This window comes from Diabrotica virgifera, chromosome 7, assembly GCF_917563875.1.
Source record: "Diabrotica virgifera virgifera chromosome 7, PGI_DIABVI_V3a".
Taxonomy (NCBI): Eukaryota; Metazoa; Arthropoda; class Insecta; order Coleoptera; family Chrysomelidae; genus Diabrotica; species Diabrotica virgifera.
This window is the reverse complement of record NC_065449.1, coordinates 224041840-224113928: the sequence shown is the minus strand read 5'-3', so window position 1 is coordinate 224113928 and position 72089 is coordinate 224041840. Positions and strand designations below refer to the sequence as shown.

Sequence of the window (72089 nt, the reverse complement as noted above, 5' to 3'; positions counted from 1 at the left end):
AGCTTCAGTTCCTGAACTAAAGGTTGTCAAAACCAAACTTTCAATATAATTAGTTAGCAAGACGACGATCTTGGTTTCCATGACGATGATTTAAAACGACTGTTATTGTCTACCGATTTGACTTTCGAATATTATATTTAAAATCATATACACGAGCGGCACACCCTCAAAAAAGAGCTTAGTTTTCGAGATACTGACCACGGAGGGGTGAATGGCTAATTTTATGCATACTTTCGAGGGGCTGTAAACGAAAATGAGGTTTATTTTGAATTTTATGTGGTCGAACATTGGGAGAATCGCAATTTTACCCCAAAAATAAAAAAAAATCACGTTTTTTTTTCGTTTACCTCGCTACAACTCTGTTCAATTCTAACATTTTTTTCTGAAATTTTTACAGTATATAGCTCTACCATTTCTGAAGAGAACAGTACTGTTTCAAGCTTTCATTCTAATTCTGATAAAATTTATGAATTTTTTAAAGGAAAAGGTGCGGATTTGTGCATTGCAAAGTTTAATCGCAAAAGTTGTGTGACGAAGTTTAAAATTTAGCTTCTTAATCACGTTTATGTTAAAATAAAGAGTACAAAGAAGTTTTCCGGTAGATTTTAAATGAAAATGTTTATAGAAAAAAAAATAGTGCAACTTTTAATGTCGACATTAGAAATCCCCAATATAACGCTTATTTTTCTAGATACTGACAATTTGTGGTGAACTGGAATATACAAAGAATGGGATGCAAATAAAGAAAATTGAATAACTAGCAACGCATGTTGCAGAAGTAAAACACCTGGAAATAGACAAAGATAAACAAATCAAAGGAACAGACAACTAAAAGTATTTAGGTTTCATATTAATCAAAGTAACAACTAAAGAAGATATAAAAATAGACTAGGACAAACAAGAGAATGCATACGAAAATTGAACCCGTTACTAAGGGATAAGAACATCAGTATAAAAACAAAAAGAAAAATAGATAACACCATGACAAGAAGTATTCTCACTTATGGGTGTAAAAATTGTACAATAAATAACAAACTTCTTTTAAAAGTGCCTATCTTCTGGAGATGCTGGCGACCACATTAACCCATCTTATTCTATTTACGGCAGCTCGAAATAGATCAGTTGACGTTAGACCATTCCACTTCCTAAGATTGGCCAGCCAGGATATACGTCTACGTCCAGGGCCTCTCCTGCCCTCAATCTTGCCTTGTAGAATCAACTGCAGCAGTCGGTATTTTTCATTACGCATAATGTGGCCGAAGTAAGCCAATTTTCTGTTCTTTACGGTGTTAATTATTTCTTTGTCTTTTCCTAGCCTCTGGAGAATAGTTATATTAGTTGTGTGGTGTATATATGAGACCCTCAACATACGTCGGTAGCACCACATTTCAAACGCCTCTAACCGTTTTATGGCATCTTCTGTCAGGCTCCAGCTTTCAACTCCGTATAGGAAAACACTAAAGACGTAACATCTAAGAATTCTTATGCGTATATTGATACTTAAAGACAAGTTGCAGATAATTTTCTTAAGACTGTTAAAAGAGCTTCTGGCTTTTTCAATACGAGTTTTTATTTCGTAGCTATGATCCCAAGTATCCTTAATGTTGCAGCCCAGGTAGCATATTTTCTGTACTCTCTCTAGAGGTGTATTGTTTACTGTAATTTGGGCGTTTATGTTGGTGTTTTTACTAATGATCATTATTTTTGTCTTCTTGCAGTTTAGTTTTAGGCCGTATTTGTTACATGCTTCTACAACATTATCCATGATCCTTTGGAGCCCCTGCGCACTATCCGCCAGCAATACTGTATCGTCTGCATATCTAATATTATTTATAAGTTGTCCATTTACTGCAATACCATCTTCTGATTCGTCCAAGGCCTCTCTAAAGATGTTTTCAGAGTATATATTAAATAATCTTGGTGACAGTATGCAACCCTGTCTGACTCCTTTTTCAACCGTGAAGATTTCGGACAGTTCATTTTCGAATCGAAGTGTTGCTTTTTGTTGGAGATATAAGTTTGAAACGAGTCTTCTTAGAGACTTATCCTTACCATCGAGTCCTGATCTTTTTAGGATATCGATTAGTTTTCCATGTGGGACTTTATCAAATGCCTTCTCGAAATCTATGAAACATGCATACACATCGCAATTGACATCCCTTGCTCTCTATATTAGAACTTGCAAGCTGAAAAGTGCTTCCCTCGTTCCGAGTCCTGATCTGAATCCAAATTGAACTTCACTCAGCTGTTCTTCTAATTTGGTGTATATGCGCGAGTGAATGATAGTCAGGAGTACTTTAAGTACATGGCTCATCAAACTAATTAATCTATATTCTTCACATTTTCTAGCGTTGTCTTTTTTGGGAAGTGGAATGAATATTGATAGTAGCCAGTTTTTTGGTAAGTAACCAGTCTCGTATATGTTGTTGAATAACTTCGTAAGAGCTGTAATTTGTTGTGCCTCTAATAGCTTTAAAATTTCACCATGCACCTCATCAGGTCCTGGTGATTTCCCATCTTTAATCCGCTTAATGGCCATAGTTACTTCTTCGTTTGTTATTTCTGGGCCATAGGGATTGTCTATTTCATACGGACTTCGTGCAGCATCTTCGAATAATTCTTGCATATATTCTTTCCATCTTCTTAATTTGTCTTCAATTGTAGTCAAAATTTGACCTTCGACGTCTACGACTATGCCTATATTGCGTTGTTTTCTGATGTTCTGTACTTCTTTAATCTTTTTGTGCATATGGAAGTCGTCATGTTTGCGTTGTAGTGTTTCAATTTCTGTACATTTTTCCATCAGCCATGCCCAGCCTTTTGCCCCTTTTATTTCTCTTGGTATACTCTTATGCAACTTTTTGTATTCATTGTCATTTCTACCTTTTAATTTCCTTCGCTCTTCCATCATCTGCGATATTTTATCTGTCATCCATTCTTGCTCCTTTTCTCTTTTTGATTTAAGATATTCATGCGAAAGTGTGTTGATAGATGTCTTCATTTCGTTCCATTGTTCTTCTACGCCACTAGGAGCAGGGCCCCCGTAAGGGTTACTGGCGCCTGTGTGCAAAAAAGAGTTTTGGCGCCCCGTAAGGCATTTTGAATGATTTTTTATTTTTTTTTATGGTGAGTAGGTGCTTAAAATAAAGCAGAAAACTAAACTTTAGAAGTCATATTTATAGTCAATTCAGTCAAGGTCACATATTGTAAAACCTCCGATTTTAAAGAATCGCTTAGATTGACATAACATTTGGCACACAGATAGCTAACATGCCAAAGAAAAAGTGATATTGTGCCGATGTGGGTTTTTACCTTGAATGTGAGTTTCACCCCTTCTCGGGGGTGAAAAAAATTGTTCTATAACGTTTTTTCGCGTTTTTTCAAGTCAATACTTTTTAAGTTATTAGTATCAGTAGAAGCAGAGTTTTAGCTAACAAAAAGGAGGTTCCGATTGGTCAAATTCCAAATTGAATATTTCAACGTGAAATAACCAAAAAATCAAGCACTTACCAAGGAAAACTCATTATAACTTCTTTAAAGTGTTAAAAAGAAGCTATATTTTTGTTTTTTTTTTAAGTTTTTTTAAACATCAAAAATAAGTAAGTTACGCTCAAATAAATAATGTTGGTCTATTTTATTTTGGTAAAAAAACATCATGAAAATCACCCGCTAATTTGCATCCCAAATGAAATTAATTGTTACCGCTTTACCACAAGTTACTTTACTTATGTATTGTTTATATGGTCTGAAGTTTCATCGGTTCAAAGTGCTTATTTTTGAAAAGGCTGTAGTTAAAAGGGCTTGAATAAGTCACTAACCACGAGTGTATAACTTTGAACAGCCATATCTTAACCAATTTTCGTCTTACAGGAAAACAAAAAATCCAAAATATTCAAGAAAACAAAACCTACATTTTTTTTATTGCTTGAGATTTTTGGTATCACCAATAATTTTTAAGTTATTCTGAAAAAGCAATTTCTCAAAATTAAAAAAAGTTTACTTTAAACAAAGTTTTTAAAAAAATGAGCACCTTAGACCGAATAAACTTATAGATTATATAAACAATACAATAGTATATAAAGTAAATTGTAAAGCGGTAACGAATAAAATGTATTTGGAATGCTAATTAGGAGGTGATTTTTATTATTGATTTTTACCACAAAAAACGTTGCTTGTTGCTAGTCCTTGTTGCTAGAAACTTTTTTTAAAAATCAAAAATAAAGCTTTTTTAAACACTTTAAGAAAGTTGTAATGAGTTTTCCTCGAGAAGTGCTTAATTTTTTGGTTATTTCACGTTGAAATATTCGATTTAGAATCTGACGAATAAGAACCTACTTTTCCTTAGCCACAACTCTGCTTCTACTGAGCTTGCAGACTGCACATATAAATTATTTTTTTCACTTTTTGTAAGCTATAATTTTGCTACGAGTATTTTTTCGATAACATAATTAGTTTTTGAGTTATTGGCGAAAAACCTTCTAAAAACGGGTTTTTTTGTTGAAAAATGAACATATTCACTCAAGAAATATTGACTTAGTGAAAATCTACAAGAAATTTGCTTAAAATTAGTCAGTAACTAATACGTCCGGAATTGGATAAACTGTTTATCCAATTCCGGACTTATTTTGAACGTATGTTTTTTCACCCCCGAGAATACCCTCAGGTATTCTCAGGCGTATTCCCCTGAGAATACATCTTTTACCTCCACGGCAAAAGCACACATCGGCACAATATCACTTCTTTTCTTATTAGCTATGTGTATGAAAAATTTAATGTCAAGATAAGCGGTTCTTAAAAATTCACAACAAAAACCGTGAGTAAATGGACTATTATTTGTAGACTAAAATATCAAAGTGAAACAAACCGAATAAAATCATAACAAAATAAATTCAAATGCCTGACTTCTGACATGTTCTCCCAAATGGAAATCGGCAGTAACTTGATGACTCCTATTTAATTTCTGAACTTTTATTTTAAAATTAATCTTTTTGTTTTTGTTTGTTTAATTTTTTTTTACAATTTTTGACTTCGGGTTTTGCGCCCCTAAAGAATGGCGCCCGTGTGCATTGCACACTTTGCACATATGGTAGCGGGGGCCCTGACTAGGAGCGTCTTCAACTATTTTCGCAAAATTCTTATTAATCTCTGTTTTTACTTTTTCCTGGATGCTATTTTCTTTCAGTAGTTTTATATCTATCTTGGGTCTTATTTTCTTTTGAATTATTTTGAGTCGTATGTTGATATTTGCAACTAACCTAACAGACTATGATCTGAGAAGACATCGGCGCCTGGATATGTTTTTGTTGAGGTGACAGAATTTCTAAACCTTTTGCTTATGTTAATAAAATCAATTTGGTTTCTTATGATTTTCCCTGGGGGTATCACCGGGTGCTTTCCATGTATAAAGCCTTCTTGGATCTAATTTAAAGAATGTGTTCATTACAACCATATCCGTCTCTTGGCAGAATTGTACCAGTCTTTCTCCTCTTTCGTTTCTTGTGCCAAGACCATATGACCCCACAGCATTCTCGACTGTAATAATAACAAACTACGAACAAAATAAGAGCAACAGAGATGAAATTCCTAAGGAGAAGCTACAGAGTAACAAGAAGAGATAGAATAATTAGCATAAATAGGAATGAACTCAGATATCTTAGTAGACTATATAGAACAGAAGAGATTAGCCTGGTACTTATATGTCAGAAGAGCAGACGAGAAACAATGGATAAACAGAATAACAGAGTGGAGGCCAATATGAAGAAGGAAGAGAGGCAGACCACGATAATCTTTCAGTGATGAAGAGAACGAAGAAATGGAAAGAAGAAATTTGCAGAAAGGGGACTGGAGCAACAAAAAAGTACAGAGAATGGTTGAGTCAAGGAACGCAGTAAAAACTGTTGTTAACAGTGTTGCCAATCGGCGGATAATTATCTTCTGCGTATCTTTAAATAAATCGGATATTTGCGGATATTTTTCAGTGTATGTACCATCGACTAAAACTTTCTCATCCATATATTCCCAACACCAACAACACATTAATTTTGTTTGGTTCCACCCAAATTTTTATAAATAGCCCATACTGGATGAATGTTAGTGACATCCGATACTTTCCATCTTTTGACAAAAGGGACATGTGCTGATTCTTTTGTTTAGAATTTAAATGCACAAGTGCATCCACTTAAGGCATACTAATCCAATTCAAATTTCAAAAACCGTCTGCCGTCCGATGTTATTTATGAGTTTTTATTTTTTAGTCTTTAAACTTATGAAAGCTAATTAACTCACGATTTTGTTTTATTTTAATTTTATGTAGTGCAGTGCTTAAGTAAACGTCTCGTCCGTTGAAATAAGTTTTGGTTTGTGAAAATACTTTTTTATAATGGATAAATGGTTAATAAAAAACGTTAAGGTGGGTAAGGTACTATGCAGAAAAGAACTTTCCGGTACAGAAACGTCACTTTTCTGCACACTACTGTCAGTTATTCTGTGAGAAAATATTAAGTTTGTTAACATAAAATTGTGCAGAAAAATGCATTTGGAATAGTGGTTGTAGAAAAATCTACTTATTTGAAACTAGTAATATCTAGATATCTACTAATGAACTCAAAAATCCTTCAAATTTTTTGCCTATAAAAATTATTTAGTCGGGCATTAACGTTGAACGCACCACGGATATTATGGATAATAACTTTGATACCTTAATAACTACAAGACTGTCAAATACATTTCTATTGTTTTAGTTGTTATAAATCTTTAGTTGTTAAAAGAGCGTAGGCGCAAAATTTCGGACCAATAATCTTTAAACGTATTCATTTTTTTCGAATCCTGAGAAAACTAATAAATATTTTTTTAAAATTTGAACGCTGAATGAAAGATTACATTATTACCGAGGGCTGAAAGTCCCTTAGAATAAACAAAATGTTTCTTTTGAATGAGGTATTTGAAATTAAAAATCACACTCAATTCTCTTTTCCTTTTACCCCTGTAACATATTAGAATAAAAATTATAGAAGTCTTCAGGGACTTTCGGCCCTCGGTAATAATGTATTCTTTCATTCTGCGTTTAAATTTTTAAATAATACTTATTAGCTTTCTCAGGACTCAAAAAAAGTAATGCATTTTAAAAGCATTGCCCAGAAATTTTGCGCCTATGCAATTAATGTAGCTGTAGTTTATTTTGTATTGATTTATTTATTATTTATTTTTCCAGTAAGTACCTAGTTTTAGCTAGTTATTACGTTTTAATAAAATAATATTTAAAAGTGTTTTTTTACTTAAATAATTATAATAAATTAATATAACGATTAAAATAATGAAATATTTAGATTTGTTTATTTATTTGAATTTAACAATAACGATAATACAAAATACGAATACTATAATAATAATAAGTAAATCCTGTGGGAGTTTTTTGTCAGTTCTTCTATCAGGCGCGGCCCCCTGCGAATGGGGGATGCTTTCTGGGTATTCGTAGCGTCAATACCCAGAGAGTAGCAGGAATACTTGCCGTGGAACAAAAACTGACACCTGGCAGTAGGTATAAAATGCACACCCATGAGAATGGAGATTAATAATTTATGTTTAGGATCGCTGCCTGGGGATCGTCAGGGCACGTCTGGAGCCGGCGCTGGACGTGACAGCATGCGGGACGTCGGTGGCAGGGTGTTGAGGAGGCGGGCCCCTGTCATACAATCAGCTACAGCCCAACCACAACCACAACCACAAGCGAGCCAAACAACAACAAGAGCTCCACCCGCCGAAGGTGCTGCGCTGGATCATCAGCCGGCGCTCACTCAAGCGGGACGACCGAGGCAGCGCATGAAATGGACTGTGTCCATTAATGAAAACATTTTGCGCTTCTACTACAAGGTGACAAACCTCGGTCAAGAAACAATCGGCTACCGACAACAGTTGTATGCCGAATTTTGCAGGACATACCCAGATATTCAAGTATCGGAGCAACGAGTATCAGACCAATACCGGGTAATTATAAGAAACAACCTTATCCCAGAGGCTAGACGCAATACCATCAGAAGCGAAGTCGAACGGGAGATTCAGAACGATGTTCTAATTGAAGATCAAGTCCCTGTTGAAGTTCATGAGCAGATTCCTGAGCTTGCCATACAAGAAACTCAACCTGACAATAGAGAGCAGGAAAACAACGAGTTACGTGATAACCTAGTAAGCGAAATCGCACGTGCGCTACAGGAGTTTAATGGAACAAACCCACTTAGCAGACCACCGCTACCACGAATAAACTCTTGTAAGAAACTAGGTGCGCTGTTACAAATTGTGAACAATGAAGTCCTACCCAATTATGTCGCAGAAGCCCACACATTAGAATATTTGCACATGCTAATCTACTGTGCAGCAACAGCAATTGCTAATGTAATGGGCGTTAAGATCAGAACACGACGTGGTACTAATAACGAAAGAACTGGTAACAGAATTGCACCTTGGGAAAAAAGACTGCTCGGAAAGATTGAATTACTACGTAAGGATATTGGTATAATCACAGAACACATACGAGGTGTAACAAGTAGAAAAGTTATCAGGAGAGCTGAAGAAATAATGCTGAGTACCGCAAGACACTCAAGATATGATCCAGAAAACAACACAGCCCATCAGTGTCTGGATACATTAAAACAAAAACTATCCGTTTATTCAGGGCGACTAAGGAGGTACAAAGTTAGTAACAAACGCAAAAGCGACAATGCTCTTTGTGAGAGTTCTGAGAAGGCGTTCTATCGAAAACTCAATTCCACTGTAGAACGTGTCGATAAGACTTACCCAAGCCAAGAAGAAATTCATGAGTTTTGGGGAAATCAACTTTCCACACCAGCTGCTCTTAACAACAATGCTGGATGGATAGAAGATACGACACAGAACTTCCAACACTACATTACTACCCTTTACGAACCCTTCACTACTGAAGAGGTCTCAAATATCATCAAAGAGCTTCATAACTGGAAATCTCCTGGAGCAGATGGAATTCAAAACTTTTGGCTCAAGAAGTTTTGGAGTGTTCATGAATGCTTATCAACATTAATTAATCATGTTATTTCTAATCCGCAGGATATACCAGCATTCCTAACTCAGGGTACCACTTATTTAATACCGAAGGATCAAAATAACACCCAAGATCCAGCCAAATATCGCCCAATTACTTGTCTTCCAACTTTGTATAAATTGGTCACATCCTGTGTAGCCCGGCGTATCTACCAACACTGTCCTCTGAACAATATTATAGAACCTCAACAGAAAGGATGCGCTAAGGGTTCCATGGGATGCAAAGAACAACTCATCATCGACTCAGTCATTTCTAACCAGGCATATTCCAAAAAGAGGAATCTTTTTACTGCCTTCATTGATTACAAGAAGGCCTTTGATTCAGTGCCGCATGAATGGCTTATAGATATATTGAGAATACATAAAGTCGATGATAATATAGTGACCTTTTTAGAGCATATAATGACAGAGTGGAAAACTAGAATTCACCTTCAAATACCTGGTGAAATTAACATCGAAACTGAAAATATTGCAATCAGCCGGGGCCTGTTTCAAGGAGATTTGTTGAGTGCTCTGTGGTTCTGTCTAGCTATGAACCCACTATCTCAGCTATTGAACTCCACAGACGCAGGTTTTAGCATCAAAAATAACAACAATGTGGTGGCGAAGCTTAATCATTTATTGTACATGGATGATTTGAAATTAATGGCTTCCACTCGAAACTAACTCGATGAGATTCTAAAAACTGTAAAAACTTTTTCTAATGATATTAGTATGCACTTCGGACTAGACAAGTGCCGTATTTTAAATATAGTCAGAGGAAAAGTACAGCCCGGAGGATTCGATATGCAAAATGGCCAGAACATCGAGGCCATGGGTGAAAACGATATGTATAAATATCTTGGAGTAAAGCAAGCGCGGAAAATTGACCATAAACAAATGAAAACAGAGATAACTACAGAGTTTATACGAAGGGTAAAACAGCTGCTTCGCTCACAACTTAACAGTAGAAATTTGTTTAAGGCACTAAACACCTACGCATGTTCCGCGCTTAGCTATTCGTTTGGCATTGTTAAGTGGACAAAAACGGATATAGAGAATCTTCAGCGAAAAGTAAGAACACACCTCACAAAGGCACAAAAACACCATCCTAAAAGTGCAGTAGAAAGAACAACATTACCACGGAATCTAGGAGGAAGAGGACTTATGGATATAGGTGAGCAATTAGATAAACAAATTGCTAATTTAAGAAATTATTTTCAGTTGCAAGCTGAGACATCTACTTTACATCGCGCTATTTGCGCAGTAGATGACACAACACCGATCAAACTGAGGGAACCAGAAATGCGCATAAACCGCCTCACTAAAGACGAAAAAATGCGCACCTGGATGGGTAAACCTCTGCACGGGCGACATCCCAATGAGGTCAGCCAAGACTATGTCGACAATACAGCGTCGAACTACTGGTTGACATCAGGAAAGATGTTCCCTGAAACGGAGGGTTCATTACTGGCCATCCAGGATCAGGTTATACCAACCAGAAATTACCTGAAATATATCGTCAAAGACCCTCAGGTTCAAAACGACAGATGCCGATATGGATGTCAAGCCCAAGAAACCATCCAACATATTACAGGGGCTGCCAGGCATTTGCTGCAACTGAATACAAGGAACGGCATGACGCAGTAGGAAAAATCCTTCATCAGGAGATAGCTTTCAAGCTGGGACTTCTCCAAACTGACCATCTCCCGTATTATCAATACGTCCCTGAGAGTATGCTTGAGGATGGCAACTACAAGCTATACTGGGAGCGCACTGTGCTCACAGACCAAACAGTGGCACATAATAGACCAGATCTTGTACTAGTTAATAAATTAACAAAACAAACAACACTAATTGATGTGGCGATACCTAACAACAATAATCTACGTAGTAAATTTACTGAAAAGATCGCCAAGTACAGAGAGTACTGGAAATTCAAATACGAAGGCAATGGAGAATGCAAAGTACCCAGACGATACCGATTATCATGTCTACTACTGGAGTCATTCCGAAAACCCTCCTCGAAAGCATCAAAAAGCTGGGTCTGAATGAACATCTTTATAAGACCATGCAGAAAGCTGTACTACTCGCGACGGCCAGAAGTGTACGAAAATTTTTGGGAGATACACCTGCATTCCAAGTCACCTAGGGCTCGATAACACGGAAAGAGTCCCACCAGAGCTCAATCCTTTTGATACCGTAGGTATCTGGGATGAGTCAATTTTCCCCTTAGAGGGAGTGTGACCCGTATGGCTAAATCTGGATAAGTAAATTGTATTTACATACATGAATTAGGTAATAATCAGCTAGGATACGAGATTATCATCTATAAACGAAAATTTTTAAACTGTGAAATAGAGAATCCAGTAGATTAAAGGGCCGGTTGCTCGAACGCTAATCAGAAATGGAATCAACTGATCATTATCAAATATTTAATCACTGTCAATGTCAACTTTGATTGGGTTGCTGAAAACATAATTGATTACAATTATGTGATTAATTGATTAATTAATCAATTATGTTAATAATTGATTAATTAATCAATTATGTTAATAATTGTTACGTTAATTGATAATTAATAATTAATTAATCAATCAATTATCTAATTATCATAATGATAATTGATTACAATCAACTGATTGGCGTACGAACAACGGATTTTGTTATTTGATGGTTGTTAAAGGGACTAAAAGAATAACATTGATTTTAATAAAAGAAAAATGTTTAACCTAGCGTACCTTTTCGTGAGAAATCGGATATTTTTCGAGCGATCATCGGATAATCTAGAGAAATGCGATTTGCAACACTGGTTGTTAAGAGTCTCGTATTAGATATCAGATATTGTATATTAAAAGTCTCGTATATATAGCACACAACTAACAGATCTATTCTCCAGAAGCAAAACACAAAGAAATTAATAGCACCGTAAAGAACAGAAAATTGGCTTACTTCGGCCACATTAGGTCCGGCGCAAATTGAAGTTAAGCGAGACACAACCTGCACCGGCTATTGCGTAGACAGTTTTGCGCATCCACTGCTGCGAACGAATGCACTGAGTGCATTCGTTCGCAGGTCTCGCTTGGGAACGTTTGTCATCGGCGTACAGTTTTCTTGGGCCGTGAGACGTGTGACAACACCGCCAGATGTTTATTTTTACTTTCTTTTGTTTGCGAGATGGACTTATCTGAAATAAATACGGATGGTGCCTAAGTACACTTTATTATGATAAATAAAATTATTAGCATAGTCAACACCCCGAGTGAAAACTGCGTTGTCTTTGTCATTGAATTCTGATAACTTTTTGTAGACTAAATAAGCGGCGATACGAAATTAATAATCAAAGTTATGCCTTTACAAAAATTCATTATTAGAAAAATAAGGTGAAAAATTATTCATGTTATTTAAAACCGTGATCGATAAAAATATCGTATTACCCTCAAATTCAACTTGTCGGCATATTAAATACCGACTCCTAAGTTCATTCTACAAGGCAAGATTAAGGGCAAGAGAAACACTGGGTGCAGGAAGATATCGCGGCTGTCCAATCTTAGGAAATGGACTGGTCTAACGCCAACTGATGTTTCGAGCTGCTGTGAATATAACAAAATGGGTTAATGTGATCTACTAGAAGATAGGCGCATTTAAAAAACTACCGAGAATAATTCCAGTACCTTGTTAATATGAGAATAGGCAACCGTTAAAAACAAAAATCGCACAAAAAAAAAGGAAAATAAAAATCAGTAGAGCATATTGGGACAAAACATTATGTTTAGTGTGAAGTGACAGATAAATCTTCATAAAACTCAGCGTCTAATATTTAGAATATACTTTCAAAAAGTAGAAATTAAGAGACAGATTTCGCACAATCTATTTTTATATTAGAATAAATTTTCACTAAAGATAACTTATTTAATACCGATTACAATATAATTTAAAAAATAATCAATTTTTAGTAGCCAAACAGTAAATCACAATGTGTTTGTCACGAGATAAGAAAAAACCCAGGATTTTTTGTTGGATGTGGGTGCTATCAAACAGATACAGTGTTATATTTTGATATCACCATCCTGTATGAATAACATTATAAATAGTCCATCAATATGATTTCGTTTTAGTTAATCACAATGATTTTCTTAAGTCTGTTCGCATTAGTGAGTGTAGTACTTGCCGAATACCAAATTTTAGGCAGCGTAAGTTATTTCCTTTTTTAATTATTAATAAAAATATATTTTCATAAAATTAATTAAAAAATATTTTTATAGTAGTATTTATTACGTAGAGCAATATCTATGGTAGTTTTCTGACTTTTTATATTTGGTTTTAAGAAAGATGCTTTGAATCATTAATATTTTAACTATTTAGAATGGGAAATAAGCCACAATATTATTAAAAAATGATTTTTATTAACGTTTCGACGCCCAAATCGGGTGCCGTTGTCAAAATACAAAATACTATTAATATAAACAAAAATGTTGTTGCTTAGTAAAAAAATTCTTCTAATAATTTATTTAATTTGACTCATTTATATCGGCAATTCAGATACATATGATACATTTTAAAGTAGAAGACTTTAAAACGAGTCTTCTACTTTAAAATGATATTGCCAATATTTATGAGTTGCGTTCCTGGGACGACTTTACTGAAAGATAGTTCATTCGATTACATGAAATCAGCCCCAACTCAAGAATATCCGTCACAAAAAAAATCATAGCATGTGATCTGTCTTTAAAAAGACAACCACATGCAACGGTGACATTAAAATTCTCGCGTTAGAGATCTCATAGTAAATCACGAGGGAAAACCAGGAAAAACCTCGTGATACTATCCCGCCATCGTAAGTATTTGGTCTTACATTTAATTTACTCTCAAAATTAATACCAAATTCTGACTTTACTATAATTTTGTTTAAATTATAAATAATATCAATAATACATGGATATATAAGTAATACTAAAATATAAAATATGTACTAACTCGACTATTGACTTACTAATTGTGGTATTTTCTTTCTATTGACTTCCTCTTTCAGTATGGGTATCCACATCCTACTGCATTCCACCGAGGAATTTGCGACACAATTGGTTTCGTTTAGCATAATTAGAGCCGCTTCTTTGATTTTTCTCTTTATACTATCTGTTTCTTATAGGACTATACTTGAATCTCTCCACTGAACTCTATGTTCATTATCCCATGCGTGTTGACATATTTGAGATCTATCAAATTCTCTATTTTTAATATAAGATTGATGTTCACTTATTCTAACGTTTAATGGTCTTGATGTTTCACCTATATAAAACTGTTCGCATTCACAAGGTATTTTATAAATACAATTCTTTGTCCTTTCTTGTTCATTGTTAGGTTTAGTTTTAGATAGAATAGATCTCAATGTGTTGGTTGTTTTGAATGTTGTTGAAATGTTGAATTTATTTCCTATTGTTTTAAGTTTCTCGGATAGTCCTTTTATGTATGGTATTGATATTTTCCTCGTATTATTTCTTGTGAATGTTGTAGGATCCCGTTCTATGTTGTTCTGTTCCATTCGATCCAATCTTGACAATTCCTTATTTATAAACGATAAAGGATAATCATTTTTTAATAAAACAGATGTTAAGAATTGTTTTTCTTCTAAAAAGGAATTTTCGTTAGAACAAGTAATTTTGGCTCTATCATATAAGGATTTTATGATTCCCATTTTAACGTTGATGTTGTGATTTGATTTGTAATTGAGATATCTGTTGGTATGTGTTGGTTTTCTATACACTTGAGTCTCATATCCAGTATCCTTCTTTAAGACTAAAACATCGAGGAAAGGCAGGGTGTTATTATATTCCTTTTCCATTGTAAATTTTATTGTCTCTTCTTGATCGTTTATAATATTCAGGAATGTATCCAACAATTCTGATCTATGAGGCCATATTGAAAACACATCATCTACATATCTCCACCATACAGTGGGTTTTAAATTTTGTTTAGAAATGATATTAGTTTCGAAATCCTCCATAAATATATTAGCCAATAATGGAGATAAAGAGGAGCCCATTGCTAGACCAAAATTTTGTTTATAAAATTCATTATTTAGTTGAAAATAGGTATTTTTAGTACATAATGTCAATAACGGCACCCGATTTGGGCGTCGAAACGTTAATAAAAATCATTTTTTAATAATATTGTGGCTTATTTCCCATTCTAAATAGTTAAAATTGTAAAAATGCCACAAGAAAATAGCTTCAGAACAACATTAATATTTTGTCTCCGCTCCTTTTTATCTATTACGTCTATTTATTTTATTCGGAGATGACGTCTGGTTTCTTTTAAATAAACAAGATAGCCCGATCAGGGAACAAACAATTTTTCCATCTACCTCAACCGAAAGTACACTTTTCCGGACCTGATTGTAGGGAGCAAAGTTGTACTTTTCCTCCCTAGGGAGGAAAAGTAAAAGTGACGTCATGGTATTTCATTCATAAAATATAACTTATTGACGCCCTGTACAATGTACAATATCTATTTTCTATTACGTAAGTATCTATACATTTTAACGTTTATTTATAAAACACCCTGTATTTTGCAGAATGGTAAAAAACAGTAAATAGTTATATTGATTTAACAATGTTTACATTAATAATTTGACTTATATTTGACAGTTGACAGTTATATTGTACCTACTTATTAGTTTTAGTACTAAAAAATTTTGTTGGTTAGTTACATAAATAAATTAAGTAAACATGAAAAAATGACTTGTTATTTGAGGAAGGTGGAAAAACCATATGTATAACATGGGAGTAAAGTGCCTTTTTCTCCCTAGAATGATTACTGCCCTCCGCTATGCGTCGGGCAGTAAACTTCATTCTCGGGAGAAAAAGTAGCACTTTCCTCCCTTGTTATACAAATAGCTATTACAAAAACCTCAAAAAACATAAAGGAAGCATGAAAATTTGGGAATAGGTAGTTGAAATTGTCTATTATTATATAAGAAAAAGATTACAATTCTACATCCCCTCCATTTTACAAAAATTGTGAAATACGGGGTGAAAAATATTTTCTCGGTGGTGAAAAAATATACGCTCAAAATAAGTCCGAAATTGTATAAAATAACTAATTCTAAGTAACTTTTGTTCTATAGAGTTTTTTCACTAAGTTAATACTTTTTGAGCTATTTGCTAGTGAATAAGTTAATTTTTAACAAAAAAAAAGGTGTTTTTGACGGTTTTTTGCAGATAACTCAAAAAGTATTTTAGCGACAGAAATAATCTTAGCAAAAGTATAGCTTATGAAAAACTGAAAAAATAAAATGATGTATGCATGATTTCTGTAGAGCCAGTAGACGCAGAGTTGTAGCTAATAAGAAATAGGTTCTTCTTCATCAAAATTCCACATCGAATATTTCAATTTGAAATAACCGGAAACCGGAGCTCTTTTCAGGAAAAATTCATTACAACTTTTTTAAAGTGTTTAAAAAAAGGTTTATTTTTGTTTTTTAAAATAACTTCTAACATTAAAAGTAAGTGATTTATGCTCAAAGTATTGCTGTTTTTTTTATTTTTTGCTAAAAAAATCGCGGAAATTACCCAATAATTAGCTTTTTAAATAAAATGAATCGTTACCGCTTCTCACGTTACTTTACTTATGTATTGTTTATATTATCTATAAGTTTCATTGGTTCAAAGTGCTCATTTGTGAAAAAAAATTGGGTTTAAAATAAAACATTTTTTTTATTTTGAAAAAAAATGGAATTTTTTATGGAAATAACTTAAAAATTATTAGTAATACCAAAAATCTCAAAGAGAAATAAAATGTTCGTTTTGCTTTTCTGAATATTTTTTATTTTTTGTTTTCTTGTTACACAAAAATTGGTTATGCTATGGCTGTTCAAAATTTGCCTAAACTCGTGATTAGTTTAACTACAGCTTTTTCAAAAATTAGCACTTTAAACCGATAAAACTTACAGATCATATAAATAATACAAAAGCAAAGTAACTTGTCAAGTAGATTCGCATTTTTTTACCAAAAAATAAAAAGGATTAACAATATTTTGAGCGTAACTCACTTACTTTTAATGTTAGAAGTTTTTTTTTAACAAAAATAAACCTTTTTAAACACTTTAAAAAAGTTGAAATGAATTTTCCCCGAAAAGTGCTCCGTTTTTGGGTTATTTCACATTGAAATATTCGATTTGGAATTTGACGCAGAAGAACCTACTTTTCATTAGCTACAACTCTGCTTCTGCTGGGTCTACAGACCTCATGCATAGACCATTTTTTCAGTTTTTTTAAGCTACACTTTGATTAAGAATATTTTTTTCGTTAAAATGCTTATTTTTGGAGTTATCTGCGAAAAACCGTCCAAAAACATGTTTTTTTTTGTTAAAAATGAACATATTCACTCGTAAATAACTCGAAAAGGATTGACTCAGCGAAAAATCTCTATAGAACAAAAGTTGTTTGGAATTAGTCACTTTATCCAATTCCGGTCTTATTTTGAATACATATTTTTCACCTTCGAGAGGGGGTATTCCCTCCATTTTTTTAAAATGGAGGGGATGTAGAATTGTCACCTTTTTCTTATATAATAATACACAATTTCAATTACCTATTCCCAAATTTTCATCCTTCCTTTATATTTTTTTGGGGTCAGATTGTTCTTTGATCGGGCTAAGACGACAGATTTGAGATTCGCAACCCCTTCATTTTTCTATTTTTTACAGTTTTAGTCTTGGGGCTTTAATTTTCCAGCCGCTCACCTTCATGTGCTTAATGTCTTCGTCCACTTTATTAGTCCATAGTCTCATTCTGGGGTTACCCCTTCTTCTGGGACCGATTATAGTCCAGGGCGCATTTGTTTTGAGATGGACGTTGAGAGGTGACTCATATTTTTTTGTAGATATTGAGTGGAAATAATTCATACAACAATAATTGAGTTATCCTCCCACTCAGAAAGGTCTGGAAAATTGTAAATAATCAAAATGTCAAAAAATGAAAGAAAAATTCTATTTTTTTCTCCGTTTTTGTTGCACCAACATAAAAGTTTTGTAATTAAATTTCCTACAATATAGGATTGGTTAAAAGTTTTAAAAAGTGTCACCCTTTTTGCAAAATACCAATAATTGCGAAAAAAAACTTAATAAAACAAGTATTCGCATTTTACGTTTTCAACCTTACTTAATTTACTTTATCGGGTCCGGACATGTCATTTAAAAAATTTCGGACCAGTATCGGCCTACGTCGGTTCCATTTTTGTTTGCGAGCCACAAATCTTCGAGGGTACAGCGATAAGGACAGTTTCTGCATGTAAAAAAATGTTCCATATTCTGCGTTTATCCGCAGTCACAGTTCACATCCTCTTGGTCTATTTTCCCCCATATTACCATGTTTGATTTCACTGGAGCGACCGCCGTTCTTTTCCTATTCATAGTTTTCCAAATTTTAAAGTCTAAAAACTGGCCGGTCCATTGAACCTAAGGAAGAGGAAAATACTCAGGCGGTTCATCCTGCACTGTTCCAAGGGAGCTTTTCCTGGATTTTAGACGCTTTCGTGGTGTTAGAGCTTTGTATAGGAAATGTCGCTCGTCCGCAATCTGCTTGATTTTCTCTATGTGCTCTGCAACGCCTCTGCGTGTAGAAGGTTCTGCAAAACCCGATGCTTTATATAAACTTGAGAGTGGTGTTGGTTTTATGCACCCCGTTACTATCCTGCATGTTTCATTTAGCGCAGTATTGACTTGTTTAGCGTGGGTAGATCTGCCCCAAACTGGGCAAGCATATTCAGCGTACCCGTAAAAAAAAACTCTTTGTTTAGATTTCTAAGTGATAGCAAAAAATCAAAATTAGGTAAAACTAAAAAAACTTGACAGCGTTACCTCGAGAAACTCATAAGCTAATAAAATCTTTTTGAATTTTTTGATTACCATGATTCAATGAGTAGTTCTGATGTTCACCGCAAAATTCATTATATTTGCCACCGTGTTGGCTTATTTTTAGTATTTTTCCTTAAATTTTTTCTTGAGTAATCTATGAATTGTACTGAATATGCCTATTTAATTTAAAAATAAAATAATTCTACCATACTTTAAAAAAATGTGTTTGGAATATTGATTTCAATCCCTTCGGACCCCCCCCCCCTAAGGATAGCTATGACACGATTTGGATAGGCAACCCATGCTAGAAATATTTGTCTATGTATGAAATTTAATAAAAAAATGATGCATCCGGCAAGCAGATGAGTACATTTTGACCTCCTATTCGGATTTCGTACTAACACCATACAAAATTACACACCAAACATAGCAGATAACCATCCTTTGTCTTAGTTCTCAACTGAGATGATAATTGTAAAGAATTCACTTTCATAAATGGAGTTTTAGTTAGTGTTATTTCTATTGTCTTTCTATGTCTATATTTTATTTCTTTGTCTGGATCTAGTTGGTCCGCTATGGCCGTTACCAAATAATATGTATTTTGTGAACTTTTTCAACTTGGATTCCGTTTAAATGAAGCTCTGCCTCTAGATGTGGGTTACGACTACATATTAAAAATTTGGGTTTGTATAAGTTCATTGTAATACCCATTTCCTCTTTACTTTGTGAATGCGATCAAGCTGAGTATCGAGACCTTCAGTATCAATATTTTCTGTTAGAATTACTGTATCGTCCCCGTATCTAATTACATCAAAGGCAACATTTTGACGGCTGTCAATATTTTCAATGTATTTTAAATGTAATAATTTTTTTCGAATCCTGAGAAAACTAATAAGTATTTTTGAAAAATTTAAACGGAGAATAATAGTTTACTTTATTACCGAGGGCCGAAAGTCCCTTTTATTGAATAAAAGGTTACTTTTAAATGAGATATTTGAAATTAAAAATCACACTCAATTTTTTCTTAGGTTTTCACCCCTGTAACTTATTAAAATAAACATTATAGAAGCTTACAGGAATTTTTGGCCCTCGGTAATAACGTAATCTTTTATTCTGCGTTTAAATTTAAAAAAAAAACCCTTCTTAGTTTTCTCACGATCCGAAAAAAATGAATCCCATTTAAATAGCATTTAAATAGACAGCCGTAATTGAACTTTACAAGTTTTGCAATAGCTTCCTTTAAACTGTAGTTGCAATCTTTCAACATGCAAAGTCCGTAGTTCGGTTGTCATGCAACTTATTGATGAATTTTATATTTTGACGAGATTATAAATTAACCAAAGGGACTATTTTGGGTTGCAGTCTAATTGAAATAGTTACCTCGTTAACAAGTGCGTAATTCGTTGTTAGAAGTTGCGCCGAGTGTAATTATTATCAGTAGCTGTCATTAAAGGCAGTCTATCATAGAAAGTTACCTGAACATCATCTATAGTGTAATTATACGTAGCTGTCAATAAAACCATATTTTTACTCCACACTCGAACATTTATTTACCATCGTCGATCGAGAAGAAGCGGACAAAGGGGCATTACAAAGCAATTCGATCCTGAGATCTGCGTCGAATTGTCCATTGGTCCCCTTAAGTTGTCCCCCGTTGATTGTTATTCCATAACATGACTGTCTCTAAAATGCCTTTTTAAATAACTGAACCGAGTAAACATTGAACAATATTGGGGACAAAATGCAACTTTGTCTAACGCCTCGTTGTATGGAGATTTCCTCGAAGCTTATGTCCAATTTTTACGATAGCGGTTTAAATACAGTACAACAGTTTTAATGACACGATTATCTTTTTCATCTATTCCTGTACTATTTAGCTTTAGCATTAATTGTACATATTGTACTTTATCGAATGCCTTTTCGAAGTCAAGGAAGAACGAAAATCAATATTTTCTTGGATTATAGCATTATTGTAATAGGATATGTAGCACAAAACGTACCTCGCTGGTTCCCATACCATTTCTAAAACCAAATTGAGTATCATCAAGATCTCTGTATTTACATCTAATTCTTTATAAATTATTCTCAGAAATATCTTAAGAGTGTTAATCATTGGGCTAATTAATCGATATTCTGAGCATATTCTAGCATTGCATTTTTAGGTATTGCGACAAAGATGGACTTCAGTCTGTGGGAATCACTCAAAGTTTAACTACCTCTTTTACGTGGTCTTTATTTATTAGATTCAGTAACTCATTTGGTAAATCTATCCTTACGTACTTGTAAATAAAAGTATTTAAAAACTTTATCAAAGTATTGTTCTTGTTTTAGGCAGAAGAACATAATCCTGTCAATGTAAAGCTTACTAAATTGTTAGATGTTAAAGTAGAGAGTAAAGCTGATTCCTGGAAAAATGATTTTAGCCGATTCTTTCAACCACAAAGTGATGAAATTTCATTAGGTATATACATTGTTTTAATAAAAAACTAAAAACACATTTTAACAGCTTTTAGGGTACAGGTACAGTATAATGCTAACGAATCAGTAGGGTCACTCCGAGAAAAATCCTTTTAATCTATATTTCATTCTGGTGACGATGTCACCAAACTAATCAAAATTTTTTAGATGATTGACAGTTAAGGGCATTCTGCGTTTGCCGTGATTGGTCGTTATCGTTGCGCATCCAAAATTTTGTTTCAGGAGTGGATTGCAAAATTGGAACCGTCAAAATTGAGAGTGACCCTACTGACTCGTTAGAATTATACTGTGAAACGGGTATGTAATGCGAATTATTGATGAACGATGGCCAAAACCGGCCTTAAACTATGTTCCATGGAATAAAAGAAGGAGAGGGAGACCAGCATTAAAATGGAAATAAGGAATCAGAGGAATAAAGAGAGACAGAGCCATAAATTAGGAGGAATGGCCCTACCGAAAAAGGTGGAGGTTAAAATGCGGGATGTAACAGAGGCTGTGGGTCCCTCGTAGATTAAAAATACACATTTTATAGTTTTCTATACACAAGAAATCTAACTGTAGTATTTTTACTTAGTGAACATAATATGATGTTATTACAATAACAATAAATAATTAAGTTAAATTTACGGTAGGTGGTATACTTTACATTGTTTAAGGAACTCTACTACATTATACATTTTGTTTTTAGAGTTTAAAATATTACACAAATTTCCGTGGATACCATATTTGGTCCATCCTGCTGCGTAGTGGTTGCACTCCACAAGTAAGTGCTGTAGACTTAGTCGAGTGTTGCAGTGTTGTCAGTTTGGAGGTTTTTCGGGAACCATCAAGTATCCATGGGTTAGACGGGTGTGCCCAATTCTGAGCCTTCGAATGATGGTCTTTGTTTTTGTTTTCATTTTTAATAGTCTAGGTCCTAAAATGCTTGGTTGGATGGACTTTAATTGGGTAGTGTACTTACTCCACTGATTTTGTCACATTGAGGTACATAACTTTTTGATTTCAGTTGTTATATCTTGAAAAAACTGGATATTTTCATCTGTAAGGTCAGAGCGACGTGATTTCTTTGCTGCGTAGTCAACATTCTTGTTTCCTTTGATACCAACATAAGAAGGATTCCATATAATCGAAATTGAAGTATTTTATTTAGCAAGTGCTCTACATTTTTCATGAATTTTATTAACCATTGGATTTGGTGTATATATTTTTCTAATCGAATGTATGGATGGTAATGAGTATGTGCAGATTGCTAAATTTTTGGTACCCTGCATTGGAACCTTGAGGTTCTAATGTATTATTATCGTCAGTAGTTTTTGAAAATAAGTTAAATTATCTCTAAAGCTCAAAAAAACTGATGACTGTCAGACTAAATAAAAAATCCAAATTGAAGACCCTGATGCAAGAAGGGGATAAGTAACAATATGTAAATTTTACAGGAGAAGCAAAAAAAGTTTTATGTTTTAATTTAAAATTTATGTTGTTCATGAAGTAGGGGCGAACTAATATAACAGGTATATATGATTTTGCCGCCATTCTACAGCCAAACAACAATGCTATTAAGGAAAAAAAATTTGGTGCAATAATAGGATAAGTTTAAGCCTTTTTTGTACTGTAGTTTACAGCAGATGCAAAAAGGGGATAAGTTACATTAAAACCCATTTTCAGAAGAAATACTTTATTATTAAATGTGGAGTACTTATTAATAAAAATGAATATAAAATAAAGCAACGCAAATTTTAACACAAAGTCTACTTCCTATTACCTACATTATTTCCTGCTTTTCGGTTTCTGAAAGTTTTTCTATGCATTTCTTACTACATTTGCAATCATCGCCTTGTTTCCTTTCTGGTACCACTTTTCTCGTTGTCGTAGATTTATAAACTTCACCTCTTGCTCTTTTTATTTTCTGCACATTTCTTTTCCAGCTGTTGGGATCTCTTGTTTTCTTTCGTCCATGTTTATTATTTGAAGCCTCTTTATCAGCGGACTCCTTCTCTTCAAATAAATTATTTTCAGATGCACCAGAATCATTCGAAGGCAGAAACTCGCTGCCTGAACTTTGAAATGGTTCATCCTCACTATTTGAACTTATAATAATATCCTATGATCTAGTAATAGTAAAAAAATCCTCGATATTTTACTAAACCGTACCTCTCGCACTAGCACTATGTTAACTCTCCAACAGTTTCTCGGTGAGTACGTGACTTAGATCGCGTTCGTGGCTCGTGCAGATACCGGTACCTTACCCAATCGCGGCAAGCCACCGGTGCAATAGCGGGACAGAATAACACACATATAAAAATTAATTCAAAATTTGGTGCAAGAACGGGTTAAGTTACACATTTCTTATACTGTTCTTGCACCAGACCATACCAGGGGATAAGTTGTTTTCTCTTATAATTTCATTATATATTACCTGTACATATCCTATACTTGCGCCAGGCAAGAACAGTTACTTTTCAACCTAAATAAGCACCTATCTCGATTTTGCAGAATTTGGTACTTATCCCCTTCTTGCACCAGGGTCTTCAATTATAATTTTAAAAATTAATTTTTAAAAGTATTCGGTGGACATCTTTTATTTGCCAAATACTAAAGTTAGATAAATAAAAAAAAATAAATTATTACAAAATTAAAAATTTTAGGCAGAAAAGATGAACATAATGTTCAAATTCCCTTAAAACTGTCTCTTGGAGTTGAACAAAGTGGCGTTAATGAGGATTATTCTCAGAATTTTTTTAGTATTTTTAAAAAATGTAAATCTTTGGTGGGACGAAGTAAAACACCAATTTGTCATCTTAATCCACTTCCAGAATATTCAGATAAATACAACGCTTATCCAGGAAGTTGTAGAGAAATTTTAGATAACGGTAAGTTTGTATTGTAGTTAAGAGTATACAGTAGCGCGTCATCAATATTTTTGTTTTTCGAAAGTTCTGTGAACTTTCAATAGTGAGGCAACAGTTCGACACTGACAGTGACATTATACCAAAGAATATAGATCTTAGAGAAGGGTACTGCCCTGTAATGTTTCAGTATAGGATTTTGTGTAACAACTGAGTTGGTGCGTGTGGACTGACAATGACTATAGCCCAGTAAATGAACGGGAAATTCGGAGATACCGTGTAATCTTCAGGGTAAACTCCGAATTGCATGAAAATTTGGATTTAGGTTCTACTTACCCTGCACTTCAAAGGTGAAATTGTGCTGTTGGTTGCTTTTACTTGGGGGGTGACAGTCACCCCTTCTCGGGAGTGAAAAAACATACGTTCAAGATAAGACCGGAAAAGGATAAATTGACTGATTTTAAGTAACTTTTGTCCGATAGAGTTTTTTTACGTAAGTCAATACTTTTCGAGTTATTTGCCATTGAAAATGTTGATTTTTCGACAAAAAACTACGCTTTTAGACGGTTTTTCGCAAATAACTCAAAAAGTAAATATTTTATCGAAAAAAATATCCTTAGCAAAAGTGTAGCTTATAAAAAAACCCAAAAAAATGGTGTATCAGTACAGGCTATCAATCAAATAAAAACAAAGTTGTAGCTCATGAAAAATACGTTCTTATTCGACTAATTCCAAATCGAATATTTCAAGGTGAAATCACCGAAAAATTAAGCACTTTTCGGGACAAACCCATTTAAACTTTTTTAACAAAGTGTTTATAAAAAGCTTTGTTTTAATTGTTAACAAAAGTTTTAGCATTAAAAATAAGTGAGTTATGCTCAAAATAAAGTTGGCCATCTTTTTTTTGTAAAAAATTATGAAAATCTCGCCCTGTTAACTCTCTAAATGAAATTAATCGCTACCGCTTTACAAACACTTTATTTACCTATTTATTTTTTATATAATCTGTCAGTCTCACCGGTTTAAAGTGTTTATTTTTGAAGGGTTATAATTGAGAAAGCTTGAATGGGTCACTAATCACGAGTGTATGCAAATTTTGAAGAGCCATATCTTAACCAATTTTTTTCTTACAGAGAATCAAAATAAAACCAGCATATTTATAATAGCAAAACCTACATTTTTTTACTCTTTAAAATTTTTCTTATCACTAATACTTTTTAAGTTATTTTGAAAAAAGAAAATTTTCCAAAAATTTTCAGAAAAATTTTTTTTTACTATAAAACCAAATGTTTTCAAAAATAAGCACTTTAAACCAATCAAATTTACAGATCATATAAACAATAATACACATACAGTTAAAATAGATCGTAAAGCCAAACGATTAATTTCATTTAGGGTGTGCTAAATAGAGGGAGTTTTTCACGATTTTTTTTAACAAAAAAAGGGGCCAACTTTTTTTCAGTGTTAGTCGTTTATTTTTGATGCTGTAAACTTTTGTAAAAAACAAATAATAACCTTTTTTTCGATACTTTAAAAATGCTAATAAGGTTTTCCCAAAAACGTTTCTTTCTTCGGTGATTTCGCGTTGAATTATTCGATTTGGAATTAGACGAATAAGAACGTATTTTTCATGAGCTACAACTTTGCTTCTACTCCATTTGTAGACTTTACTGGTACACCATTTTTTTCGTTTTTTTTATAGGCTACGCTTTTGCTAAATCTTTTTTCAATAAAATATTTACTTTTTGAGTTATTTGGGAAAAACGGTCTGAAAACGCAGTTTTTTTGTCGAAAAATCAATATTTTAAATCGCGAATAACTCGAAAAGCATTGACTTACGTAAAAAAATAGAACAAAAGGTGATTAAAATAAGTCAGTTGATCTACTTCCGGCCTTATTTTAAACACTCGTTCTTCACTCACCGAGAAGGGGTAAATGTCACCCCCCAAGTAAAAGCAACCAACGGCACAAATTCAACTTTGAAGTGGAGGGCAAATAGAACCTAAATCTAAATTTTCATGCAATTCGGATTTGTCCCTGGAAATTACACTCCAAAACGGTCATTTATTGGGCTACTACGGCATTTTCAAGGGGCAAATAAATATGACCATCTGGTCCATGCAAAATCTTCTTTTAGTAGAGTATATATTCTTTGATTATACTATCAAAAACAATAATTCCTATACTCATAGGCGCGCTAAATGTTGCCGAGTTAGTCACGTATAATTTCTGGTTATAGAAAATCGATTTTTAGTAGATCCAACGTGACACAAAATCTAGGCATGGGATAAAAAATTTATCTAACGAAGTGTATTTTTTTGTTCTTAATGGCGGCACAGGCTCCTTTTTGCAATATTTTTATAGGTATAGATCAATTTCCACATACTAACATATTTCTCAAATTGGGCTCTGTATCACCATTCTTTACTATATTACGAATTTGTGTGCCAAATGTCTCGACAAAATATTCAAAATTCCAGCTAGGGGCCGTCCATTAATCACGGGAGGCGCGATAGGGGGGGATCTAGAAAAAAAACACGAAATGTCACAATGCACGTGATATAGAGGGTCATAAACCTCACAATGTATCACCAAGGGGGGGGAGGGATAAAAAATGCCAAAAAACATCACGTGATTAATGGACGGCTTCCTACCTGTTGATCGCTACTGTTGCCTCTTAAAAAGACAAAGTGAATTTTTAAATGTGTAACAAATCTTTAACTTTTTCTTCTTCTTATGGTGCCTACCCGATGCGGATTTGGACACTATGGCTATTTTGACTTTGTTCACTCTTGCCCTAAAATGTACGGTAGGGGTCAAGTAAACCACAATATACTATTATTATACAGGGCGTTTCATTAATAATTGTCCACATAGTAACTGGAGAAACCTTAGCAGAAAATACGAAGATTTAACCTAAAACACTTAAATAAAATGTGGTTCCTTACTGAGTTACAGGATGTTTTATCAAAAAATTTGAGAATTATTTTTGCTCAGCATTTTAAAACTGTTCTTCGTATCCTTTTCATACTTGGCACAAAGTGCGACTCCTATGCACCCTACTAAATTATGATAAACAAACGTTTCTAGCTACTACCAGAGGCGTACGACAGGGGATAGTGAATGGTTGACCCTTCTCAAATTCTACGCCACTGGAGGAATTACTATTTTAGTGCCATTTTTAGATTCTCCAGTACTTTCTACGTAAATAATATACTCCTCATTGGTAACGATAAAGTTATTAGTTTCGGGATATCTGAAGTTAAATATGAAACGGCACAGTTATTTCGATTAATTTATGATATGACTCATATGATTAAAATTTAACAATTATTTGTACCCAGCACTTTAAAACTATGTGGCGTATCCTTATCATACTTGGCAGAAAGTGTAGGTACTGTACACCCTACTAAATTAAGATAAATAAACGTGTTTCCAGCTACTACCAGAGTCGTACGACAGGGGATAGAAACTGATAGAAACTGACGAAATTGCTATTTTAGTGTAATTTTTTGATTTTCCAATACTTTTTATGTAAATAATATACTCTTCATTCGTAACGATTAATACATTAATCAAAATAACCGTGTCGTTTCATTTTTAACTTCAAAGATCTCGAAAACTAATGACTTTATCGTTACGAATAAAGAGTATATTATTTTCATAGAAAGTATTGGAGAATCCAAAAATTTAACTAAAATAGCAATTCCGCCAGTTTCGTAGAATTTGGAAAGGGTCAACCATTCACTTTCCCCCGTCGTACGCCTCTGGTAATAGCCAGAAACATTTGTTTAACGTTATTTAGTAGTTTGTACAGTACCTATACTTTCTGATAAATATAAAAAGGATACGTCGAATAGTTTTAAAATGATGAGCAAAAATAGTTTTAAAATTTTTAGATATAACAGCCTGTAACTCAGTATGGAATCACACTTTATTTAAGTGTTTTAGGTTAAATCTTCGTATTTTGTGCTAAGGTTTCTCCAGTTACTATATAGACAATTAATAATGAAACACCCTGTATACCAGGTGCCCACTTATATTTTCCCCCATTATAACTGCCTATAACTTCTAAGCGGCTCAAGACAAAAATATGCGGTTTTCGCAGAAATGTCTTATTTTAGTAAAAGTTTTGTATGAATGGATTGAGTTTTTTATGTCGCTTTCAATTACGAAAAAAACATGGCGGATTTTTGAAAAAAACTGTTGACTTTTTGGTCAACACCCATTTTGGTGGAACACCCAGTATATTTTTTTGAAAGTTGAAAGAACGTAAATTCACCTATCCAGAGATATAAACTTTTTTAAAATCGGTTGTCAAATGACTGAGCAATTAATTTTTAAAATCAGAGGTGCAACGTGGATATCACATAACTAACATAATTATGTAAACAAATTGATATTACAAATTGTGTACAGTTGAGTACGCGAGTTTTTACCCGTGCGTCATTAATACCTGGCGAGATAAAACATATACTTTTTGTTTAGCATCATCCTCTTCCACGCATGAAATTAATGACAAACCAGCTGCCGCTTGTTATTAAGTAAAAACACATGTTAGTTTTATGAACGATTTAGAATGAGAAAAAAGATAGGTACAAAGAAAGACGATTGGGGATGTCTTCACATATTTTAAGTACAATTATTGACGTTTTGGTTTATTTACTTTTGTTGCTGTCAGTTTGTTGAATTTTTTGCTGTTATTTTGTCGAATTTTTGCATTCTGAAGGTTTTTATAATATACAAACAGCTGTTTTCAAAACTAATAATTTTATATTGGAGTTAGAAATTTTGTAATAAGTTTATATTATTTTACGATAAATTTTGACAACGTAAAAAGCTAACCTCATTGTTGACACAGTTGAATGCTTGTGTTTAAGATTCCGCCAAAGTGAATAAAATAACAAAAAGAAAATATGTTATTGAATTCTTTTATAAATTGTTTATTTGTTTATTAAGCAATGATAATAAAATAATTTATTAAGCTACTTCAAATGTAGCTGTCATTATGCACCAAAATTTTAAAGCAAAACTTAAATTTGACATTCTATTTATTTGATTACGTCAAATTTTATACTATAACCCGTGATCGGAATAATATCCACTTGCCGTTGCGTTTAGTAAATTTCATATATGCTTTAAATGATGACGCACGGGTAAAGACTCGCGGACTCAACTGTATGTTATGTACAATATACTGGGTGTTTTAATAAAAAATATCGACAACGTTTTTTTTTCAAAAATGTTCCATTTTTAATTTAAATGAAAAGACTCAAGATATAAATACCGCGTATTTCTATCTTGAGTCGTTTAGAAGCTATAGGCAGTTAAAATGGGGGAAAATATAAGTGGACACCCTGTATTATTATATTTATATTATATTATTTATGCCTTTGGTTGTCTCATCCTTCGACTGTTACCTTAAATATTTCCTTTGAATACAAGTTGAAAAGTAAAGGCGATAGTATGTTGTCTGACTTGTTTCACTCCTCTTTTTATATTTATTGCATACGACAGTTCTTATTGAACTTTTATTATTTCCACTTTATGTCAGTATAATAGATTTGTAATTCGCAAATACGTCGTCCAATCCAGCTATTTTAAATATTTCTAGCATTTTATGTCGGGCCTTGTCAAAAGCCATTTCAAAATCGATTGCAAATTTTGAATTATATATCTTTGCATCTCTGTATTAGTACTTGGATATTAAACAAGGCTTTCCTTGTACCAAGCCACTCCTAAACCCGAATTAATTGAGTACCTATTGCTAATTCTGGCATCTAACAGCGTTATGTTCTGCTATGTATTATTCGTAGGAAGATCTTCAAAACGTGATTCATCAGACTTATTGTACGATACCGTTCTTAGGCGTCAACGCTCTTCGGTAGGGATCTATGGGGGAGTATCCTTATCCCTTGCCCCACTGCTCCCTCATAGGTTGATCAGATGCCCGCATATTCCAGTCTAAGCGCCAGATTCCTATTTAGAATTTTATACTGACACATTAGCCTTTTTTTTTCCGATGGCCTGGGCTGGGCCTGAGGTATCACATACCTCACGGCTTAGTGAAGTGTGGGTCAGCCGCTAGTCGCACTGAACTATTCGATCGACATTTTATGATCGACTTTACACGATATTTCTTTGGTAGAAAGATCTCTTTGGTCTAAGGCACGAGGTCTCTTTGGTCTATTTGTTCTATGAGTTGCTATAGTAATATTTGTATACAGTTGGTACCGAGAGCCTTTGAGAAACATTATCACATTATTAAAGTTACTATTAACATTATGGGTGGCGGTTTGGTCTTCATCCAGTTTATGTTGTCTTCGGGTGTTCGTGTATAGCTGGCACTCAACTAGTATGTGTTTGACGGTGACACAAGTGTTGCAGGTATGACACCAAGGGATTTCCCTGGCTCATCAGGTAACCATGTGTAACACGGCAATATTCAATTCTTAGGCCGCGTTCAGAGTGGACGAGCAAAGAGCAAAGAGCAAAGAGCAAAGAGCAAAGAGCAACGAGCAAAGAGCAAAGAGCAAAAAGTGCACGTTCAGAGTGGACGAGCAAAGAGCAAAGAGCAAAGAGCAAAGAAGTGCTAATAGCGGGTAGTTACGCTAGACGAGAGTTTAGTTCTTTTCCACTCGGCAGTGTGGATAGGAGCGGTAGGATATTTGCTCTTTACTCTCACAGTAGTCCATGTAGTGAGACCGCTCCCGTCTGAAAAAATTTCCGATTCGGTCTCTTTGTGGATTCCTATTTAAAAATATTTTAAAATTTCCTTTAAACAAATCTGAAGGGTGCCGGGCGGAATTTTTGGGCAGAAATTGTTTAAACAATTTTTTTAAACAAATACAAAAGATCACGTTTTTTGCTCTGGAACATATATTTTTAAGTTTTGTGGGTCATCTAAACAACAAAGGTATGTTGTAAATGTTCTCAAAAATTGATACTTTTCGAGTTATAGGCAATTTAAAATCTGAAAAATGCGAAAATACCCATTTTCGAGGCCTAAATACTCATATTTAAATTAGTATTTTTGAGGTTGCCAGATACTTAAATTGAAGTTTAAACATTGAGCCTCAAGACTCTGAAGAGTGATCGCGTCTAACCTTAATTTATACCGTTGTTTTTTAATTGTTAAATATGCGTGTTTATTCGATTTTTTGCCGGTGTGGCGCGCTCTATTTCAAAAATCTCCTATTTTCCTCCGAAAATTATTTTTTCTAGATTTTTTGGGATTTTCTAAATAAAATAAGTTTCTTGACATTTTTCTCAAAAGTTAACAGTTTTAAAGTTATAAGCGATTTAAAATCCAAAAATGAGTTTTTTTGTCATTTTTTGGATTTTAAATCGCTTATAACTTTAAAACTATTAACTTTTGAGAAAAATGTCAAGAAACTTATTCTATTTAGAATATCCCAAAAAATCTAGAAAAAATAATTTTCGGAGGAAATAGGAGATTTTTGAAACAGAGCGCGCCGCACCGGCAAAAAAATCTGATAAACACGCATATTTAACAATTAAAAAACAACGGTATAAATTATTTTTAAGCCTCGAAAATGCGTATTTTCGCATTTTTCAGATTTTAAATCGCCTATAACTCGAACACTATTAATTTTTGGGAAAAATTACAAGATACCTTTTTTGTTTAGAATAATCCAAAAAACCTAAAAATATATAATAATAAAAATGGTATACATTTTTATTTTATAGTCGTATTACTCCGTAGAGTAAGTGCACACCTACATTGCCTACATTGGATCCGATTTTCTCTGATCAGATCAGATCAGATCAGATCCGATCCGATCCGACAGGCGGTGCCTACATAGGGCTTTTCATTCACAGTCATTTGTTTCGAGCTTCTGTCATGTGTCACATAATATTAATTTATCTACGTCATACGTTATTGGTATATAAACAATACAAACCAAAGACGTATGGCGTAGATATATCAATATTATGTGACACATGACAGAAGCTCGAAACAAATGACAGTCGATGAAAAGCCCTATTGGATCCGTCTTTCTCCGATCAGATCAGATCCGATCAGACCGGTTTTCCGGCGAGGGTGCCTACATTGGTTCAGTAATCTTCCGACCACCGACCACCAACAATAAGTTCCGATGAAGATGTGTTGAGATGATGACATTGAATATATTTAAACATGTTAGCTTGCAACCCCCAACTTGCAACCAACTTGCAACCAGTTTGCAACCAACTTGCAACCAGTTTGCAACCAGTTTGCAACCAGTTTGCAACCAACTTGCAACCAATTTGCAACCAACTTGCAACCATCTTGCAACCAACTTGCAACCAATTTGCAACCAACTTGCAACCAACTTGCAACTAAAATTGCAACTCAACTTGCAACCAATCGGAATGAAACCAAACACTTCTCGATGAGAATAGGAGAAGCTACTCCCGACGTCGGCCGATATCGGATCTGATCTGATCTGATCGGATCGGAGAAAAACGGATCCAATGTAGGCACTCTTATTTAATACTATGGGTTTATTTTTTATTTCGACGTCGGCCGACGTCGGATCTGATCTGATCTGATCGGATCGGAGAAAACGGATCCAATGTAGGCACCCCCATCTAATACTATGGGTTTATTTTCTATTCCGACGTCGGCCGACGTCGGATCTGATCTGATCGGAGAAAATCGGATCAAATGTAGGTGCGGGCTAACTAGGTGCATTTTTCCGTTGGAAGTTTACCAGCTGCAGACGGGGGATGTGAATTGCATAGTGTAGAATTCCTTCCCTCTCGTCTTCACTGCAGCATCCATTTGTCAGCTGCACCAGGTGTCACCAGGAAAGTGTGTGTACCAATAGGTTTTCAATTTAAAAATCTTTTAGTAATATTTTTAATATTTTCAATATTAATAATTTACTATTAGGATTGAAAACTACTTCGTCTAAAAATATATGTTCCGGAATAAAAAACGTGATCTTTTGTATTTGTTTAAAAATAGGTATTTATGAAACAGTTCGTGAAGTATGCTTTTTGCGAACGCACGCGATATTTAGAGCACGAGCGAAAGCGGAGCGAGTGCTATACATCGCGTAAATTCGCAAAAAGTACTTCATGCACAGTTTCATACAATATTTTATCTACTCTACCATAAACAAATAAAAAAACTGTAACTCTTCGTCACTGGAATTCATTTCTATTCTACAATTTTTAGAACTTTGACATTTAAAAATTCTAACTTCTTTCAAACCACAAAACTGTAAAAACTTTTGTCGTAATTTATTGCTCATTATGTCATCATCATGACAACGCCAAAGTTAAGGATATTTGATTATATGAAAGTGTGTTAAAAACAGTGCGAAAAAGTAAGTCCCATTTAAAATACATTGTTACTTCACGCTCACTTTAAACACTTCACGCACTGCTATCTATAATGACAGTTTTCACAAACTAAAAACTTACACGTAACATAACATAGAGTAGATAAAATTGTTTAAACAATTTCTGCCCAAAAATTCCGCCCGGTGCTCTTCAGATTTGTTTAAAGGGGACATTTTTTAATAGGAATTGACAAAGAAACCGAATCAAAAATTTTTTCAGACGGGAGCGGTCTCACTACATGGACCAAAGAAATCAAACTTGTTTGGTTTCGCCGCTTTGCTCTTTGCTAGCACTCTGTGCACCTCCGTTTGCCAGTATGAGTTTGATTTCTCCGCTTTGCTCTTTGCTCTTTGCTCTTTGCTCTTTGCTCGTCCACTCTGAACGTACGCTTAGTCTTCTCGTGAAAACTTTGTCCCTTCTACAATGTGCTGGTATTTTTAAGGCAGGTATTCTGGGTTGACTATTATGGAGTTTTGAGTTTGTTCTATTCCAGAGGTTTTGCCAGACTCTCAAGCACATTTGGTTTACTGTATGTTGTAAATCTACACCAAGTTGTATACTCTTCATCGGAAGGTCAGAACGGGATGCCTCTTTGTCCGCTTGATCGGCGTTTTCGTTTCCTGTAATACCCACGTGCGATGGATCCGAATAATGCTAACCGATACGTTCTTATCTAATAATAGTGGATATTTTAAATTAGTGGGTTTTGGGAGTAAAAGTCCTTGATGAATAGTATGGAGGATATCGAATCTGTGTAGATTGCAAGGTTTTTGCTTTTGTTGGTTGGACAACTAAGTGCTTTTATGACAGCATATAGTTCGGCTGTAAAGATGCAACAATAATATGGAATTCGGTAGGTAGCTATAACTTCGTTGGTGGTAGTCACAGGTGAACCAACTTGCTCTTCGAATTTAGAAGCATCTGTGTAGGTGATTAAGTCATACTGTTTTGTGTGGATGAGTTCGAGGAAGGATGAATTTAGGGCGGAACTAGGGGTTTCTTTTTGTCATAGTGTGTTGATAGACTGGTGTTTATAGTGGGCAATGTGGAATGTCCATGTGTCCATGGTGGAATGTTAGAATATGAGATTGGAGTAGTAGTTCGTAAGTCTATATTACCTACTAGTTTTTTAAGAATTTGAGAAGCTGGTTTTACTGTTCTGAGTTTGTTTACTATTGTTGGTTTGGTATAGTTGATTAACCCGTTGACTGGATTATTTGGATTAGCTGATGCTTTGACAAAGTATGACAAAAGAAGTCGCTGACGGCGAAGTTGGTATTATGTTTTTTACTAAAATAAACTATTTTAGATTTTTTTGATGAAAATTTAAATCCTGTTCCTTTTGATTAACTGTGGACATCATTTAAAGCAGTTTGAATTAAGGCGCAAGTGGATGATGTGATTTTGCCTTAAGAGAAAATTACTAGATTGGTATAATATTAATATCATGTATTTAAATTTTTAGTTAGTAACAAAACAGGAATATATACAATTAAGCCTAGAACAAGCAAGAAACCATTTTCTGTTCTATGCGATATGGAAACCAAAGGTGGTGGTTGGACTTACATTCAAAAAAGATTTGACGGATCTCAGGAGTTCTATCTGGGTTATAAAGATTATAAATTTGGCTTTGGTGATCTTAATGGAGAATTTTGGATTGGGCTTGAAAATATTCATCATATGACCGGTAAGTTTAATTGTATGCTGACTATATTATTATTTCGTAACAAGACATCTGGTAACGGCGACAGTTCGTAACGATACATTTACATATTCGTAACAGTACAATTTGTAACGCTGAAATGAAATAATTATTCTTGCGATTTCGTTTGTTGCAATCCGTGACTGCTCTCGGTGTATAATCCTGGTTCATGTATCCCCTGATAAGTGGCTAAGAAGCCCCAGGGGCGTTATTTCATAGGGTCAGGGGGAAATTTACCGCGTGAGCAGATGGGATCTGAATTATAAAATTCCCTCAACTTCCGCATGGCTTGCATTTTTAGAAGCTTTCTTCTTCTTAAGGTGCCGAGAACGTTTGTCGATGGTTGGCTCTCATGTTGCCCACCATATTAACAATTATTGTGTTATTTACAGCCGCACGAAATAGTTCAGTGGCAGTTTTCCCAAACCATTGGCGTAGGTTTTTAAGCCAAGAAGTTGTACGGTGGCACACACTTCTTTTTCCCATTATTTTACCTTGCATGACAAGGTGAAGTATGTCATATTTTTCTGGGTGACGCATTATGTGACCAAAGTATTCCAATTTGCGCCTTTTAACCGTGTTCACTACTTCACAACTTTTATTCAAACGTTGCAAAACCCTTTCGTTTGTGACTCTTTCTACCCAACTGATCTTAAGAATACGGCGGTAGACCCACATCTCAAATGCTTCTAGGTTTTTTAAAAGCGATTCTGTCAGGGGCCATGCTTCAATTCCCTAAAGTAGTACTGGGAATATCTAACATCGAACCATTCTTATGCGAAGTTCCCAATTTAGATCATGACTGCAAAGGATTTTCTTAAATTTCATAAAACTTGTTCTTCCTTTAGCAATTCTACTTTTTATTTCTGTACTAGGGTTCCAGCTTTCATTAATATGAGTACCCAGATATACAATATTACTTACTCGTTCAATTGAGTCATTACCGATTGTTACGTTATAGTTATTATTATTTACGGCTGCCTGTTTACTAATAACCATAAACTTTGTTTTTCTTGCGTTGAGTTTGAGACCATATATCGCGCAGAATGCCACCATTCGATTCAATAACGCTTGAAGATGTTCAATTTTGTTTAAGGGGGGGCATGGTTTGAAATCAACATTTCAAAGCACCTTTTCTTGAATTTTGTTTGAAATTATGGTAGAATTATTTTATTTTTAAACTAAATAAACATATTCAGTCCAAATCAAAGATTATTCAAAAAAATTCAAGACCAAATATTGAAAAATAAGCCAACGGTGGCAAATTTTTACAGGCAGCTGGATTTTGCAGTAGAACTCGTCAATGAAACACAAAATTCAAAAATATTTTGTATTTAACCAAAACATATATCGACTTACTTTTTACTTTTTTGTGTATGGATCCGACTACAGTTTTTCTGCCCAATATCGAGCTACGTCTATCGGTCAAACATAAATATATCGACAGAGTTACCTCACGAGATGTCTAAAGAAAATCTATGAAAAATTTCAGGTGGATCTGTCAAGTAGGTAGTTTTTGAGTTACAATGTCCGCAAAAAAAATCAAAAATTTCAAATTTTTCAAACTACACCCCTCCCCCCTAAACAGCATTCGCACTTAATTAAGCATGGTATTTCCCTTAAATATATCTGTAGCTATAGATTTATTTATTTTTATTATATCTATGAACCTATTTCTTTTTTCCCTAATATTTTTCTGAAGCTATTTCCTTGTGACATCTTATGCAATTTACTAGATATTTTATTTGGGAGTAAGTCACAATTTAAGTTTGAAATTAAATTTATTTGACGTTTTCATTTCCACTTCGAAAATCGTTATCAAAATACAAATCATTAATAAATTAAGCATTTACTCAATTAGTTTAATTTACTAATGTTTTGTATTTTGATAACGCTTTCCGAAATGGAAATAGAAACGTCAAATAAATTTAATTTCGAACTTAAATTGTGGCTTATTCCCAAATAAAATAGTAAATTCTATTTTCACATTGTTACTTAAATATTTGAAGGGAAATTCCATGCTTAAATAGATGCAAACACGCATCATACGTAATATGCAATACGCGTCATTTAAATCAAAATAAACAGAGTTATAAATTTGAAAAATTTTAAGATTCCCTTCATTGTTTTTGTTTTCTTTGAAATAATTAAATAATATAAAAATATGTACGATGATTGAACGAATAATTAACAATATTAGTTATAATTGAAATGACGTTGGCGATGACTACTTGCAAAACATTTTTGCACAATACCTGCTCATGGATTAAGCAGTGAAAAGTAATAACTGATGTTCTGAAATTGTTCATGGACGTAATCTTTTAAGTTTTCTCAACATTACAATATTTTTTCGTCTTAAATTTAGTGCTCCGTCAGTTGTTACACTTACTAGGTGGTTACAGCATTTATTTAAAATTTTCCAAACAGTTCCAGACTACTTCAAAAATATTGTTTCCATTTGTTGAAATTTCGTGCATTTCATTCAGGGAGCCAACAAAACTCTGCCGGAAACCCAAATAATTGCCCACGTTATGTTGAAAATTTGCGGAAAAATCACCCGCTGGGAAAGTGTTAATTAATAGCTTCATTATCTATATTTATTTAATAATATTAGCAATAATTAAAAAATCTTTAAATGAAAATAATTCACTTCTTTTCCGCGGGCCTCAAAAAAATGTATGAAGGGCCGCATGCGGCCCGAGGGCCGCACTTTGCCCACCCCTGATATACAGCCTTGTCTACTCCACGCTTGATTTTTACTTCTTCGGAGCACTGATTCCCAACCCTAACACATGCAGCCTGGCCCCAATACAAATTTGCGATTATGCTAATGTCCCTACCGTCCAGACCAGTAGTTTGAGAATATGTAGCATTTTTTCATGGCGAACTTTATCAAAGGCCTTTTCAAAATCCATCGCGCACATGAAAACGTCATGATGTACATCTCTGCATCTTTGAATTAAAACTTGGGTTGCGAATAGTGCATCACGCGTTCCAAGGCCACAGCGAAAACCGAATTGAGTACTTGAGATTCTTTCCTCAAATTTTCTATATGTTCTTTGATGAATTATTCTGAGAAAAGTTTTCAATACATGACTCATTAGGCTGATGGTGCGATAGTCGCTACATTTTGTGGCTCTGTGTTTTTTTTGGTAGTACAAATGAGGATTTAAGCCAATCTTTAGTAATTTTTCCGCTTTCGTAGATTAAGTTGAATAATTTCGTAAGTATCTTAATGCCCTAGGTACCTAAAAGCTTTAGTGTTTCTACGTAAATCCCATCTGGTCCGATCGCCTTGCCGTTTTTTGCGTTCTTTATAGCGTATTGCACTTCTTCCCTAGTTATTAGAGGTCCGCTCATGTCATCTTGCGTTTCTAGTTCGCTTCTTTCATCATCGAATAATTCCTTTATATATTCTGTCCGTCGTATTAGTTGATCTTCGATATCGATTATAATTTTTCCGTTTTTATCTTCGGTTAGTGGAGAATTACATTTTATATTCGGTCCTGCAACTTCTTTCAGTTTTTTGTGCATATTGAATGCGTCATAGATACGCTCTTAGTTCTCAATTTCTTTACATTGTTGTTTATGCCACTCTGATTTATCTGATCTTATTTTTCTTCGAATCATACTGTTTAGCTTTTTGTATTCTATCAGATTAGTATTCTTATATTTTCTTCTTGCATCCATTAAATTCAATATCTCTTCTGTCATCCACTGTTGCTTATTCCTACGCTGATTTTCCATTAGATTGTCTTCTTGGACTTTTTCCAATATTTCTTTGGATGACTCCCATTGTTCTTCTGAATTTTTATTTCTCAATTTCTGAAACTGATCTTCTAATTTATCGGTTACTACTTCTTTCACTTCCGCTTTTGAAAGTTTATCTTTGCTGATCCTAGGAGATATTTTGGGTTTTTTAATCGTTTTAAATTTAAGTAATACTTTAGCTGCTAGTAAATTGTGGTTGGAGGGTACATACGCTCCTGGATATGTTTTGGAGGATAAGATAGCATTTCTATATCTTTTTGGTGTACAGATATAACCAATTTTATTTCTTACTATTCGTCCACAAGTGTCCATAGGAGATTTCCAGGTGTAAAGTCGTCGCTTAGGCAAGTCAAAAAAAGTGTTGGATATTACTAATTGTTTTTCTACGCAAAATCTAATAATTCTATCTCCACGGTCGTTTCTCGTTCCTAAACCAAACTTGCCAACGATATCTTCTTCACTACCTCTTCCAACCTTGGCATTGAAATCCCCCAATACAATGTTTATATCTTGGCTTCCTGTGAGTGAAAATAAATACTCTACATTTGAATAAAAGCTTTCGACAGCTTCATCGTCATATTGTTGTGTAGGTGCATATACCTGAATGATGTTTAAGTCTGTACGATTTGTTTTTATTTGTAACATTATTAATCTATCTGAGTATTGCACGATATTTTTTACTGATTTTGTGACATTTTGTTCTAAAATAAATGCGACACCGTTTCTATGTTGCGGACCTTCTTCACCAGAGTAGTAAATTTCATAATTATCTATCGTCATATGGCCAGAACCCGGCGACCTCATCTCGCTTATACCTAAGATATTTTTATATTTAACCTTCGCATTTCCTTAATCGTATTGTGAATCTTTCCAGATTCAAACATACTTGTAATATTCAAAGTCGCTATTAAACATTCCTTATCTATTACCAAATTTGATGAATTACAGGGAATTCGCTTGCTGACGACTGAGGAAACCCTGCTGTTTCCCACGCCGAATCTTGGATTCCGAGTCCCATGATTAGTAAATATATATTATTTACATTATCAACATCTGTCATTATGAGTTACTAGGGAAGTTATAATCAGGTAGTTTCCCGTTGCTTTCCTGATTCCACTGCCGTTGACTGAATTTTCAGCTCATCCGCCTTCGGGGCCGATTTCTCAACCCCAGGACAATAAAGTGCCCTTCCGTACCTCCTGGTAACGGTTGATTGCTTATACCGGCACACATTCGGTTTTTATTTAGGTTTATGTTCTCAGTATCGCAGACGGATAAATCATTATTTGATTGTCGCCTGCGACTTTATGGCACCGCACCTGTTAGGAATTGTATTCCTTGGCCGTGAGCCACTAATGACATAGCTGCTGTCCTGTGTCATGTCCTCAGTTGATCCGCCGGTACTCATTTGGCGAAGCCTTATTAGTACCTGTCCTGTATATCTACAGGAAGGTTCCCTATCAGCCATTGGGACGCGCCGTGTTGGGGTTAAGGACTTCCCCATCCAGATCTGTCTTTCACAAAGTACTGAAAAACCCCTACCCAATTCAGAGCTCTTCCTCCATGCAAACTAGACCCAGCACGGTTTAGAAGCCTAGGATGGTGTAACCAGAGAAGGTTTTCCATTGTTTTTAATCTGGTATAATAGCAAATTGCATCATTTTATGTGCTATTAGATTAACAACTTTTTTATAGCAGATGTCGCTGACATCCTAAGAGCTAAGAAGCCCCGAAACCGATATAGTTACTTGCTGTACTATCTGATTAAACTAGTAATACAATACGACTGCAGTTTCCGGATGCAATGAAATTGAAAATGTTTGTTTATTTTTAATTTAAATTATTCTGTATAAATATTTTCAACTTTGCAACACGAAAATGCAGCAGCTTCATAATACTCTGGTTAAATCAGAGAGTGCAGGAAGAGTCTACACAGGTTTCGGAGGTTTAACCAGAGTATTATGCAGTTGCTGCATTTTCGTGTTGTAAAGAAATTGAAAATGTTTATACATTTTAATTCATTTACTCTTTTGTTGAGTACTAAGGAATCTTTCTTGTTGGAAATTTTTCCACGTTGCGCAGATGGGTTGTGAATTAATTAAAGTTCTCTCATCTTAATTTCCTCGCCATCCTGTATGATTTATAATTTTTGAAAATCTCGGGAGGTTGCAACCAAATAAAGTATTCCACCTGTTGTCAATCTGGTGGTATGGGAACGATATTTATGGTAGATAGCTCTAGTACATCCGTGATATTTCGTTCTTTGCAATTCGGAAAGGCCCAAAGTGTGACGCCTGGGGAAATCGGAGAGAAGAGGATATGGGACTACTGATGAGGAGGAAAAAACCTCCGAAACCGGTATAGACTCTTCCTGCACTCTCCGATTTTACCAGAGTATTATGCAGCTGCTGCATTTTCGTGTTGCAAAGAAATTGAAAATGATTATACATTTTAATTCATTTACTCTTTTGTTGAGTACTAAGGAATATTTCTTGTTGGAACTTTTACCACGCTGAGCAGATGAGTTGTGAATTATTTAAAATTCTCTCATCTTAATTTATTCGGCATCCGGTAACCAAAGAAAGTAAGTATTCCACCTGTTGTCAATCTGGTAGTATGGGAACGATATTTATTGTCGTTTTCTGTCCTACTTCGATTGATAACTTACTTTGTTTAAACTAGTCTGCTTATTTTTGTTAAGGTGGAAACTAACTTTTAATAGAGTTACAATTAAAATTGTGTTTGTCCATTTAACGGATCAGCAGCGTCAGGATAAACATTATTGACCTATTTAATTTTTCGTGAAGAAACACATTTTTTTAAATATTAAAAAAAATCTAAAACTCTTAAAAGAAATTATAATCTGGTAATGTAAATTGTAATGAATATTAAAGTAAACACATAATTTTTAAACTGTTTTTATTTGTTTCAGTGTTTTTCGAACTCAGTTTTACTACTTTAAAGTGATAATGCAAAATTAAAAAAATTAATAATAATTCTTAGTTTTTATATCAACAAGAATGTATGCATAAAATATGTGTGAAATAATGTATTTAAAAAAAAATATAAGCTTTAAAAAGGTATGATTACTTTTAGTATAGGAATGTATGCGAAATCCATTTTTTTATAAATTCGGTAATACTAAATTGGCTAAAAAAATGTTGGCGTAACGAAATGTACCCTTACGAATGTGTACAGTTACGAACTGTCACTGTTACGAAGTGTCTCCATTACGAACTGATACCAAACCACCTATTAATTCCATTTACTCTTTTAGGTTCTGAAATCAATGAACTTTTGATTGAACTCACTGACAGAGATAAGAAGACAGCTTATGCACAATTCAAAACCTTTGGTATAGGACCCGAAAAAGATGGATACATATTAAATGTGTTAACAGGATATTCAGGAGATGCTGGAGATGCGCTGTCCCCTCATCTAAACTCAAAATTTTCAACTTTTGATGTAGATCAAGATGAACATCCAGGAAATTGTGCTGTCATGCATGGTATTATTATTAATTTAGTTTAGATATTTTACTCATTTAAAAAAATAAAAAGGAACAATGAAGTTTTTGATGGCAGGAGAGAGGGCGATGGGTTAAAATTGCCTTTTATTTTTTACTCCCATAAAACTTAAAAAATTTAAAAAATGTGCAGGGCGGGGTACTCTTTAATGTGCGGTAGGGGGGTGGGTACTCTTTAATTTATGTATTCCGTCCATACGTTTGAAAGTTTTATGCGCCACTATCGACGCATGAGCCACTAAAAAGCGACGACATAGTGCTCATTTAATTTTACCTATCCCGGCTCGGGTCCCGGCTCGGGTCCCGGCCATGTCTGGACAGTGAACTATCCATGTATCTGAAAATTTTTTAGTTATTATATACCTATAGGCAGAAATCCTACCTGTTCCCTAACTAGAGTTCGAAGCCGTTATTATTAACAATTTAGTGAAAAAAAACGCGTTTTGTTTTTATCTTTTTCACCTCATTAAAAAGCTAAATAGTTGACATATTTGAGTTTTTGTAAATATTTTTATCAATTTTTTTAAAGTTATTCTAAATGTTTATAACTTACAAAATTTCAAGAATTTGGCATTAGGATTTTTGACTACAATAAATATTTTTTTATCTTTTAATAGCTTTTGAAAGTATTTCTACTTCTAATTTCATTTGGCATACGCAGAATTGCTGTGTTTATTATTTTCTATTTTACGTTATTGCAAAACAGAGGTCTCCAAGATAAACAAATAGAATAACTTTTAAATTAATGGATGTGTTTCAAATTTTGAGGGTTTGTTAAGTACCCATTTTGGGTGAAACACCAAAGTTGGGTACGTTAGTTTTAATAAAAGTTATTAACAAATAACAATAATTTTCACTTATTTTGCAGTTTATGAAGAAACAAATTTACTTATATTCCAAAAATCGGCATTTTGAAGCTTTTTCAATGTTCTAAAAAATCAAACTTTTTAATTTTATGTCAACTATTTATCTTTTAAATGGTGTGCAAAAAATCGAAAAAAAATCGTAATTTTTGCACTTAATAATTGTTAATAATTAAAAAACGGCCCCTAACGCTACTCACGGAATAGGTAGTTTTATAATAATTAATTATAATAATAATAATATAATATAATAATAATGTTTATTTACTTTCAAAATAACGCAATGGAAATACACTTAACAGTTCAGTACATATAAATAAATATAAATATAGATATAAATATAAATAATATGAGTAAAATATAAATATATATGAATTTATCATGAATATAGTGTACAAGTTATAAGCAAATAAATAAACACAAAAGAAATTCCCTGAAGAACCAAGGGTTGGGCACAGGGATTATTCACATTTATTTAGCTCTAATTAAGTGTTCACAATATTTTATGACATAGACCAATCAACAAAGTAAAAATAAAAACCCAGAAAATGTTTTGCTTGATTTGAATAATCATAATAATTACAAAAGGGAGTTCGGCCCTGATAAATAAGTAGAAACAGTTGTTTGTTTCGGCTCTTGATATTTTGTGTTTAATTACGAATATCGAAAGTGTTAATTTAAATCAAAGTGAACCAACAGCATTGAAGACTGTAAGTTTTAACATTATAATATTAGTCAAACCTAAAATCGCATCCTAAACTGGTTTAATTGGTTTTTCATATGGTTATATGTACCGGAAATAATCCAAAATTTATCAATAGTAAACAACAACCAGTATTGTTTTTTGCTGGCACAGAGAGGTATTACTTTTATGTGACTGCGTAAAAATAATTAATGGATATGTCTGCCGATGTTACTATACAGAACGTCTCTCCAATTAGTAAATCTTACAGCTCAGCAGCTTCTCAGCAGAATTTTTTTCCAACGAAAGAACAGGGAATAATATTTAGTGCAATAAATAATGCCCCCATTCAAGATTACTTGATTCCGTTAGGCACCTTAATAAATCCAAAAAATATTTTATTTTCTTCTAGTTTATCCAATAACAGAATATGTATGTACCTAAGTAGCAAACTCACCGTAGATAACTTTATGGAGAAATATGGTTCTATACAAGTACAAGGAGAAACCGTACGAGCTAGACGACTTATAACCCCAGCAGAAAGATTAGTATTATCCAGTGTCTGCCCGACCATCCCTCACGATGTTCTCATCCGAGAATTGAAAGAAATGGGCCTAAACCTCGTCTCCCCCATAACCTTTTTAAGAATCGGTGCTTCTTTACCTGAATACAACCACATAAGAAGCTTCAGAAGACAAGTATTTGTCAGCCCACATAGTATCATGATTCCAGATTCTATTTTAATAAATTACGAAAGCGTCACCTACAGAATTTTCATAGCTCAAGATAATCTTACGTGCTACGCATGTAAGCAAACAGGCCATATATCAAGCAAATGCCCAAATACCAACAATACACTATCCCCCACTCAAGCCCAAAACTCAACTTCACAGAACCCTACTTCAACGCTAATCTCCCACTCCGCCACCGATAATGGTTCCCAGTCACATCAAGCTGAAGACGGTGATCCAAACAACATAAATATTCAAAAACTTTCTTCAATTTCTTCTACTCCTCAAACCCTACTGCCAACTTCTGAAGCGAGCAAAATAATTCCCACCGAAGAGAACATTCCCACTAAAAATCCATGTGAAAAAACCTTTGAAGTAATGGATCAACAAGCTTCACTCGGAATCATAGGAGAATCATCCAGTACATCTGTGAAAAGAAGTATTGACGAACCGTTATCCCCTCCCATCGAAAATCTGAATACTAATAATCCAACGTTTGCTCTCCCTCAAACACCACGTCAAACCAACATCCAAAAGCCCAAAAAACCTAAACGCACAGCACCTACTCCTGACGCACTTAAATTTTTCATGAATAAAAATTCCACAACACTTCCATTAAACTATGATCAGCTAATGATGCTAATTGAAAATACCCAAGGTAACAATTCACCTATAGAAATTATCCAGGAATACACAACCGATCTCCCCGGTTTAATAAACCTATTAACCATATCTTACCCATACCTATCAGACAAAACTACGAAACATCGCTTCACCCGACTTAAAAATAAATTGAATCACTATCTAGGTAAAGATATCACTGACAGTGAATTATCTTCCTCCGATGCCTAATTTTCAACTCTATATTACAGTGGAATATTGATGGACTGTTCCATCGTTTACCCATGCTTCAAATCATCCAATCAGAATACTGTCCAGAAATAATTTGCCTACAAGAAACTAACCTTAGTCCAAACACAAGTTTCAATTCTAAACAGTTCAATTGTTTTAGAAATGACAGAAAAAGTAATAGTAATTATTCTTCTGGTGGGGTTGCCACTTTGGTAAAAAAATCATACGTAGCAAGCCTATTTCCTGTAAAAACCAACCTCGAAGCAGTAGTAATAAAACTTTCAGCACCCTCTACACTCTACATTTGTAACATTTACCTACCATCAAGTACAATATTAACTTTTGACGATATAAATAACCTTATCGAACAAATTCCAACTCCTCGTATTATACTTGGTGACTTCAATGCTAACAATAGCATTTGGGGGTCTGTACGTACTGATACCAGAGGTAAATTACTGGAAAAGTTAATGTCTGACTTACAGCTTAATTTACTCAATGATGGGACTCCTACACGTTTTAATATTCAGACTGGAGATTCATCCGCAATTGACCTAAGTCTTTGTGACCCAGCGTTGTCACCTCAGCTCTTATGGGAAGTCTTATCACACACATATAGTAGCGACCATCATCCCATTCTTATAAGAAATCTCTCTAGGCAACAATCGCCTTATGAGTTTCTACCCAAATGGAAAACAGAGTCGGCAAACTGGACAGAATTTAAAAACTACATCGATAAAGCTATGCAGAACTTTATTGTAAAAAGTAACGTCAATAATACTCTAGATGACTTCAATAATATCATTATACAAAGTGCAGAACAGTTTATAGGTAAAACTAAAGCGCCAAAAAAGCATTTACCCGTACCATGGTGGAATCGTGACTGTAGCGAAGCAATCCGGGCAAGTAAAAAAGCTTTCAACAGGTACAAAAAACATAAAAATATAGAGAACAAAATAGAGTACAAAAGACTTAAGTCCAAAACTCAACTATTAATTAAACAGGCCAAAAAAGCCAGTTGGATGAAATATGTTTCCAATATAAACAGTTCTACGCCAATAAGTGAAGTTTGGAAAAAAATACGCAAAATTTCCGGTTTCCACCAATCACCCTCAATATCCAGCCTGAAAGTAAATAACCAAATCATTACATCACCAACAGAAATTTCCAATATATTGGCACTGCATTATAAAAAAATATCTTCCAATGAAATCTTCGACCCCACTTTTCTTGAAAACAAAATACAACTCGAAAATTATAATACATTTCCATACGAAATTAGCCACAATCCTCTAAATCTCCCGCTAACATTTCATGAACTAAATGACTCACTTATAAATTTGAAGGATTCTAGTCCTGGCCCAGATGATATACCATCTATTTTTCTGAAACAGGTTCCAAATTCAGCCCTAATCGTAATGCTACAGATATTCAACATCATATGGCAGCAACACCAGTACCCCACAATTTGGACTAAGGCTATTGTGCTTCCATTTCTTAAACCTCAAAGTCCCCGTCTAGCTCCCGAGTCCTACAGGCCTATAAGCTTGACATGCTCTATGGGAAAATTACTAGAAAAAATTGTCAATGCACGGCTCACATGGACACTTGAAAAGTCAAATCTACTGATACCTGAACAAAATGGTTTTAGACAAAACCGATCAGGCATAGATAATATTCTAGACTTAGAAAGCGATATTCAGGAAACTCTAGCAATTCGACAACATTGTATAGCAATATTTTTTGATTTAAAGAAAGCATTCAACACGTGCTGGAGGTATAATATTTTGAAAAGACTGCACTCATGGAATATCCGAGGTAATTGTCTAGAATTTATTAAAAACTTTTTGCGGTACAGAACATTTCGAGTAAGGGTTCAAAATTCATATTCAGAAGAATATATTGAAGAAAATGGGACTCCTCAAGGATCAATAATTAGCCCAACACTATTCTTAATCGCTATAAATGATATAATTAAAAATTTGCAAAAACCTCTGAAAGCTCGCATTTATGCAGATGATTTAGTAGTTTACATCAAAGGCAAAAACCCCTCTCTAATGTCGAAATCATTACAAAATTTTCTACACCAACTAGAAGAATGGTCCCATGGCACGGGATTTAAATTTTCGGTTTCCAAAACAGTGGGCATGGTATTCACCAATAAACACGCTTTCAGCACACCAATACTGAAATTTTATAACTCAACTATCATGTTTAAAACAGACGTAAAATTTATGGGAATGTGGTTGGATCAAAAACTGACTTGGAAAAAACATATAAATCAACTAGTTGCATCTTGCAATAAAAGATTAAATTTATTAAGAACATTATCTAACAGGGACTGGGGCTCTGATTATGATACCCTAATTAGCCTATATAAAGCCTTAATTAGATCTAAAATAGACTATGGCTCCATTGCGTACATATCTGCGTCCGAAACAACACTAAAACCCTTAGATAGTATACTCAATGCAGCATTAAGACTTTCCTCGGGAGCATTTAGATCGACGCCGGTGGAGAGTTTGTATAGTGAAACCGGAGAACCTTCTTTATTCCACCGTCGCATTTATTTAACATTAACTCATGCAACTTCTATAGCTTCAAATCCAAACAGACCTCTTTTTGATAATACATTCAATAATAAATATACGTCCCAAAATAGACATATTTCACACAAACCTTTCTATGAGAGAATTCGATTTTATCTAAGATATTTAGAAGTAAACTTTCCAGATATATTCCTAATAAATTTGGACCATCCCCCTCCTTGGAAAACTGATACCCCCCAAATAAATTATAATCTTACTGCATTTAGTAACCACTCAACAAATCCAGCTGTTTTTAAAAATAACCTTAATTCAATCATAGCCAAACATGGAGATAATTGCTACAAGATATACACAGATGCATCAAAATGTAATACAGGAGTAGGTGCTGCATATGTAACCCCTAACAACCAATATCATTTTAGACTTCCAAAATATTTCAGTATTTTTTCTGCTGAACTTTATGCAATACTCAAAGCCCTTGAACATGTCAACAAAAACAAAATACCAAAATGCTTGATCCTAAGTGATTCACTCGGTGCTTTACAAACTTTAAATCATGTGTATCCTAAAAACCCCCTAGAGAAAATGGTAAAATCTGAACTAGAAGAGGCTCAAGAAAATTCCAGACGCATTACCTTCATATGGATCCCATCTCATATTGGTATCGATGGAAACAAAGCAGCAGATCAGTGCGCCCGTAAAGTGTCGGAAAGTGTCGAAACAGAGGTAACGGAGTGTCGAAATCTCGCGAGTGACATAAAATCGTACTTTAGAAATCTAATCACGTGTAAATGGAACCAAGAATGGAAATATTCACAGACATCTTTAAGAACAATCAAGGATAATGTTTACCCGCGGCTATCGAGAATACGAACCCGAAAACTTCAAACTGTTATCACACGTCTGCGTATAGGTCACACAAGATTCACGCACTCTCACCTGTTTACAAGAGACGATCCCCCTAAATGTGAAATTTGTGACGAAATAAATAATGTAAAACATTTTTTAATTGACTGTCCACTTTTTGCAAATGAACGAATTAGATTCAATATTCCTAACAACATCAACAAACTTTTAGGCACAGATGGTTAATATGACAATATCGCAAACTATTTAAAATGTATAGGGCTATATTATAGAATCTAAATTACTGGAAGTTATACCTACACTGTATTCTTAATTTAAGATACATACTGTAATTATAGATAATAATATCGATAATTATTTAAAACTCATAGAATTATATTATAGATTGTAAGTTATTGGAACTGTACTCCTACACTGTATTCCCGCTAATCACCTCTTGGTGGATGCGGTAAATTTTCAATAAAAAAAAAAATAATTACAAAAATATTGCATCCAGAGTTTCAGTTTCCTCATACTTAAGAAATCTGCTAAAAATTGTTTTGACAAAACTAAATGAGTTTATTTTTCTGATATAGGTTTTATACATGTCTGGTAAACAATTAATTGATTGGTTGACTTACCTGTTAAGGAAGGACAATCATAATTGTCCTATCTTACATTTCGAACATTTGTACTAATGGTAGTGGCATTTTCTGGCCGCTGATCACAGTTTAAAGAAGAAGAATAAGAAAAAAGAAGATATCAGGCTTCTTGACACGTGACGTGCGCACATCACTGTTTTTTTTTATTTTGATCGCACAAAAACGGGTGGGTTCGAAAGAATCAAAGGGAGGGAGCGTACAAATGTTCGAAATGTAAGATAGGACAATTATGATTGTCCTTCCTTAACAGGTAAGTCAACCAATCAATTAATTGTCCTTCACATAACATTTCGAACATTTGTACTAATGGTAGGCTGTTGAAAGATTAAGCAATATTGTGCGATAATTAAACAAAACTACATTCCAATCCAAAAATCGATACTTTACATTTTTTTTTTATTAGGAACTTTACAAAAAAGAGTGAATGTATTAGAACAATTAAGAGTAAAGTTTGTAAATAATAAGAACATTAATGTTATTATGCAATAATAATAACATAAACATATAATTACAAATGTATAACAAACAATAAACCAACGCAGAAGCATACATGGACTAAACAGACAATATAGTTTTTGCAAATAGTCCGTAATCTTGTGCTAGAGGTTTATTATAAAAAATATTAAATACTTGAGAATTTTCTTCACTCCCGCCGTCTCTCTAATAGTTTCTATATTTAATCCAGCTCTAGCTCCTGCTGACGTAGATGCTTGTCTAACACTATACCCTTTAAAAATATTGGTGTCTATGTTACATAATTTTAAAGCATCTTTTAGCCATCTACTCAAAGTCTGCGTAAATGCTGCTTTATATGTTTCTTTTTTTTTATTGTTATAAACAACTTGTCCTCTGATTGAGGACGAATGATTTTAGAAATCTCTAAATAGTGACATAAAGTCGATGTTACACACAACTGTGGTTTTTCTTTAAAATAGAGAAATCTTAAAATAGGTTGATTTTTAATTTTCGAAGAAGTCTTTATCCTATCTGGTATCAAAATCGCAATTTTATCTTGATCCATGAAAATATTTTTAATTTTTATTAGGGATAGGGTTTGCAACCTGTGAGCTGTAGTCAGAGCAATCAACATTACAAGTTTGTAAGTAAGTTCTTTCAAGGAAAGACCTGTGAGAGGAAATAATGTTTCTAAATAAAATAATACTGGTTGAGGGTCTCAAGTAAATTTGGCCCAAAAAAGATATTTGGGCAATGAAGGTTTGAGATTATATATACCTTTGTAAAATTTTTTAAACATGTTTTTATGATTTTCTGGTATATTTATTATCAATGCCAATGCAGATCTTTATAGAGCTATATGTATATTCCTGATCTACGATGTATTTAGTAAAATTAATAATATTTGATAATTCATGAGCAAAAGGGTCCATATTTTTTCTATACTATACCTCCACCATCTCTTGAAAACTGTATCATATAAATTTAGTGTTTTTATTGTAATAGATGCAATCATAATTGCGATGGAATGCTCAGGAATACCTTTTCTTAAAAAAGCTTGCCTGACAAACATGCGATATTCAGGGTAAGATGTTGGTGTCCCGGATATGGAAGCCTAAAAGGGTTCAAAATTAAATTTTTATCAGGTCCTAAAATTATCTTTTTGCCTGATATCAAAGGTTGGTTACCAAGGCTGCAATTCCTACTGCTTTGTCACATATGATTTTTTATAAAACTCTTGGAATAATAGTAAAAGGTGGAATAGAAAAGCATAAAATTTTAATCCATGCCAATTTAGAGTGAAGGCATCAACTTTCTCCGATTCGGGGTCAGGTTTCCAAGATACATACCTTGTACATTTTTTGTTAAGATATGTGGCAAACAAATCGATTTCTGGAATATGAAGCTGTTTAAAAATGATATTAACACAAATATCACTTAAAAAATACTCTGTTCCTATTTTCAAAGATCTTGACTCTGAATCAGCAATAATATTTCCTTTTGTACTGATATAAGATGCAAATATTTTTAAATTTCTATTTTCACAGTATTGTAAAATTTCTCTGCAAATGTTGTTAAGATTAGAGTATTGCACACTCCCCATCTTGTTAATACAAGATACAGCTGTTGTGTTATCTATTCTTAGCAAAATATTACAATTCCTATATTCCTTGGAAAAGGATTTCAAGTCATTATATGCTGCCAATAGCTCAAGTACATTTATATGTAGTTCTCGCTGTCCATAACTCCAAAAACAGTTTTATTATCATTACAGCATGCTCCCCATGCTAAAAGAGATGCATCACAAAATATTTCAAGTACATAATCAGATTCTTTTATATTTTGTTCACTAATTGGTATGTTATATAACCACCAATTGAAATCGTTTTACAAGTATTTAGGTATAGTCATTTTTGTGTTAAAACTATTAGTTTTAGAAGGAGCAAGCCACTTTTCTTTTTCTAAATTTTTTAAGTATAATTTTCCATATTTAACTGAAGGACAAACTGCTACCAACTGACCGATTAAAGCTGCAAATGATCTTATCGTACATGTACTTTTATTTTTGATGGTCTGAATACTATTAATTATTTTTTCTTTTTTGTCAGCAGGTGCAAAATATATCATTTTATTAGAATCAAACGTAAAACCAAGAAAAGTTATAATTTTTGTGGGTGAAAGTATACTTTTTCTTTATTTATAGTAAATCCCAGGAGGAAAAAACATAGAACAAGTTTCAACAATATTTTCTTTAAATTCTAAATATGATTTTGAAATCAGTAAAGTGTCATCTAAAAAAATGACAGAAGTAAAGCCTCTTGTTCTTAGATTGTTTAAGGCTGGTTTTAAGGTTTTCGTAAATATTAAAGGCGAGATATTCAAACCAAATGGTAAGAAGTTGAAATGATATAGAATATTTTTGTACTCCAACTTTAAATTTTTTTTTTTTTTAATTTTCATGAAGAGGAATAGCAAAATAGGCATCTTGTAAATCTACTTTTGCCATAAAGCAACCCTTGAAAAATGAGCTTGAGAACTGACCTATAGTCTTCCAACTTAAAATGTGGGGCTCCTATAAAGCAATTTAACTGTTTTAAATTTAAAATAAATCTATGACTTCCGTCTTTTTGGGCACTAGAAAATATGAAGGAAGGAATTGCTCTCTTGTATGTTAAGAAGAAGAAATAGCTCCCTTATTAAGTAATTGCTTTATAGCTAAATCATACGACTCACTTGGGTCTATAAAAAACTTTTGGTGCTCTCTCTTGAGACGGTGTTGTTTTAAATAAAATATTAAAACCTTGGACCCAACTTAAAACTTTGTTGTCTGAAGTAATCTTTTTCCGGTTTTTAAAATAATTAGCCACATTTTCTGCTGATATTTTATTTACCTTTAGTATGACCTCCTGGTTGTTCTGGTTGGGTTTTGGTGCTGTTGTCTGCTCGACTGTTTGTATCTCGATGTTGGTTGAGGATGATTTGGGTACTGGCTTTGTCGAAATCTTGATCTGTTCGAGGCTGGATTGAAGTTTAAACTCTGCTGATTGAAGTTGTTAGATTCTGGAAGAACTCTTGTTGGATGCTCAGTGGAAAAAACAGCTTGGCGTTGTGGCGCGGTCTTCGGATAAAAAGTGGCTTTTTGTGGCTTCATTATAGAGCTGACTTGAAAAGCTGCTGATCTTGTATATTTGCTTTCTTTCAACATTTCAATCAAATTCTCCCCAAATAAATATTTATCTATAGGTTGCTCGTCTAATAATTTTTTAAATTTTAAATTTAATGAAGAACTGAGCAAAAATCTTCTGTGCAAGGACATCTTATAAAACACTTCTATATTGAAGTTTATGGAATTGGCAATTGTTTCGATATTCCTTTTTTCGTTTAATCCTAATTCGACCTCTTTATAAAGGGACATAATATTTGCAGCTAAAATTGTTTGCCTAGTTTGCAAGTCTTTATCTTCCCTAATTTTATTTTTATCTTTTATGGCAGATAAAATCTCAGAATTCAACTGAGGTGGGCAAAGTCTTTCGCAGTTTGTAGCAGGTAAGAATTTTTCTGTAAGTTTACCCACAATACTTTTGTCTAAGCCTTTGGAAAGGGAATAGTTTAGCCTTTTTGCTACATCTGGCAACATTTCAGAAGCATTAAGGTTAGTTTTTAATTGGTCTTCCCCAATTAAGTTAATCATATTTAGAGAAATAGATTGTTTTTGTGTAGGTACCTCTCCAATGAAAAAATCTTCTGTCTGTTGTTGTGACTCCTCAATAAGTACTGCTGGTTGTAGATCTTCACTTGCCCTAAAATCTTCAATTATGCTTCAGTTATGCTCAAAATATGCTAATCTTCAGTTATGCTCAAATTGCATTGGATCTCATTTTCTGTATTATTTAGTGAAACTGATGGGCTATGCACCTCCACAATGGTTTCTGTAATATTATTTTTAATATTTTGACAAAACCAAACAAAAATTTAGTGTATGCTAAAACTTGCTACGCTTGAAAAGTGAAATCAAGGTAAAATGTACAAACAAATATTTAAATAAATATTATGTATTCTATTTTAAATTTCTGGGCTATTATAAAATACCTCTGAGAAATAGGAGCATCTCAAATAAATCATAAAGATTTTCTGGGCTATTAAAAAATACCCGCTTCCCTAGTATTATTGTTTGAAGACAAGCCAAACACAAATTTTGTGTAAGTAACTTGCTATGCTTGTGATGTAAATTCTAAGTAAAATGTGTAAAATTAGTTAAATAAAAATATATTCCATTCTATACTTCTGGGCTACTATAAAGTGCCTCTGAGAAATAGGAGCATCTCAAATAAATCATAAAGATTTTCTGGGCTATTAAAAAATACCCGCTCCCCTAGTATTCTTGTTTGAAGGCAAGCCAAACACAAATTTTGTGTAAGTAACTTGCTATTCTTGTGATGTAAATTCGAAGTAAAATGTGTAAAATTAGTTAAATAAAAATATATTCCATTCTATACTTCTGGGCTACTATAAAGTGCCTCTGAGAAATAGAAGCAGGTCAAATAATCATAAAGATTTTCTGGGCAACTTAAAAGTACCCTCTGATTTATTGTTACATCCTTAATTATTTAGTCTGTATTACTTTGGGCTACCTTAAGGCACCTTTATTGAGACAAACAATATAATTTTTCTTTGCAAAATTGCATGTCATTTATGTTAACACATTTTCTACGAAATAAACATTATCAGGAAAACCCGTGCAGTCCGGCAACATAGTGCCTGTTTTATATTCGAACAGGAAGGTGGCGAAAAACAGGTACTATGGCAACAGAAAAATATATTGATAACAACAAAATAAAATACTCCATGTTTGAAGTTGATTAAAATTGTCACTTTGTAAATAATTAACAAATATAGCTGCTCTATTTATTCACGCTAAATTTAATTTAACTACCATAAGCAAATTAAAAAAATATCATATAAATACCTGAGTCCTTTTCATCCATTGCCTCTCTCAACTTTACCAATTTCTGTTGCAACTCTTCATATTTCCGCCGCTCTCGGGATAAACAATCACTCTTTGATGTCACATCTTTTCGGTATGAAAATTCTTCGGTGTGGACAAGCACACCTTTTTGGCATTTTAAACGCTTTTTAACAATTTTTATAAAATTATTTCTAACACGCGTGTGATCAGCCGCGCACAGAAAAAAAACAGTGATGTGCGCACGTCACGTGTCAAGAAGCCTGATATCGTCTTTTTTCTTATTCTTCTTCTTTAAACTGTGATCAGCGGCCAGAAAATGCCACTACCATTAGTACAAATGTTCGAAATGTTATGTGAAGGACAATTAAATATTTTGGGTACGAAGTATGTATAATTATGTTTCCCAATAGATTTTTGTGCATAAGAAATTTGAACATAGTCGTGATGTTTCCTTATAGTGTTATAAGAATGATCCAAGGATTTTAATATATGTTTATTATTGTATGTAAATAAAATTATGTTAAATTGATACAACTTTCTAATACTCAATACGCCAGCTTCTCGGTAAAGTAGTTCTGACGGGAATAGATTTGACTTATTTAGCATTATTTTCAGAAATCTCCATTGCAGTATTTCAAGTTTCGTTACATGCGAAGCATGTGTACGTTCCACCCCATGCCAAAATCTCATATCTAGTACGAGATTCAATCAATGAATAATAAACAGTTTTTAAGTAAGGCAAATTTAGAATACTGCTGAGATAACGAAATTTATAGAATAACATTCTTAAAGTTCTGCACACCATATCTATGTGGACATCCCATCTTAAGTGACAGTCAATATACACACCTAAATATTTTATGTTGTTTTTTCTACTTATTTTTATATTCACTTTACTTATACTACACTTTATGTGTATTATTATTTCTTATATCTAATTACCAAAAAAGTTGACAGATAATTGGATAATTTAGTGTTATGAGAAAATCTTTATTTCCCTGGACTATTACCCATGTTTCCGATCCGTAAGTAATAAACACTTGGCGTATTTATCATTTTATAAATTCTAAATTTTGTTGTTCTTGACGTATTTCTCTCTGCTGGTCTAGGTCAAAGTAATACCGATTAACCAGGCATATTCGCTTGCTTATTTATTATTATAATCTTTTTGTTTCAATTCTCTTGGAATATCGCTACGAAAATATAATATATGAATTAAATTCGCGGAGTTGGCTGCATACCATATAACCATATAGTTATAGTCGGAAAAATGAAAGAATACCCATGAACGATCATATCAATCACATATTATTCAGATTATTAATAATCTATCTCTCTCGTTTATTATTTATGAAAAAAAAACAGCAAATACAAAATATGTGATTTATGTGATCGTTCATGGGTATTCTTTCATTTTTCCGACTGTAAAAAACTTTAATATCCAATTAAAAACTCTTGTTGTAATTGGAAGATATAATTTTAATTAGGAATTAAAATTTTAAGATCCAACGGGATTACATAAATGTTCAGAAACAAAATTCTCGGATTACTCAGTCCATCTTAAGTGAACTTTCTTCTTTTTCTTCTTCTTCTTTTGGCATCATAACCCTGGATGGGTCTTTGCCTGCCTGGCTATGTCTTTTCATTCAGATCTCTCTTGTGTTTCATATCTATCGTGTTATGTTCATGGTATTCAGGCCGTCTACCACGTCATCCAATCATCTCGTTCTAAACCTGTCTTATTTTTTTTCGCCTTCCTATCGGCTTCCATTGTAATATTTTCTGTATTGTTTTTGCATCGTCCTTTCCCTGTACATGTCCCAACCATGACAGTATTTGACTTTACACAAATCTTACAATATCATAACCTTCATTATTAATGTAAAAGATGGCTTTGCTTGCTTTCGATTCAGAGGGATGCACAATTACTGGACAGCTGTTTCTGCCATTGCAGTCATCCTCAACAGCGCTAGCGTGCACACCACCGAGGTGCATGAATGAATGAATGAAATACCTTCGTTCTTAATTTTAAAGGGATTTTTTTTTGTTTTTGATAGTATATAGTAGGAAGCTTTCCGAATGCCGCTCACCCTATTCTTATTCTTCTGTTAATTTTTTTAGTCTGGTTACTTTTGTTTGGTCAGATAACTTTTCCTAAGTAAATACATATATTTTTGGACGTATTCTATGTTTGTTCCACCTATGGTAATTACTAATGTGTCTTCTGTATTAGTCATTATTTTAGTTTTCATTAGATGCATCTTCAGTCCTTTTTCAAGAAATGATTTTTCTAGGTCTGAAATCAGTATTCGAAATTGTTCCATAGTTGTTGCTATCAGGAGTACATCATCGCCAATCTTAGATAATTTAAATATTTCCAGTTGATACAAATCTCCCTTATTATCCCAGTCTATATATTTTGAAAAATGTCTTCCAACGCCAGAGTAAACAGTTCGGGTGAGATAGTATCCCCTTGTCTGACACCTCTATAAATTCTAATTAATTGAGTTTGCAAATCTCAAAGTCAAAAAATCATACTCTTAGTATTTGTAATAGCGTGTTTTTGCAAGATTTTTAAAAGATTAATATCTAATTTTAGAGGGTGCATGGTGGTACAAATCTTGCCATTCCAGCAATTTAAATGGAAAACACATTAACGTAAATCTTTCTGCGACTTATAGCTATCATGGTGTAAACTGGAATGGTTTTAGAGGACATCCATACATCCTAGCAGGATCTAAAATGATGATTCGGGCAGTTGAGGTATAAGAAGAGTAATCAACAAGTGAACTACTGGTGAAGTAAATGTACCTATTAGTCCAGAAAGCCACTGCGCATCCGCTAGGAAAAATATTCCGATTCGGAATTTTGCACAAACTTACTCAAAAAGGACCCCTTTTAACAAATTTGCATGTTACCAGGATCAAAAATTTATCAAAAATTTTTTAAACGTTTTTTTTGTTTTTTTCCTGAAATTATTTGTTTTTGCATAGAAAAAAGTTGTTTTAGGTTTCTTGGATCATTCCAAACAGAAAAGGTCTTTAGTGACTTTCCTCTAAAGTTGATAGTTTTTGACATTTTAGCGATGAACAATTGCGAAATCACCCATTTTTAACCCTCAAAAACTATGTGAAAGACTGAAAATTTGAATGTTGCTAAGGTAGGTAGATATTCTTTACACATCGGTTGATGAAATCCCGAAGAGGTTTTTGCAATATTATTATTCAAAACTCGTTGGTTTTTTATTTGCTAATCAAGCGTGCGCGACACTATTTTCCACCGTTGCATGTGTATACAGTATGGTGCAAATGAAAGGAATAAATTCGTTATTTCGTAAACCGGCGACTTTAAGGAAAAATCCCGAAAGAGGTCGATTTTTATTTTTAAGTTATGATATTGTGGCATATATGGTATACTAGTGACGTCATTCATTTGGCCATGATGACGCAATCGATGATTTTTTTAAATGAGAATAGGGGTCGTGTGCTAGCTCATTTGAAAGGTTCTTCAATTCTCCATTCGGTAATATAAACATTTACATAATTATTTATACAGGGGGTCCCAAAAAAGTTTTTATTTAATTTTTTTTTTAAGAAGAATGTATGTAATTTATTTAATTCAAAATACATTTTACTGTTACCCGAAAACTAAAAAATGTTTATTTCACAAATAAACATTGCTTCTCGATTAAATTTAATGTTCAAGCTAGATCTCGCCAGCCACCTGCTTCTTGGAAGATAGAACATTTAATTTATGCGAAAAGCAATGTTTATTTGTGAAATAAACTTTATTTTCTGATTTGTGAAAGCAGTAAAATGTATTTTCAATTAAATAAATTTCATACATTCTTCTTTTTTTGTCAAATTTTTTAATTTAATAAAAATTTTATGGACACCCTGTATAAATAATTATGTAAATGTTTATATTACTGAATAGAGAATTGAAGAAGCTTTCAAATGAGCTAGCACATGACCCCTATTCTCATTAAAAAAAAATTATCGATTACGGCATCACGCCCAGATGGATCACGTCACAGGATACCATATATGCCAGAATATCATAACTTAAAAATAAAGATCGCCTGTTTCGGAATTTTTCCTTTAAGTCACCGGTTTACGAAATAACGAATTTATTCCTTTCATTTGCACCATGAATACACAATACACGTCATGCAACAGTGGAAAATAGTGTCGCGCACGCTTGATTAGCAAATAAAAAACAAATGAGTTTTGAATATTGTATTGCAAAAAACTCTTCGGGATTTCATCAATCAATATTTAAAGAATATCTACCTGCCTTGGCAACATTCAAATTTTCAACTTTTCACATAGTTTTTGAGGGTTAAAAATGGCCGATTTCGCAATTTTTCAATATTTAATCGCTTATATGTCAAAAACTATCAACTTTAGAGAAAAGTCACTAAATATCTTTTCTGTTTGGGATGATCCAAAAAACCTAAAAAAACTTTTTTCCTTGCAAAAAAAAATTATTAAAAAAAAACAAAAAAATAACGTTAAAAAATGTTTGACCCATTTTTGATCCTGGCAACATGCAAATTTGTTAAAAGGTTTCCTTTTTGAGTAAGATTGTGCATAAAATCCGAATCGGAATATTTTTCCTAGCGGATGCGCAGTGGCTTTCTGGACTATATAGATAGATATAATATTATACAAAACATGCACAATATATTGAAATATCATTAATAAATATTAACCCAGCTTATTTTAGTTCGTTTCTCCTATTAAATTCTCTGTCCTTTGTCTTCTGAATAAGACATTTAGACTAGTCATAATGAGTAGTGTAAATAATATCCAAACAGGAATATTCACATGTTATGTTCTTGGTTAGTTTCCAGAATGTCTTAAAATAGGAAAAATCAAGACTTTGTTTAAAACAGGAAATCGAGAGAACGTGATTAATCATGGACCATTATCTTTGTGATCTGGGTTGTTCAAAATATTTGAAAATTAAAACAAAATAAGTAAGTAAGTTTTTTGGATAGGTTTAATATATGGTAGGGGAGCAAATTATGCTAAATGTGCAGTCACTCGAGCGTTATGGGGACCTATTGGGTTGTAAAGATTAGGTCCTAAAACCAAAAACACTCAAGTAAAATTTTCCATTTTAGTGGGAGCTTGCCATTTTTTTTATTTAATTTTCCATTTCCAACAATCGTTTTTTCCGATTATAACGCCATCTATCCATAATTCGAAAAAATGTTTTGAATAAAAGTTACTTATTTTTACGTAAGGAATCCAAATCTGCAATAAAAAATGGGGGCTCCTCTTTAAGATTTTAAAGTAACCCCTTAACCCACCTCCGTGGGGGGTCGTGTTTGGTGCCATTCGATAGATTTTTCAAGAATATTGAATAAGTGTATTGTACAGTTTTTCGATCTGATGTTCATTTCGCGAAATATCGCGGGATTCGTATTTAAAATATTAATTTGCGAAATTGCGAAATATTCGCTTTTTTCTTGTGAAACTTTGGGACTCATCCATTTTCCTACGCCCGGCTCAAATCGTCAGATTTTTGAAGTATACACTCTTTTGCATGTACTTAACTTAACCTTATCTTAATCTGACAATTTTGAGTTTTTTTAAGGATAGATTTTTATTTTCCGGCACCCCTTAACGAGCTCCCCTGTGTTAAGAGCCAATATATGGTAGAGGTACGTCTGCAAGATACCAGGTTTCTCCCCATATGATAATTTGACGCGCTCGGGTAACTGCAAAAATCCCCGCTTGGACTCCCCTACTACTAGTAATGTTATGTAATGACTGCCAATGCGGCTTTAGAGAAATAAAATCCACACAAGATGCTATTTGCTAACTGTCACAAATATCAGACACTCTTGAATCTAATAAACATATGGACAACTTCGATAGAATGGACTATAATAATAATCAAAACTTCTTATGTTTAGCTAAGAAACTAATTACAATTGCTAAAATGTGAATTATAATAATCACAATCAATCTGACAAATGGTATGTTGTGTATTTTTCTATTATTGTTCTTTTGGTCATTGAGTAAGTGCGGAATTGTCTATTCGGTAATAAATATTTTCCTTCCATACTCCCCGCCTTGAACAGCTCCAAGACCATTCAAACACAAATCACCTAAGTTAATGACAAACACTAGAAGCAGTGGCGGCTCGTACCACTTTAAGAAGGTAGTGCCACAACTCGGGCAGCCACCAAAATTTTTAGTGACGGATTCACGATATTGTCAAAAAAAGGTATACTGCCAACAAAAACTAAAAAAAATATGCGCGGATACTTTTATCTTATGTACATATCTTAAGTTTATTGATCTGAGGTGCCAAGCAATTGTCCAACATTGATCAAAACAGTTCCGTAAATTAATTAATAATAAAAACCTCTTAACCTACCACCAGCATTTACTGCTGATAGTGCTTGAAAATTGTTATTACGATTTAGTCTCTATTTACCAATTTATAAAAATAATACTATTTCATTATTCACACACATGCACAAATTTTTGTAATGTCACTTTTAAAGTTTACAATATATGAAGTTCATTCTTCTATTTTTTGGTTGCAAAGTTTTCAATGACTTTATAATTAAAATTATCAATACAATTTACAAAATGCTTTTCTGCAGATAGCATACCTAAAGCACTAGGTTTCCATGTAAACATCGAAAAACAGCGTTCTGCTTCAGATGTTGATATAGGAATGGTAACTAAAATACTTAAAAGTTTAATAGTTTCTTCAAATGTGCTTTTTGAACCTTCCCTCTACAATAAAACCAATAGCGAAACAGCCCCAGAGGTAGTACTTAATTCGTCTCGCTAATACAGTACCTACTTCTAATTCAGTTTTAAACCGAGTTTTGCTTAAAAATTAAAATTGTCTTCATGGTTCATTAAGAAATGTTTCGGAGAACTGATGCTTATAAGCAGAAAACTTCTCCGACATAAATAAATTAGAAGCAACTAAAAGTCCGGAGAAGGTAGACCTTTGAAAGATCTGGTACTTTGAATAATATGAACCTTTACGTCGTTGTCTAATTCGGCGCTAAAATTGACCAGCTCCTTAAATATGCCTCTATTTTCTGAATTTTCTTTTTCGTCGTGACCTCTTAAAGCTAACTCGAAAGCTCCACATTTATAGTGTCCACTTATAACATTTGTAGTTTTTTTTTTAGCGAAAAACCACCAAAAAAATTTTTAAAATACTAATCTTTATTGTCAATTAATAAATTAAACTTAAGAAATAATCAAAATATTATCAAAATACCCACGATCATGATGCACCAAAAGTTTAATTATAAATACAAAAACTTTTTAACAGAAAATATACATAATAAAAGCGACAAACCAGCACGTAAAGAAACTCAAAATAAATAGACCTGGCTTCATACCCTCGTGCCTGGCACAGAGATTCTAATGTTAAGGTATACTAATAGTCCAATATAGCTCTTTCTCTGTCACTTACATATAATGCTCGTAAAATCTTTCTCTCTTTACTCGTGCCAGTACTGACTTCGGCGCGAAGGAGATTCTCCTGTCGAATAATCTCCGCTGTCGGCAGGGATTGTATTGCGCCCATAGTTGCCATATTTTATATAATTTATGAAGATCAAAAGAAATACACACAAAAAAATTAATAAGAATTAAAGAGTTTTGAAGATAAAAAATATGTTTATGGATAGTTAGCAAGGTAGTGCCATGGCTCTATGGCACTACCTCACGGGCCGCCACTGACTAGAAGCAAGTATCAGCTAATGGTAATGGACAAATCTTAGTTATTCCTAGTTTATAAAGTCCATGAGTGGTTTTAACAGTTACCACTCGAATTTCACCATCATCACCAGGGTGAACCGACACTATTCTTCCTAACTGCCACTGACGAGTGGGAAAATTGTCAGATTATAAGAACACTAAAAATCCGACTTGAATGGTAGAAGTACTGCTTCTCCATTTACGACGTTGTTGGAGATCATTCAGGTAAATATTTGACCTTTGCTTCCAAAAGTCTTGCAACAATTCCTGAATCAGTTGGAATCTGGAAAATTGGTTTATTTTTATTTGTCCTTAAAACGTATGATCAGGGACAGCGGTCATCGGTCTTCTGATTAAAAACTGCGAGGGAGTTAAAAGAGTGTAATCGTTAGGATCAGATGATAGAGCATATAAAGGACGTGAATTCAAATTGCCTTCAATCTGAATCGAAAATGTACAGAATTCTTCATAAGTTAGAAGGGTTTGACCAATAATACGAGATAAATGATATTTTACACCCTTTATATTACTTTCCCATAATGCCCCGAAATTTGGAGTATTAGGAGGAATGAAATGCCATATAATATTCTGTGCTGCGCAAGAGGTGACAATTTCATCCTCTGATTTTCTAATAAAATCATACAAAATTTTTAGTTCATTTTTGGCACCTATAAAACTTGTACCGTTATCTGAATACAGATGCCCGGGTTTACCGCGTCTAAAAACAAATCTTCGAAGGCCTGCCATGAAAGCTTCAAATGCCAAAGAACTAATTATTTCTAAATTTACTGCTTTCGTGACGAAGCAAATAAATAAACATATGTACACTTTATACGTTTTATATCCGCGACCTTTTCTATCCTTTAATGTAACTGGCCCTGCGTAATTTAATCCAGTTATGAAGAAAGGTTGTGATATATTAACACGATGTTCTGGAAAATCAGCCATAATCGTAGAACCAGGTTTGGGTTTAAGCCGATAGCATCTAATGCAATTCCTTACAACTGTTTTAGCTAGGGACATCTCAGAAATTATCAAAAATTTTTGACGAACTGTCGCTAACAAGAGTTGTGGATCTGCATGCTGAAGTTGCACATGCTCATGTCTCAATATTAGTTTGCTTAAAACATGAATCTTATCTAATAGTAAGGGATGTTTCCTATCATAATTCCTAGAAGATTTTCTAAGACGTCCTCCTACTCTCAATAATCCAGTTTCATCTAGAAAAGGCGTTAAAAGTAATAATCTACTCTTTGACGGAAGGTCTTTACCGTTATTTAATAATGAAATTTCTTCAACAAAACTTTCTGTCTGAGCTAAAACCTCTGAATCAATAAATTCGACTGCTGAAATCGGGCCATACCTTTTACTATTAGACTTTGACTTTGAATTATGGAACAATGGTAAGAGCATTATAAAATGTTACTAACAGAGGATAGACCGGAATTTATAGAAAACACGGAGTCTGATCAAGAACAAATAACTACAAATATAGAAATGATCACTAAAGAAGAAGTTAAGAAAGCTATGAAACACAAGAAAAATAGGAAAGCAGCGGGACCTGGAGGCATACGTAGAGAACTGGTGAAATATGGCTCAGATTTGCTAATAGAGAAAATTACAGATATTGTCAATAAGTGTCTTATAAAGGGAGATACTATCCCGAAAGATTGGGAAATGGCTTTTATAAGCTCAGTACATAAAAAGGGATGTAAAAGAACATGTAGCAATTATAGGGGTATTAGTGTAACCACTTCTGTGGGTAGGATGTATGGTAGAGTTTTAAAAACAAGAATCGAGAAATTTTCCCAGAAATCGAAGAGCAAAGCGGAATTCGCGCCGGACGATCCTGTTTGGACAATACCTTTGTATTAGAGCAATTGGTAGAAAAGAGAATGGAAAGAAATTTGACAACTGTTCTAATGTTTGTAGATTTGGAAAAGGCTTACGACAGTGTGCCAATAAACAGGATGTTTAAAGTACTCCTAGAATCTGGTTTAGATAACATACACGTATGTAAAAGCTCTTGATAACATATACAAATATTCGGTTAGTAGGATAAAAATAGGAGACAATTTATCAAAACCCTTTAAAACATCTAAAGGTATAGACAGGGATGTTGCCTCTCTCCTACGCTGTTCAAAATTTACATCCAAAAAGCGCTACAACTATGGATGAAAAAGTGCTCGGGGATGGGAATAGAAATTGGAAAGGACTGCCTGTATATTTTGCTATTTGCAGATGACCAAGTGCTAGTGGCAAATGATGCAGTAGACATAACATTCGTGACAAGAAAGCTATTTGAAGAATACACTAAATGGGGATTAAAAATAAACATAAATAAAACGGATCATCTTGTAGTTGGAGGAAAACCAGAAAATATTCCAGTTAAAGACGGTATTATCAACAGCTGTAAAGAACATAAATATTTAGAAACTATTATTGCCGAAGATGGTAGCACAGAAAAGGATATCCATAAAAGAATAATTCAAGGACGAACATCTATCCAAATTTAAATTCTATATTATGGTCAAAAAATATCAGGATGACAACAAAAATAGATCTCTATCACAGTATAGTAGAACCAATCACAACATATGGCGCAGAATGTTGGCAGATAACACAAAGAAACAGAGACAAACTGAAAGCAGTAGAAATGGACTTTCTGCGAAGATCGTGCAGAATCTCTCGATTAGACCACATAAAAAACGAAGTAGTTAAAGAACGAGCAAAGGTCAAGAGTAGCATTGACAACAGAATTGAATTCCGGCAACTGATTTGGTATGGACATGTAGAACGCATGAACATCAAACGATGGCCAAGAAAGATCTTAGACTATACTCCAACAACTAGAGGAAGACGAGGCAGACCTCGTAAATCTTGGAAACAAGGAATAATCGATGCCATGCGAAAAAGAGAAAAGGAAGAAGTGGATTGGCAGGACAGACAAAATTGGAGATTGAAGTTCGGGAATTGAAGTGCGAGGCAATACAAAATGCAGTCCATTTAAGACGACAAAAGCACTACTATAGGGCTGCTCCACATCCCATGTCCTATTCAAAATATTCCTGGAAAATACCTTGAAACCATTGAAAAGAATTGGGTTATTATTCAAAAACCGATTTGGGCGTCGAAACGTTAATAAAATTATTTTTTTCATTTTAATTGTGGCTTATTTCCCATATAAATAATTAATCATTGAAAAGAAAGTGCGAAGGAATGGTTATATGTGCTAGTAACAAACGAATACCTATATACCCTAAGTTTTGCTGAAGACAAAATAGTGGTCGTACAAGGATAGATGAACTTAGTTTTATAATGAGAAAACTGGAACTGGAATATACAAAGAATGGTATGCAAATAAACCTAAAGAAAATTGAATAACTAGCAACGCAGGATGCAGAAATAAAACACCTGGAAATAGACAAAGTTAAACAAATCAAAGGAACAGACAACTACAAGTATTTAGGTTTCATATTAATCAAAGTAACAATTGAAGAAGATATAAAAATAGACTAGGACAAACAAGAGAATGCATACAAAAATTGAACCCGTTACTATGGGATAAGAACATCAGTATAAAAACAAAAAGAAGAGTAGATAACACCATGACAAGGAGTATTTTCACCTATGAGTGTAAAATTGGACAATAAATAACAAACCACGAACAACATAAGAGCAACAGAGATGAAATTCCTAAGGAGAAGCTGCAGAGTAACAAGAAGAGATATAATACTTAGCATAAATAGGAATGAACTCAGATATCTTAGACTACATGCAGTGGCGGCTCGTGGCTTTGGAGACAGGGTCGGCAAGGTTTTTTTGTCTCCTCATATAGGTATACCATCAAACTAAAAGTTAAAAGGCTTAATTCATCATAGGAGATTTTGTTGTTTTTTGCTTTTTTTTTATTTGATGTACTTGACATTCTCTCTTGTTTCATGGTGTTTCGACAATACGTGTTGATTCTTTTGAGACAAGGTAAATCCCGTTTTTTTTAGGCAGAAATTGGTGGTAATAAGAAAATTAATAAAGAGTTTGTTGTAATGAATTGCAGTACTTACTACATAGAATTATGCATACATATTGTGCAACTTATCCCACTTTCTGAAAATATTTGGACCAGCATAATTTTTAAGTACCTAACTTGTAATAATAAATATCTTGGAAATTCTTTGGCGAACGTAACTTTTAAATTTTAAATCGTCAAAGAGGTCAAAAATTTGCAAATCTTCAAAATTGAAAAACGAGTATCTATTTGCATATAATAGTAGGTATCCAAAATTTCAAGATGTACTTACTCGTTTTTCGAGATATGTATCATGTCGTTGTCTTTTTTGGGGTGGTTTGGAAATATCAAGCGAATCCAAAACGTCACTGCGTATACAGTGCCGGTTTATCCACTGGGCGCTTGGGGCGGGCGCCCAGGGGCCCGGGGCACGAAGGGGCCCGTTCCTTTTAATTATAAAAAAATAAAGACGCTAAATAATCTACATCTTCTTTTTATGGTGCCTGTCCGTTACGGATGTTGTGACACTAACATGGCTATTCTGACTTTGTTGATTGCTGCCCCTTAAAAGTCCGGTAGTGGTTAAGTTAAACCATTTTCGCAGGTTATGCAGCCAGGATATTCTTCTTCGTCCTGGACCTCTTTTCCCATGCACTTTACCTTGAAGTATGGTCCGAAGTAGGTCATATCGTTGTTCATTGCGCATTATATGGCACAGGTATTCCAGTTTGCGACGTTTTATGGTTACGACTAGTTCGCGCTCTTTACCCATTCTATGTAGAACTTCTTCGTTGGTAACTCTGTCTATCCAGGAAATCTCCAACGTGCGTCTATAGCACCACATCTCAAATGCTTTGAGTCTCTTCAGTAATGCTTCAGTTAAGGTCCATGACTCCACGCCATATAAAAAAACGGATAATACGTACCATTTTAGTAGACTAACTTTTGTTTCCAATTTTATATCGTGGCTGTTAAAGATTTTTATCATTTTGACGAAAACTGATCTTGCCTTCTCGATCCTTATCTTAATTTCCGTCGATTGGTCCCACTGTTCATTTAAGTTTGCACCCAAATAACAAAAGTTGGTGATTTGTGTTATAGGTTGTTAGTTAACTAGTAATTGACCAGGTGGTATCCTATTTTTGCTTATAACCATGTATTTGGTTTTTTTTTATGTTAAAATCAATCCCAAAATGTCTGCAGACCTTCAAGACTGTCTGCAAAAATGACAGTATCATCAGCGTATCTTATGTTGTTCAATCTTTCTCCGTTTATAAGTATTCCCTCGTCTATGTCCGTTAGCGCTAGGTTCAAGTAATCTACATATTCTCCGAAAAAAATCTCATACGCAGATACGCCAATACACTGCAAAAACCTTGTTCTAATGTTAAATCTCTTCACGCCTATACACAGTGGCGTAGCCTAGCCACACAGGGGCCCCGTGTCAGTGTTTGTGGCGGGGCCCTTTTTCAAAAACTACAGGAAGTTGTCAGATTTAGCTATGTCTCGAGTTGTATCCAAAATAATCGCATAAACGGAGTTTTTTTAGTTTCTAATAATTTCATTTTGAATTGTGGGGATTAAATAATAATAGGAATATCTCACTTTTCGGCTTTAAAATAAATTCTTTTAAAATAGGAACAAAATATAAGTTCTTATGCCAATACAGAAACAATAGGTACACACTCTTTCAAACATTCAAAAGTAAAGCGATTAAAAAATTGCAATTTGGAATTATACAGTGGCCTCTAAGGCTAGCACTCCACTTGCGATTTGTAGTCGCGGCGACAAAAATCGCTGTCGCAAAAAATTTAAAGTCTAGAAAATTAGTCGCTGTTTTCAGAATCTCGAATTGAATGCTACAAGGGTGTGACATCAGCTTTTAGAAGTTTCTTTACTCTAGATAAAGAAGAAGTCAAGACGTCAATTAATACTTTATGCGAGAAACAATGTTGAAGAAACCAAAGAGAACTTGCATAATAAAATTACACATTTTGTAAGGGTATGCCAAAATTTGAATAAACATATAATTTATGAAAAATTTGATGTCATCCAAGATGTAAAGGCAACTTTTCCCAATATCTTAACTTTACTGCAAATTTCTTTGACGCGTCAGGTGAGCGGTCTTTTTCGGCTTTAAAAAGAATAAAAACATATTTAAGGTCAAATTTGGGTCAAAAAAACCTAGAGGCATTATCACTATTGTATATAGAGAATGAAGAACTGGAGAAACTGAATTGTGATAATATTACATGGCAGTTTGCGAATGCCAAGTCAAGAAAAAAATGATCTAATTTTTGTCTTTATGTACTTTTTGTTTTGTATTTATGCTTTTAAAAGTATTTTGTGGATTATTTTTTACGTTTGCTATTCTTCTTGCTTGTTTAAAAAAATTACTTTATGAATTTTACAACAAACCTTTACAGTTAATGCATGTGTTTTCTTGTTAAAAAACTGACAACGCATAGCAATGAAGGGGGCCCCTAAACCTCCAGCGCCCAGGGCCCGAAGTTAGGTTAAACCGGCACTGTGCGTATATATTGGAAACTACTATCATTACGAAAATCTCTGAGATTTTGCACCAGCTATCGTATTCTATTTTTAGAATAAATAATGTCAGTTGACTGATTTTGAACAATAAGGAATATCTTGGGCAAACTCTGTCTTAAAAATATTTAAAAAAATATTGAAAGAGTCATTAGTATTTAATAAAGTTCTCAAACCGATTGCTTCACGGATCGAGGTATCGCCACTTTCAAAATCATCGCCTTCGATAATAAAATCAAAAACTTCCAAAAGCTGTTCACGAAAATCTGCTACAGATACTAAAACTATAAGAGATAATCTGCTTAGATAAAACTAGCCGAGATTTAAAATTTCATCGCGTCTGACAATCTGTTCGCTTTTTTTTCGAAACAAATTTGTTCTAAAGCAGTAATCCGTTTAGGTGAGCTAAACTGGCAAGAAAAAACGATATTCTTTATTTTTTTACACGTATCATGTAAAACTAAATTCATTATATGCGCATAATAGTGAGTAAATAAAGCTTGTGATGCAATAGTTTTAACTTTTGCCTGGAGACTATTCAATTCACTACTCATCACAGCAACGCCGTCATAAGATTGCCCCAATTTGCCCTACCAATTTATTTTTGGTATCAAAAAATTTGAATCTGTTCTTTAAAACACCAAAAATATATTCTGCCTTATTGCTTTTACTCACATCTCTAAAACCTAAAAACCTCTCATAAATATTACCACGTAACGCGTATCGAACAAAATAATTGATAATTTTGAATGACATGATAATCAGAAGTTTCATCTACTTTCAGTGAAAAGCAAATGGTTTTCTAAATCTCAGATTCAACAACGTTATTCAAAATTTAACTATTTGATTATATGTATGAGTTCATTCTTTATTACGAATACACTTCGAATCAGAAAGTAAATAATTTCTAAAACAATTTTATTAATTCTCTATAATTACTTTGATTTTTAACAAATGCTTCGATCCATCATGTCCACTAAATGATAATTCCTGACAACTTAAAAAAATTACAATATCAATTAAACGACGTAAAACGGCGTGATTATTTTTGACAATTTTTACCGATGCATGCTTCCAAATGAAACACCAACCGGCAGACCGAAATGTGCCGTACTTGGCGCTGAACCTGCCATCCCGTATCTGCTATTGCCCACGGAGAGAAGTAATGTTCGCTTGCTCATCGACTTGTTATGTCGTTGAGTTTTACGTGTAAATTGTCAAGCTACGGATGTTAGGGACGGCTAGCCGAAAAGTCAGATAAATGGCTCGGATCATTCATTTTTTGAGAAGTCTGTTATGCGCAGGGATCACTTAACGCTCGGATTGATCAAATTCTTTTAAAAACCATGAATAAAATTTAGTCTGTATTATCTGATAGATTTTTTTTATTTCACAGATACAAATATTTAAAAAATCTATATCTATAAATGTGTGGGCCGGCACTGCCGACCCTGCCGACCCTGACCGGCCGGCACTGCTACATAGAACAGAAGAGATTAGCCTGGTACTGATATGTCAGCAGAGTAGACGAGAAACAATGGATAAACAGAATGAGAGTGGAGGCCAATAGGAAGAAGGAAGAAAGACAGACCCCGAAAATCTTTCAGAGATGAAGTGGACGATGCAATGGAAAGAACAAATCTGCAGAAAAGGGACTGGCACAACAAAAAAAACTGGAGAGAATGGTTGAGTCAAGGAACGCAGTGAAAAGTGTGGAAATCCATAGTATATATAGATAGCGACCGAGAGAGCAAAACGGTTAAAAAAATAAGAGGCATTTGAAATGTGGTGCTATTGACGTATATTAAGGGTCTCGTATATATACCACACAACTAAGGGAACTATTCTCCACAAACAAAACACAAAGAAATTGGTAGCACCATAAAGAACAGAAAATTGGCTTACTAAGGCCACATTAGGCGTAATAATAAATACCGACTCCTAAAGTTGATTCTACTAGGCAAGATTAAGGGCAAGAGAGACACTGGGTGCAGGCAGACATCCCCGCTGGAAAATCTTAGGAAGTGGACGGGTCTAACGTCAACTGATCTATTTCGAGCTGCTGTGAATAGAACAAAATTGGTTAATGTGATCCGCTAGAAGTTAGGTGCATTTGAAAAACGACCGAGAATAATTCCAGTACCTTGTTAATCCTCTGTTAGGTGCGGGGCTATTGCTGACGAGCTTAGTCGCGCGGTCTACGATTGTAGACATATAGTTTTTTGTCGTATAATACCGATTTTGACAAAATTAACAAATTAGTGGTTAATAACATATTCATTTATGTCCATACTTTGATATTAGATATGTTTTGTTCCTTGGCTTTTCTCATTTTGACAGTGGTAAAATTAAAAACAAGGTCATGATTTTTTGGGTCTTTATTCACAAGTAAAGGGTCAAAAAATAAGCTCAATTTAGTAGAAAACACAAATATTTTTTATTTTTGAACATATAGAATGACCAATAGGGATGAATAATAAAGAATAGAACTAAAAATTAAAAAAGAACAAAACTATTAAATGCTAAACGTGGCACAAGATGATCCTTGCATGCAAATTTGTTACATCTTTGGCATGCACTCCGTATTGGCATATTGC

The 72089-nt window shown here is 33.8% G+C and overlaps 1 protein-coding gene across 1 annotated transcript; it reads left to right on the top strand.

Annotated features, from left to right (window-relative positions):
* The first annotated feature begins 13151 nt into the window (after nt 1-13151).
* On the top strand, nt 13152-58020 carry LOC126888805 (microfibril-associated glycoprotein 4-like). Its single transcript, XM_050657188.1, has 6 exons — nt 13152-13241; nt 21236-21365; nt 24028-24252; nt 35048-35269; nt 42333-42563; nt 57788-58020. Exons 1-6 carry the CDS (start codon nt 13176-13178, stop codon nt 57955-57957), a joined length of 1044 nt encoding a protein of 347 aa, XP_050513145.1. The 5' UTR covers nt 13152-13175; the 3' UTR covers nt 57958-58020.
* Nucleotides 58021-72089: the final 14069 nt, after the last annotated feature.

Bases quoted from the DNA above. Each gene is read 5' to 3' on its own strand.
- LOC126888805 (XM_050657188.1), top strand. From the start codon at position 13,176: ATGATTTTCTTAAGTCTGTTCGCATTAGTGAGTGTAGTACTTGCCGAA. The intron at 21,366-24,027 runs GTATATACATTG...TAAAAATTTTAG, and splicing joins AAGTGATGAAATTTCATTAG to GCAGAAAAGATGAACATAAT. The intron at 42,564-57,787 runs GTATTATTATTA...ATCTAATTTTAG, and splicing joins AAATTGTGCTGTCATGCATG to AGGGTGCATGGTGGTACAAA.